Below are 70,392 nucleotides of genomic sequence, written 5' to 3'. Positions count from 1 at the left end.
ACCCCGTGGTACAGACCCGTATCTGGAGCAGTTCTGGAAGAGTTGCTGCCTCTGGGCAGCTCATGCCGGATCCGTTCAGCAAGGACTGCATCCCGTGGGAGGAACCCCACAGCACAGGGGATGAGAGTGATTGAGAAGGAGCGACAGAGAAGAAGCGCTATAGACTGACCATAACCCCCGCTCCCCCATTCCCCTGCGCCGCTGGGGGGGATGAGGTGTAAGTGGCTGGTTGGGGAGAGGTGCTTTTGGTTTCTTTCCTTTGTTTCTCACTTCTCTAGCTTATTAGTAATAAGTACTATCTCCCTATGCCGAGTCTGTTTTGCCCATCACGATAATTACTGTGCAATCTCTTCATCCTTATCTCAACCCTTGAGTTCTCTTCATCATATTTTCTCCCCATTCCTCTTTGAGGAGGGGGAGTGAGAGAGCAGTTGTGGTGGAGCTCGGCCGCCCACCCGAGTAAAACCACCACAAAGATACAACCCTTTTATAACAGCACAGAAGCATCCTCCTGGAGAACACCAGGAGCTTTGTGGTGCACCCAAACCTTCCCAAGCATCCAAACAATCCCTTCGTGCTCCAAAGCACATCACTTGACATGCAAGATTCAAGCCAGGGAACCCAAGCACCTCCTGAATCATCATGACAGGGCTCAAAAGCATCTCCTTGGAGACATCAAGCCCCTACCTAGAGCATTCAAGAGTCTACCCTAAATAAGAATATCCTTCACGCATCTAAGCATCTCCATATCACAGAATCACAGAATTTCTAGGTTGGAAGAGACCTCAAGATCATCGACTCCAACCTCTAACCTAACACTAACAGTCCCCACTAAACCATATCCCTAAGTTCTACATCTAAACGTCTTTTGAAGACTTCCAGGGATGGTGACTCCACCACCTCCTTGGGCAGCCCGTTCCAGTGCCTAACAACCCTTTCAGTAAAGAAATTCTTCCTAACATCTAACCTAAAACTCCCCTGGCGTAACTTTAGCCCATTCCCCCTCGTCCTGTCACCAGGCACATGGGAGAACAGGCCAACCCCCACCTCTCTACAGCCTCCTTTAATGTACTTATACAGAGCAATAAGGTCACCCCTGAGCCTCCTCTTCTCTAGGCTGAACAAGCCCAGCTCCTTCAGCCGCTCCTCATAGGACTTGCTCTCCAGGCCCCTCACCAGCTTCGTCGCCCTTCTTTGGACCCGCTCAAGCACCTCAATGTCCTTCTTGTAGCGAGGGGCCCAAAACTGAACACAGTACTCGAGGTGCGGCCTCACCAGAGCCGAGTCCAGGGGGACGATCACCTCCCTAGCCCTGCTAGTCACACTGTTTCTGATACAAGCCAGGATGCCATTGGCCTTCTTGGCCACCTGAGCACACTGCTGGCTCATATTCAGCCGACTGTCCACCATCACTCCCAGGTCCTTCTCTGCCTGGCAGCTCTCCAACCATTCCTCTCCCAGCCTGTAGTTCTGCTTGGGGTTATTGCGCCCCAGGTGCAGGACCCGGCACTTGGCCTTGTTGAACTTCATGCAGTTGACCTCAGCCCATTGGTGCAGCCTATCCAGATCCTCCTGCAGAGCCTTCCTACCCTCGAGCAGATCGACACACGCACCTAGCTTGGTGTCATCTGCAAACTTACTGAGGGTGCACTCAATGCCGTCATCCAGATCATTGATGAAGATGTTAAAGAGGACCGGCCCCAGCACCGAGCCCTGGGGGACGCCACTAGTGACTGGCCTCCAACTGGACTTGGCTCCATTTACCACAACTCTTTGGGCCCGGCTATCCAGCCAGTTTCTAACCCAACGAAGCGTGCGCCAGTCCAAGCCTACGGAAGCCAGTTTCTTGAGGAGAATGCTGTGGGAGACGGTGTCAAAAGCCTTGCTGAAGTCAAGGTAGACCACATCCACACTTGTGTCTAATACCTTCTTGGAAGACCCAAGCACCTCTCTGTGGAAGAGTAGCATCAACTGTGAGCACCCAAGTGTCTCCATGGGGCACCCAAGAAAATCCTTGCAGGACCCAAGCATCTGCACACAGCAATGAAGTACTTCCTTGGGGACACCACACAAGCATCTCTCTGGGGAACACAAGCACCTTCCTGAAGGACCCAAGGATCTCTCTGGAATCCCCAAGCATTTTTCCAGGACACGCTAGCATCTCCTCGCTTGAGCCAAGCAACCTTCCTTAAGCACACAGGCATCTCTCTGGAGCACCCAAGCATCACCCCAGAGTATCCACGCACTTTTGTGAGACACTCAGGTTCCTGCCATTGATGACAAACATGTCCCAGGGCACACAAGCACTATTTTGGACACCCAAGTAATTCCTAGATCACATAAGCATCTCCCAGAGGCACCCAAGTAGATTCTGAGAATACCCAACCATCTATTTGGAGCAATAAAGTACTCACTGGGTCACCCAGGCATGTCCCTGGAGCACCCACATGTGCCCCCGGGCACCCAGGCATATCCTTTGAGCATTGTAACATCTCCCCAGGGCACACAAGCACCTCAAGGGACAGCCGAGATCCCCCATCGGCACCTTCAGCCCCTCCCCATGGTTCACAAAAACCTCCCTGGGGTACAGAGATATGTCTCTGGAAACACAACACATCTCCATTGAGCACCCAAGGCTTTCTCTGGAGCACTAGGAACCTCCCTGGGGTGTAAGAGGGGCAACCAAGAACCTCCCTAAGGCACATAAGTATAGCCCTGGGGCATACTAACATCTCCCTGGTGCACCTGGTTCTGTCCTGGTCATGCCAGGTTCTCCCACAGTCACCCAAGCTCCTCCCTGGAGTCCCCAAGAATCTCCCCACTGCACTCCAACATCTGAGTGGAAAACCCAGGCATCTCCTCAGGGCTCCAAAACAACACCTGGAGCACCAGTCTTCTCATGGGAGCTTATCGGCCACTTCCTGCAGTAGCCAAGCATCTCACAAAGGTACCAAAGCACACTGCATCACCCAAAATACTCTCTGGAGAAACAAACAAACAAGAGGGCCTCATTTGCTTGCTCCTCCTGATCAGGTGGCCTGTAGCAGACCCCCACTCCAATGCCCCTGTCCCTGCCCTCCTATAACCCTGACCCAGCAGAGCTGCAGGCACTCCAGCTGCTCCTTGACAGGGCGGGCGATGCCCCCTCCTCATGTCCCCAGCCTGTCCTTCCTAAAGAGCCTGTGTCCTTCCATTCCAACATGCCGGCCATGGGAGGCATCCCCTCGTGTCTCCTCAGTGCCAAACAAGTCATTTCATAGCAGCGGACACAGATAGGGCTGAGGGACTCCATGCCTTCTTTTTCCTTAGTCTTTGCCAAAAATCTCCCTCTCCTCTGTGCTCAGGGATATGGGAGAGAATCAGAAAATGGACAGAAATTCTCGGTTAAGGTAAAAACAGTTGAAGAGGACAGAAAAGGAAGGGAGGATAATAACAAAGGAATTGTAACCAGCAAGGACAGCCAGCAGTGTACTGGGCTGTGTGAGCTGGGAATGGCCAGGGGATGCAGGGAAGGCGTGATCCAGAAGACGGCTCCTGATTTTCAGGTCTCCAGGACAGGAGGGATGTCAGCAAGTTGCAGCAGGTTTAGAACAGGCTCCCCAAGATGCTCTGGAGAACTCTGCCTGTGAGGAGAGGCTGAGGGTGCTGGGCTTGTCCAGCCTGGGGAAGGGCAGGGCGAGGGGGACCTCCTCTGGCTGTATCTCTGGGGGGGGGGAGTTGTGGAGGATGCGGAGCCAGGATCTTCAGCTGGGTTCAGGGTGGGAGGACAAAAGACAACAGCTGTGAAGGTGAAAGAGGAGAGCTTCAGGCTGGAGAGAAGGTAAAAAGCCTTCTCACCATGGGCTCAGCCAGGCGTCACCCAGAGGCTGTGCAGTCTCCATCTTTTCTGGTTTTGCAAAATGCAACAGGATCAAGCCCTGAACAGCCTGTTCTGACCGTGCTTATGACAGCTTGGGCAGCAGGCCTCCTGAGGTCCCTGCCAACATGCCTTATGGTCCTTTGACCTCAGGCCCAGTTTCTGGTGGTGACAGAGGAGATGCTGTGGGGCCTGAATCCTCCTGTGTTGTAGGGGACAGCCAGGCAGGTGAACATCTCCTCTTCTTCCTTGGCTGTAACTGTAGCCTGGGAGGCACTGCCTCAGCCATCTCTGCGTTACACCTCCAGCTCCTGTCTTCCAGCTGTAAGCACCTGAAAGTCCATTGCCTGGATGTGCTCTGAGGTGTGGGAAGAGATCTGGGCTTTTCTGGGGTGTTAGTTCTCTCCCTCTGCATGCTGCTCCTCTCAGAGACGGTCTCATTTTTCACTTTCTTTCCTACCCGGAGGGAAATGCATGCTCTGTCCTGGCCATAAACCTGAGCATGTTTTCTACTTTTGCCACACTTCCATATCTCCTGGACCTGTAACCTGGAAAAGTGAATATTTCCTGCATGTTCATGGTCCTGCTTTCTTCCATCTGTGCAGCAAGGTCCACATCTCAGTGTTATGTACTTTTTTGCAAAGACTGTGAATTGTCATGGATATGATAAGATTCTTCGAGGGGGGCACAGGGCTTTGTACAAGATGCAGAATGATCTTACTTAATGGTGTTCGCCTAACAATACTAGAAATGCTTTGAAAATGTCAATAAAAATAAAAAAGAAAACAAAACTAAACAGAAATAAAGTCAAACTTCTAAAGCATTGATAATTTATGGATGCACATTTCCAACTTTGGTGATTCTGCTTTCCTTTTTTTTCGTAGTTAAAAATGGCCAATATTGATGCTTTGACACACTGCCCAGCCTCCACCTGCAGCTCCTGAGGGCCTCTGGTCTCCCACAGGTCCTCTTGACAGCTGCCAGCCCCAGGAAAACACCTCCAGTACAGAGGGGCCCCTGAACCTAGCAAGGTCTGCCTGGAAAGGTGAACAAATTATTCCAACATAGGAAAGAAAATAAAAATAAATAAATAAAAGAGCATGTGTTCATCACTTCAAACACTCTGCCTAGAACAGTCCTTATATGGCCATCCCTTGGGGAAGGTGAACCTCATTAGCTGCAGCTTGCACTGGGCACACAGCTGAGGAGAATGTTTTACTGTTTACTGAACTGCACCACACTTAACTTTGGTTGGTTTTCAATGGGGAGCAGTCCTTCTGTGCCTGCGTGCAGGCAGTTCTGTGGGGAAAAGGGCTGGTAGTTGGTGCAAAGGAGCTGTAACATGCAGCTGCAGCCCTGACTGGAGAAGTCTGATGGGAGGAGAAGTGCTGCAAGTCCCAGGTGGCTATGAGAGAAATGGTGGAGCTGGGGAGGTGAGGAGCAAGGTTGCCCACGGAGTGCCTGGCCTCAAGGGACTGCCTTTCCAAGCTGACCAGGCCTCCTTAGGAGACCCTCTGGATCAATAGCAAAGGAAGAGGGCAGGGAATTGAAATAAATCAATAAAGAATCCAGCTTGAAGGGAAAGCTCCCTTATTATCAACTGCTCATTGAAATCTGCTTCATTCACTAGCTTTCTGAAATCTCCCCAATTAGACGTAAAAACCTTGAAGCCTTGAATGAACTGCTGGGCAGAAAGAGGGCACAGGAGGGCTCTCTGCATTGTGCCGAGCCCCAGGGTGTATTTGGTGCTGAGTCCATGCACCTCTGATGCTGAGAGAAGATAGCGCAGGCTGTTCAAGAAGTTAAGGCTAGAAGAAATGCTGAAGGTTCTGGGAGTGTTAATTGGTCCCACTGGGGGCCATTACCACCACAGCTCCCCCATGGACTTGTTAGCAAAGGAAACGGGAGGCAGTGATGATAGGCAGGCAAAGGCAAAGTAAAGGTGGCCCTGATGGCAAGGAAACCTTGATGTGTTTTATCAAAGCAAGCACCAAGGCCTGACACCCAGCTCTGGTAAGAGAGTTTCTGTCCCTCATGCTGCTCTTCAAGGGGCAGTGGGATCTGGGGTGTGTGATGGCAACTAAAGGACAACAGTACAAAATCAGCGCACAGGGCTGCAAGGAGGCCACATGGTTCCAGTGCCAGGAGCACAATGTGTCGTCTCATAGGCCCCAGTGGTAGAGACAACAGCCAGAGCCACGGGGACAAAGACCTCTGCTGTGTCAGGGCCTTCCAGCCCTGCCAGTGCCCTTGGACATCTCCCCACAGGTTGTCCTACCCTGTTGCATGCCTGAACCATTTTCCCTGTGGCCTGGAGACATCCAACCTGCTTCCCCACCACAGCATCTCCCCACCCATACTAGGGACTCCTTATGCTCACTGCCTCTGACTTGAAACACAAGCCATGGGCTGAAGCAGACACCCTCTGAGTCACCACAGCACTGCCCTCGGAGTGGCATTTCTTTCTCCTCATCACCACTCTGGACCTCCAAAACAGCCAAATTATGGTGGATTTCCTTTCTCATGCTCTTTACCCTTACCCAAAATGTGCCATCATCTCTGAAAGCAGATTTCCATCTGTCAGGAGCTCCTGCAGTCTGGTCTAAGCCTGCTGTGATGTATGGAGCTGTGCTGCCCCTGATGCAGAGCAGAGCATCACAAGATGGGAAAGAGAGGCTCTCTTCTCCTTGGAAAACAGAATGAGAATTATTCACCAAATCCCAGCATTTCAGAAAGTCGTCTGCAGGGAACACTTACCATCAATGGACAAGTCTCAGGTTAGGAACCATGTAAAAGAAACTGGGAACCATGAGCATGGTGGCCCCAAGCCCTGCCTGCCCTCCTCCTACCACGCGCCATCAGGCGGCTGCAGCAGAGAGGACCCACAGACAGCCCCTGGCTGGGATCTGCCACCCGCCTCTCCAGTGCCATCCCTGCTGCCTTGGGGTGCTCTGTGAGGTGCTGGGTGACCTCACAAGGCCTGCTGGACAGCACATCTCCTGCAGGGCAACCAGCAATGCAGCAGGGACCTCACCATGGCCCTTCCATTCCCCTCTCTCCCCTCATCCCCGGCCTTGTCTCTGGTGGCATGAGCAGCCTTGGGAGGGGCTTCCTGGCCTCCCCTTGATACTGAGCTGAAAGGCAAAATGGTCTCTTCCTTGACAGAACAATGGCTTCAAATTTGAAAAGCTTCATTAGGAGATAGGTGAAACCTTTACTAGTTTTTGTTAGAGAGAAGAAAGTTTAGAAACATTCACCCCTGATGTTACTTTAGTCACTGATTAGTCAGCTTTATCTATAAGAGCCTACAGACTTGTATCTCAGACTGAGGGCAAGGTGACCCAGGCCTAGAGCATGTGTCAGAAGATTAGGTGAGAAATTCATGCTATGCATATATCCTTGGATGTGTAACCACCTAAGCTTTGTATGCACACCTGAGATGAAAGAATAAGAGAAGAAAGATGTTGATGGCTTGAGCATGGACAAGAACTGGATTCAACTGACGAACATAGTGAGGAAGACTACCGATGACCACCAGAGACCCCTGAGAGACAGTGGAAACAAATGTGCATGTGTCAGCGACACTTACTGATTTTAAGGAGTTACAGGAAGTGGTATGAATATGTTTTGGGGAAATGTGATTAACATGTTTGTTTTGCTTGTATATAAGCCCTATAGCTCAAACAGTTCTGTAAGCACTGGTGTGAGCCCCTGTGTGTCCATCACCTCCGTAAAAGAATGCCTGTTTTCTAAAACTCCAAACTGAGTCTTAAGAGAGTTACTTTGACTGGCTTTTACAGTATCACCCTCACCAAGCTACAGGAGCAGCCAGGCCTTACTCTGCCAGCAGGGCTCAGCAGGAGAGGGTGGCAGTGGCAGGAGAGCAGCTCTGCATGGACCCAGCGCTGGTGCTCCCGGGCTGGACTGCCACGACTCTTCCTCTCCACCTCTGCACACTGTCCCTGAAGCCACAGAAAACATCTCAGAGGAACGATATAAGACAAAAAGTCACTTTAATTGGTTTAAATACTCAAGCAAAATGAAGAATTATATTTCTTTGTGGGAATTATTTGATAAAATAAAATGGAGAAAAAAGCAGAACACCAATAACAACATAAGAACATAATACCCACTGGCTTCAGCTATCATGAGTTACATTATGAGTGATTTACAGAAGAAGGCAGGCAATGTATTGCTCAAGAAAAACACCCAGTCATCACTTTCCACATGGCAACCTTGATCTCCTTGTTCCTCATGCTGTAGATGAAGGGGTTCACTACTGGAGGCACCATCAAGTACAGAAATGCCAGAACAACATCCAGGGAAGGTGAGGAAATTGATGGGGGCTTCAGGTGGGCAAAGATAACTGTGCTGAGAAAGAGGGAGACCACAGCCAGGTGAGGGAGGCACGTGGAGAAGGCTTTGTGCCGGCCCTGCTCAGAGGGCATCCTCAGCACTGCCCTGAAGATCTGCACATAGGACACCACAATGAAAACAAAACAACCCCCAAATAGAAAAGCAGTAACCGTACAAAGTTGAACTTCCCTTATGTACGAGTCTGAGCAGGAGAGCTTGAGGATCTGGGGGATTTCACAGAAGAACTGGCAGAGAGAATTGCCACAGCAGAGGGGCAGTGAAAATATGTTGGCAATGTGCAGCACAGCTTGGAGAAAGCCACTGCCCCAGGCAGCTGCTGCCATGGTGGCACAGGCTCTGCTGCCCAGGAGGCTCCCATAGTGCAGGGGCTTGCAGATGGCAACGTAGCGGTCGTAAGCCATGACAGTGAGAAGAGAAAGTTCTGCTAAATTCAAAAAGATTATAAGAAAGAGCTGTGCAACACATCCTGAATAGGGAATGGCCTTGGTGTCCCAGAGCAAATTGGTCATGGCTTTGGGCAGAGTGGTAGAGATGCAGCCCAGGTCGCTGAGGGCAAGGTTGAGGAGGAAGAAGTACATGGGGGTGTGGAGGCGGTGGTCACAGGCTACAGCAGTGAGGATGAGGCCGTTGCCCAGGAGGGCAGCCAGGTAGATGCCCAGGAAGAGCCCAAAGTGTAGGAGTTGCAGCTCCCGTGTGTCTGCGAATGCCAGCAGGAGGAACTCGGTGATGGAGCTGTTGTTACACATTTATTGCCTCTGAGCAAGGTAGTCTGTCCAAAAGAAGAAGTGACATTGTAAAATTTAAGGACTTCTCTGACCAAAATACTTTGTACGTCTCATAGAACAGTCACACAGAACACATTCTTTCCCATTCCTTTCACAGGAAGAGCTTTCTGCAGCTGCTTGGCTTACCTCTGCTTGGTGCTCTGAGGGTGCCACAAGAAGCAAGGGGCTGTGCTGTGGGGCTCTGCAGCAGTCAGTCCTGGTGTAGAGTGGTAAAAGGGAACCCTGAGTGATCTGAGAAGTCCACTGGGAAAGGTCATCTCCTTGTCTGCAGGACAGGAGAAGGTCAAATAACTCCTTAAGAAACAACAAAGGTGGTTCTGTATGCTGAGATGTGTGAGGTGCCTCAGAGCAGCAGCAATGCTCAAGGAGCCTTAGTCTCTACTACAGATGCTCCTACTCCATTACCATCCTTCTGCCTCAGCACATGGGCAGGAAAATGAAGCAGATTCTAAAAAGTGCACTGCCTTCAGGTAGCTCTTGTTAGGCAGTTCTGCAGTGCAGTGCCCTGGGGAGGTGTGGGGCTGTGAGCAGCCTGCCCCAGGCAGCAGGCTCTGGGCAGCAGCAGGACCCTGCCCTGCCCTGCCCTGCGGTACCAGGGGGGTTCCTTCCACCCGCAGCTTCTCCCCGCAGCCCCTGGGCAGCTCCCCAGGCAGGCTGAGTGCTGAGCCTGGCAGGTGGCAGAGGCCCTGCCGCGGCACACAGCCTCTGGGGCACAGCAGGGACCCTGCTCTGCACCACAGCCCTGGCCACCCCTGCCTGCACCCCCGGCTGCACAGCCTGCAGCCGGCCCCAAGAGAAGGGAGTCCTCAGGCCCTGCACGCTGACCCTGCAGCACACAAGCCCTGCATGCCCTTCAACTCCAACACAGAGCGTCCTCCTGACAGCTCCCATCAGCTGAGGGCTGTGCCAGCTCCAGCAGAGCCTGGCAGGCTCTGCACCAAGAGACTTACCGTGGAGAGGTGGCTGGCAAGATTTCTCCCTCTGCCAGCTCTCCCCTGACTTCCCCCCCACCTCAGGCTGCACTGAACCTCTCTCCCCCTTCTCTCCTCTCCCCATGCCAGCTGCACGCAGTGTCCCCAGCCCTGCAGTGCCTGGCAGAGGAGCTTTATCTGGGTGGCTGAAGCAGCTTCTCGAGTAGTCCAAGTCTGACGCAAACTCCAAAGCCTCTCACAGTGCTAACGGTCCCACTGAGGGACATTACTGACAAAGCCTCCCCATGGACTTGTTAGAGCAGAAAAGGTCAGGCGGTGATGATGGGGAGACCAAGGCCCAGGAAAGGTGGCCCTGATGCTGAGGAAACCTTGATGTGTCCCATGAAGTCCAACAGTCGGGCCCTGACCCCAGCCTCTGGGAAGGGAGATGCTGTCCCTCCAGCGGGGGTTAGGGCTCTTCCTGGGTCAGTGCACAGCGGGTAAGGGCAGTGCCAAGTACAAGGCTACAGGAGGACATCTCCCAGGCTCCCAGGATGAGGAGGCATTGAGGCCCTACTGCTGTAAGGATGAGGTGTCTCCTCATAGGCATCACTGATGGAGACAAGAGCCAGAGCCCAGCAGACAAAGCTGTTGGCTCTGTCGGGGCTTTCATCTTGCAAAAGATCCTTGACAACAACCACCACACGCTGTCCTATGCTGTCACATGTCTGCACCTGTTTCCCTGCAGGACTTAGATACCCACCTTGCTTCCCCACCTTGCTCTCACCTTGCTCTGAGCACCTCCCTGCCTTGACTGATGTCTCTCCATCTGCCCTCAGTAATCCATGAAACACAAAGCCAGGGGCTGATCCAGACATCCCTAGAGAGGGAGGGAGAAGAGTGAGTGAACCTCTACAACAATTTCGGAGAGGTAAGAGGCTTCCTGCAATGTTGATGCTGCTTTAACACAGAATTAAAACTGTAAGGCTATTAGCCAATTTTAAAAAGTAACCAGTTTTAATGAAAACCCATTTTTGAAGAGTTTTAAAGAGTAATCCCTAAACCTAAATGCCACTCCAACGCCCCGACAAGAATCCCCTATTCTAATGCTTGAACTCAAATTATTCCATGAAGCAAAACTCAGCCCACTTTTTTTACCCTTTACCCTTGCCTTTACTCTTGTGTTCACCCTAATCCCTGCCTTCAATACTAGCATTAACATGCTCCATTAAACCTAGACTTCTAGGCAGATGTAAAACAAAAACCTATTCCACAAAGCTTGTCCATAACCTAACCACAGACCTGACACCCTAAACAGGACAGCCCATCTGCTAAATTTCTAATCCAGAAAAGTGAACCCTTGTCTCTAAGGGACTAGAGAAGTCAGCTCTACCTCAGGATCTCCTGCCGCAGCAGCAGGAATGTGGCTGTGGCAGGGACTGCGAGGTCACTTCTGTCTGTAGGTGGCAGGTCACCCTTGACATAGACCTGGGATCTGCACTTTTGGGCTGACATCTGGCAGTGGCCCTGCTAGGCCAGCAGAAGGCACCTGCTTGGCATGCTGACTGGGGGATCCCCTCTGCCTCCAGACCCAGGAGGACCCAGGCAGAAAGAAGGCCCGCATATGGGTCATCTTGTCCCTTCAGCTTGAGTCCATGACTGGAGAGCAGGAGGCTCATAGCTTGGCTGTGTCTTGCCAAGAAGCTGCAAGAGCAGCAGCCAGCCCATTCCTTTAAAAATGTTCATGAGGTGACTTCTGTCTTGTTGATTGCTGCACCCATGGGCTGAGGCCAACTGCATGAAGTTCAACATAGCCAAGTGCTGGGTTCTGCACTTGGGGCACAACAACTCCATGCAATGCTGTGGGAAGGGCGGCTGGACAGCTGCCCAGGGGAAAAGGACCTGGGGATATTGGTGGGTAGTCGGCCTAGTATGAGCCATCAGTGTGCTAAGTTGGCCAAGAATCATAGAATCATAGAATCATAGAATATCCTGAGTTGGAAGGGACCCTTAAGGATCATCAAGTCCAACTCTTGACACCGCACAGGTCTACCCAAAAGTTCAGACCATGTGACTAAGTGCACAGTCCAATCTCTTCTTAAATTCAGTCAGGCTTGGTGCAGTGACCACTTCCCTGGGGAGCCTGTTCCAGTGTGCAACCACTCTCTCTGTGAAGAACCCCCTCCTGATGTCCAGCCTAAACTTCCCCTGCCTCAGCTTAACTCCGTTCCCGCGGGTCCTGTCGCTGGTGTTAATGGAGAAAAGGTCTCCTGCCTCTCGACACCCCCTTACGAGGAAGTTGTAAGAAGGCCTGCCTTGTACCAAGGATACTGTGGTCAACAGATGTAGGGAAGTGACAGTCCTTCTGTACTTGGCCCTGGTGAGGCCACACCTCAAGGACTGCATTCAGCTCTGGGGCTACCTGTGTAAGAAGGACATGGATCTATTAGATCTGTGCCCCATCCTGTGATGCATTCAAGGCCAGGTTAGATGGGCTTTCATCAACCTGGTCTAGTGGAAGGTGTCCCTGCCCATGGGAGTTGAGTTGGAATTATGTGATCTGTAAGGTCTTTTCCTACCCGAACTATTCTGTGATTCTGTACATTTGAAACACAGCACCATACCAGCTACTAGGAAGAAAAAATAACTCTGTCTCAGACAAAACTAAGACAATATCCAGCACTTATTCCATACAATCTATGTCATGCTCAGCTCTGTCAATTTCTGATTAATCACCACCACCTTTCCTGTCTTTTGATATGAACACAAAAACGTCATGACCTTATTCGATTGGTGTCAATAATAATAGTAATAATAATAATTCCTTTTGCGTTCTATTAAATTGCCTTTATCTCAACCCATGAACTTTTACTTTTTTTTTTTTTTTCCTCTGAGTTCTCTCCTCCGTCCCATTGGATGAATAGATTTGTAGTGCTGAGCTGCCTGCAGGGTCAAACCACAGCAAGTCTTCTTGGTGCCTAGCATGGAGCACAGAGGTTGAGATGCCAGATCTGACCACAGCATTTTAAAAATAAATTGTTATAAGCATTAGATGAGTTTAACAGTTGCTGATCACAATATTGATCTTTTTGATCTGGGGTCTGTTGTGCTACTTTTCAGAACTGTGTTGTATAACACATAAGTAACTTCCATGTCATGCTGTTTATCAGTTCTGGGGGTTGGTTTAAGGTTACTGCCTTGCTGTATTGGATAACACTGACTTCTGATAGGATAAAATTATTGCCCCCTCAATACCTGAGGAACCATCTCTTCATCTCTTGGAAACTATGAAGAATTACAGTCTTTGCCTTTTCTCCTCAGGGATTAAATCTATGCAGGGTGGTGGGGGATGCTTTTCCCCACTTCTTCACTCTCCCTTTCTCCTCCACCTCATGCTTCTCCTCCGGGCTAATTACAACAGCTCTTCAAAGCTTTGAATATCTTTGGGATGGTCAAACCAGCATGTTCCTATTTTTAGGTCTCCTCAATGCCATTCAGGTTTTGTTTAAGTTTAAACAACAACTTAAACGTGCCATCCAGAGATCTGTCCAGAGGCAGGAAAGCTAGGAGTAGCAGGGAGAGTTCGAAGATCTGGGCAGCCACCTACAGCAGTGGACACGTCAATTGCTTTGGAATTTCACCTCTGAGCAAGTGCAATCTTAAACAAAACTATGAAATGCTTAAGCGTGTCATCACCCCGGCAATTCCAAACAGACACAAAACACTGCAATATGATGGTTGTTAAGTTATGCTTATGAAGCTACAGTCCACATCTCTCCCACCCCTGTGACTTTTCTCAAGAAGTTGGTGATGACTTCAGGCTGCTTCAAACACCACACCCCAGCAGATACCCTGCTGCTCTCAGGAGCTGTCAGCCCTGAGGCCTTGGGGACACCTCGAGGGAGCCCAAGGGCACAGAGCAAGCGATGCCATGGTCGGGTGCTGTGCTGCTGAGCTGGGCCGGGCTCCTGGGCACAAGGGGAGCTCCTGGTAAGCGCTGCAGAGAGACGGCTGTGCCCAGGAGCAGCTTCTCTGCACAGCGCAGCAGGGCTGGGGGCTCTGACTGCAGGTGGCACACAGAGAGGACAGAAGGAGAGAGGGCTTGGAGGCACTGAGGAGCGCAATAACAGAGGGCAGCGTGTGGCAGGACACATCTGCAGGCTCTTGGCACCGTGAGGCTCTGGAAGCAGGGCACTGCAGGTGGGGTTGCCAGAGGGGTCTTCTACAGCTGGCACATCACATGGCTGATAGCATCTGTCAGGGTTGGTCTCTCTGTTTCTGCAGTGCTTTAGATAATGGCATTATGAGGGGCAATTCAGGAGGAAGATCGAGGCTTGGCATATGTGAAGGGGAAGACTTTTTCTGCAGTCTGTGCTTGCAGACTGCTGCAGTGGACAGGAGGCAGGTTTCATTTTCAGGATTGTACAGGAGACTGAGACTCCTGGAGCATTGCATTGAGAAATCAGTAACTCGGTGATCAAATTTGTAAAGTACCTTCCCAAACATCATCTCATGGACTGCACCAGCATCATCATAATGTGGTCCTCTCAGGTTTTATCCTAGCTTATCTTTAGGAGCTACAAAAGCTCTGATACCCCCTGTCTTTGGGAAGTGTCTGCAGGCTAAAGCAGAGCAAACAGCATTTGCAATGATAAGGAGCTGCCTCCTCTGCAGGCAGAGCTGCAGCACAGGAGGGTCTGCTGAGTGTCCGTCTGTCCCTCCCTGGCCTTGCCTCCCCTGGCAGCAGCACGCTGGCATTCCTCCTGGCTTCTCCAGCTGGCCGTGCTGCTGCTGGTCTTGTTCCCAGGCTGGCTGGGGATGGGGGTTTCACATGCCCGTGGGGTGAGCCCTTGGTGTGCTTGGGGGAAGGGGAGTACGGGGACAGGGTGAGAGTTCTGGAGATCTGCACTTTGTGCCTGGATTCCTCTGCCCTCAGCAGTGTCGTGGTTTCTTAGGTACTGGAACAGGCACCACAGGAAAGTGGTCACAACACTGAGGCTGCCAGAATTTAAGAAATATTTGGGCAACCCCCTCAGATACATAGACCAATTTGGGGGTTTTCACGTACAGATTCAGGGGTGGGATTTGAATATCCTTGTGGGCCCCTTCCAAGCTGGGATATTCTATGACTCCATGTCTCTATGAACCTATGAGTCCAATAGTTCTGTAGCTCAGGAAATGCCAGCACAGGCCAAATGAGCTTAACCGTGGCTGTTGTCTCTAAATGAAACTCAGCACCAAAGGAACCATCCTCTTTTGTCTGAGGATCGACAGGTTTTCACTTGAAATGCCTTAGAAAACAGAGCAGGGTGAGCAGATCGGTACAAAATGCAAAAATAAATTCCCACAGCTCTGTTCTGCAGTTGGGTAAACTGGGAGCAACAATATTGAAAAGCTCTTTATAATCATAAATTATACTCTCTATTGAATCTGAGAGTACCCCATCTTCCTCTTTACCTCTGGTTGTGGGGCAGGACTGACTCCTTTCTTACTCAGATCAGGGTCACCTGCTCCCAGGGATACCCTAAGGCAGCATGAAGTAGACCACATGAAAGGGCCCTGCTAAAAGCCTGACTGAAAGAATTTTCAGGGCAGTTAAGCGAGAAATGGAAGAAGTTTATCTCAGGTATGTCTTCTTATTTATTAAAGATTTTTTCTTCCTTGAGCAGTAACCCATGGCCAGAACCACCAAATGCCCAACAGCAGCTCTGTGAGTGAGTTCCTCCTGCTGGCATTCGCAGACACGCGCGAGCTGCAGCTCCTGCACTTCGCGCTCTTCCTGGGCATCTACCTGGCTGCCCTCCTGGGCAACGGCCTCATCCTCAGCGCCGTAGCCTGCCACCACCGCCTCCACACCCCCATGTACTTCTTCCTCCTCAACCTCGCCCTCCTCGACCTGGGCTGCATCTCCACCACTCTGCCCAAAGCCATGGCCAATGCCCTCTGGGACACCAGGGCCATCTCCCATCAAGGATGTACTACACAGGTCTTTCTCTTTGTCTTGTTGATGTCATCGGAGTATTACCTTCTCACCATCATGGCGTACGACCGCTACGTTGCCATCTGCAAGCCCTTGCACTACGGGAGCCTCCTGGGCAGCAGAGCTTGTGCCCAGATGGCAGCAGCTGCCTGGGGCAGTGGCTTTCTCAATGCTGTCCTGCACACGGCCAGCACATTTTCCCTGCCCCTTTGCCAAGGCAATGCTGTGGACCAGTTCTTCTGTGAAATCCCCCACATCCTCAAGCTCTCCTGTTCAGATTCTTATCTCAGGGAAACTGGCATCCTTGTGTTTAGTGTTTCTTTATCATTTGCTTGTTTTGTTTTCATTGTGCTGTCCTATGTGCAGATCTTGAGGGCTGTGCTGAGAATGCCCTCTGAGCAGGGACGGCACAAAGCCTTTTCCACGTGCCTCCCTCACCTGGCCGTGGTCTTCCTCTTTCTTAGCACTTCCATGTTTGCCTACTTGAAGCCCGCTTCTATATCTTCCCCATCTCTGGACTTGGTGGTGTCACTTTTGTACTCAGTGGTACCTCCAGCAGTGAACCCCATCATCTACAGCATGAGGAACCAGGAGCTCAAAGTTGCAGTGAGAAAATTGTTTCTATATGTGCTTCTTAAGCATCAGTGTTGTTAACATTATTGTGATTTTTATCATACCATTTTTATACTTAGTATTATTATCATATTGTAATAATAATAATAATCCTCTAAACGCTACCATTCGATTTGAGAAAGTGACATGAGAGTTTTTCATACCATTTTTTGTTTTTATTATTTTCATAACTTCTGATATTGTTTTAATTTATTAAGTAATTTTTTTTTTACTTTGACTACATCTTCCATTCAACCTATTGAACTAGGCTTCCTCTGTAGGTATAGACAATAAAGAAGACAGCATAAATTCAATGGTCTCAGTATCCCTCTCTTCCCATCTACTCTGGAGCAGCCCCAGCACGCAGGAGGGGCTCAGGGCCAAGAGCCCAGCAACCACATGCAGGAGCAGCCCCTCCCTGCCCACTGGGCTCTGCCTCTCTGCTGCCTTCGGGTCAGGGCTGCTGTTTCCCTGGAGCCATGGCCATGGCCAGCAGCAGGACGTGGCCTTTTCACTGCTGCTCTCTTTTGGCTTCCACATTGTGCTTCTTTTTTTTCTGGGTTAGACCTGATATCTCCTGTACCTTGGTGACAGTCCTGTTGTCTCTGCAGTGGCATCCCTGTGGCTGCAGGCAGCAGCAGGCACTGTGCAGCCCTGGGTCACAGCTGCCTCCCTGTTAGCACCACAGTAACAAATGGGGTTTTAGTTGGGGCTTCCTGGAATGAAGAACATAGACTTAAATTCCAAAGACAGTCTGTGAGGGACCAAGGGCTTGACCAAGAGCTTTATGGCAGCACCTGACAGCAACTGGTCTTGGACTCATCAGCATGAGACTGCACCCTCTGCAGTGGGGCTGCAGAGCTTGTGCCAGCCTGGAGAGGAATCTGGAGCTTCCAGGAGATGTCAGGGGAACTGCAGGGAGAACATGCAACGTTGAGTTGGTAGGGATTAGAACCTCATAAAATTAATGGCCATCCAAAGAAGAGTTTGGTAAAGAAAAAGGGGAATCTGAGGAGTCCATGGGGTAAGGACAGCTCTGCCATGCCAGGAGTTGTGGTGATGTGCCAGCAGCAGAGACCTCTAAGAGTGTAGAGTAATTGAGGATAACCTTCTTGAGGCCTCATGGACCAGGTCTGGTGCAGCACTCGCCTGCCCTTTGTGCCCTCAGAGACACCCCATGGTCCTGCCCAGCACTGCCCTGTGCTGCTGAGCCATCAGCACACATGGAAAGGGGCTCAGCCGCAGAGATCCCCATGGATGTAGGTCTCCTGCCCACCCTGAGCAGCACAGGCAGGGGAGGAGACCCCCAGGGATCCCAGGGCACCACAGCCCCTGGCTCTCACAGCAGCACCGCCAGCTTGGGGGCTTGAGGGGAGCACGGGGAGGGAAGCAGCAATGGCTGGCCAGGCCAGCACGGACACACTGCCCTGGGCAAGGCTCTCTTGGAGCAGGGATGGCCCTTGGGAAGAGCAGGGCAGCATTGCTGGGCCTGCACTGATGGGGAAAGGGGAAAGGGAAAGCTCTTTGTGCAGGCCCCTGCTCGGGGCAGGCTGCTCTGTGGCTGGGCCAGGCCTCTTGTGCTGGCCTGGGGAGCGGAGCTGGCCCTGCGGGGCACAGGCACTGTGTGCTGGGGATCTGCCAGGCAAGAGAGCAGGGCTCCTGCAGCTTCACAGACCTCCATCTCCTGGCACAATGGACACCTCCTTGCTCCATGCATCCAGCAGATAAACACCTATCGGCCACCTGCTTTCTTCATGAAGAATTGGAGGCAGAATTGCAAAAGTAAATAAAACTCATAAATTGTGAGCCACAGAAGGCCCTGATGCTGTGCAAGAAATGTTCAAAATCAGCAACCACAACTGTGGGTGACTATCACTGGTCACATATCCAAAACACAGTACCACAAGGGGCTGCTTTGCAGAGAGAAACTCCATCCCAACCACAGCAGGTACAGGGCCCCTGATGGACAAGAAGACTCCCTCTGAACTCTGGAAGGAGCCAGGAAGGTGCTAATAAGCACCAGGACAATTGAGGAAGCCTAAAGGCACTTCTGAAGGGTCACTGAGTGCCACCTGAGAGGCAGTGCTGGGCAGTGGGGAGGGCCAGGAGAAAGACTTGTGAGAAGGCTGTGAGAAACAAGGAAATCCGGGGCTTTAGCAGATCCTTAATGTCCTGCCTGAGTCCCCAGATGGAAAGCAGGGTATGTCTGTGGGTGGAGAAGTAGCCACATCTTGGGACTGGGACAGGGCTGAAGGGCCCTGCGTGAAGCTGGGCTGATGGAGAAGTGTCCACCTTGCATGTGTGCCTCAGCCTGGGAGCAAGGACCTGCCCGCGGTGCAGGATGGCTGGGCTGTGCTCAGCCATGCCCCAGGAGATGACCTTGCTCTCTTCCTCCCCACCACTCCCCACACAGGACAGGCCCTCAGGAAACACCCCTGAGCCTGGAGATGCACCAACCTGCTGTGCTGAGGTGCCACTACTGCAGGGGGAGAGGGGAGGCTTGGAGAGACACATGGGGCCAGAGGGCAAGAGTGGTGTGGCCTGAGGAACTGAGTGCCTGGGAAAAGTTACCCTGGAGCCATAGGAGCCATTCTGGGAAGAAAACTTGTAGGCAGGAACCACATTTTTGTGATGGTGCTGATTTGCTGGGCACATGGTGCAGGGTGCTCTAATGGACTTTTTTATCCTTTACCATCGTATATTAAGTAGTGCTTTTCTCTGAAATAGAGCAGCCAACAGAGGTGTGATGGATAATCTGAGACCATGAAAGCCATCAGAAAGCTGATCCCAGTGAGATGTCTGATATGGGGAGGTCAGGAGAAGGCTGGACGGGAGAGATGTGAGATCTGGGGGAGGGAATAGGGGCTTGGCCAGCAGAAATTAAGGATTTTGTAGAGGTAAGTTGGTTCAGGTTATGCTGATGCTGCTGTAACCATGACCTAAAACAATCACATGCAGCCCTTCCCCACTTTCAATCAGTAACCTTAAGTCACAAATCTAAATGCTGCTCCACACCCTGACGGGAATCCACTACTCCAATGTCTGAACTCAAAGATTCCCTTGAAGTCAAAACTCAGCCAATAGCCTCTTTCTCTTAACGTTTCTCTATTGCTCACCCTGATCCCTGACCTTAACACTAGCATTAAAAGGCTCTCTTTAACCCTGGACTTCTAGGCAGACCTTAACAAAATCGTAAATCGCAAAGCTTGCCCCAGCAGGAGGAATGTGACTGTGGCAGGCACTGTGAGGTCACTTCTGCATCTGCACTTGATAGGACAGCAGCAGGAACGTGTTACAGAAAGGAACTGTGAGGTCACTTGTGTCTGGAGGTGGCAGGTCAGCCTTGACATAGACCTGGGATGTGGACTTTTGGGCAGACATCTGGCAGTGGCCCTGCTAGGCCAGCAGAAGGCACCTGCTTGGCATGCTGACTGGGGGATCCCCTCTGCCTCCAGACCCAGGAGGACCCAGGCAGAAAGAAGGCCCCATATGGGTTGTCCTGTCCCTTCTGCTTGAGTCCATGAGTGGGCAGCAGCAGGCACAAGACTTGGAAGCTGCTGCTGAGGTGACTTGTGTGTGGTTGGCTGAGAGGCCTCAAGGAGCCTGATGGGTTGGGATGCCTACTTTAAAAGTGGTTTCCACCCTGATGGAGCGTTCTTTGGTAGTAGGAAAGAGCAGGAGAGAAAAAAATGCACAAAGAGAACCTTGGAAGGTTGGCACTGGCCATGAGGAGGAAGAAATGTCCAGGGGAAGAGCTGGTCTTCCTGCTACAGACTAGGACAAAGACAAAATTAAGTACCTCAGCCTTTACCTTATCTCTAGATCATCACCAGATTTCCCCCACATCCAATAAATGATGATGACTCTCCTTAATCCTCCTTTATTTAAAGTATTTATGTAAGCAGTTTTTATTGTTTTTGATATTAATATACAGATGGAGCTCCAGCTGGGCTTTGGTCCTTCTAATTTTGAGCTGCACTGCCCCATAACATTTAGGACACAGCTCCAGACAAACTGACAGCTTGCATGAGAAGGAAGCACAGAAGAGGTGGAACCTGGCAGCCTACCATCCCCTACCCTTCAATGACTCTGCTGCAGTTCCATTCAACTGTTTACTCCTGTGTTATCCAAACATTCTGGCAAGTCCTGATGCTGCTATCTTGCCAGAGAGAGCACAATCACACAAAAGATGAATCGTCTTCCTGCAGACATGAACAGCTTAGAGAATGGAGCATCAGTGTGGGCGAACCTCAAGAAACTGCAGGATTTTGCCTAGAAAAACCTCTTGACATTTACAAGGAGAAGAGTTTACTCCTGCACCAGAGGAAGAGGAACCTCACACATGGGGGAGACTGGGACCCTGCTGAGTGAGCAGTGGCCAGAAGGAGGAGGGCCTAGGCACCATGAGGGATGCCATACGAGCAGTGGTGCCAGCTCACCAGGAACCAGGCCAGCTTCCTGCAGAGCTACCTTATATTTGTTTTCATGGCTATGGCTGTTGTCACTGCCACTGAGCCTTATAAGGAGACTGCTAATCACTAAAGCAACGGAGCCTAATTAACTCCTCACCCACCCATGAAACAGGCAGGGGTTCGTACCATTCTTCTACACTTGGCCATGCACATCCCCATCTCCTACTGCCCCACAAAGAGCCCTGAGCAACCTTTGAAGAGAGAGATCTCCCTTCCTTGAGTTGGGAGTCAAGTCCTGGCCCTTGTGCTTGGTGACACACATCCAGTTTTCCTACACATCAGTGTCACCTTCACATTGCCTTTGTCTCCTTGTCCTCACTGCCTCCAGGGTTCTGCTCTAACGAGCTCCAAGGGAGGCTGTGTCAGTGCTGGCCCTCAGGGGGACACTGCAGGAATCTTGCCTCTGACTTGCACTTCTGGAGAGATGTCTTCAATTGTCTCGGAGTGCCTGAGGTTCATGGGCTCATCAGCCAAGCCCCCAGAGGGGTGATCGCAGTGCCTTGGGCTGGTGCTGTGCTGCTGAGCTGGGCCATGCTCGTGGGACAGAGTGAGCCCGTGGCAAGAGGGCCGTGGTGCAGAGAGACAGCTGTGCCCAGGAGCAGCTCCTCTGCACAGTGCAGCAGGGCTGGGGGCAGTGCGTGCAGAGACAGAGTGCTTAAAGGCAGGGAGAAGTGGCAGGATGCACAGAGCTCACTGGGGAAGAACACTTCCCAGCCCTGAACCCAGCAGTCTCTGGCTGGAGGGCAATGCAGCTGCAGTTCCTGGAGGAAGGAAAAGCTGGGGGTGCAGGCAGAGCTGCCCAGGGCTGTGGTGCAGAGCAGGGTCCCTGCTGTGCCCCAGGGTCTGTGTGCCAGGGCAGGGCCTCTGCTGCTTACCAGGCTCAACACTCAGCCTGCCCAGGGAGCCCAGGTGCTTGGACAGGGGAAGGGCAGGGCAGGGGCTGCCTGCAAAGGGAAGGCACTTTCTGCACTCTCTGCCTGACTCTTCCTGCTCTGATTGTGGCGCAGGCTCTGTGTTAATGGGGTAGTTGGATTTGCACTGGTGACTGAACTTCCTATTGCATTGAACTGAGACACAAACAGGTTAGTGATGAACGTGAGAATATCCCTTCTATTCTCTCTGCTTACACACTGCACCAGGTCTTTTCTGTGCTGTTCTTTAGGACCTGCAGGCAGGGGGATGTGTTTTTTTAGCACAAACTCTGAATACATCCATCCCCCAGCTGAGTGTTGCAAGAAGCCAGCAGCTGGGCCCCACGGGATGGACAGAGGAGCCCTCCTCAATATGAACTCTGGCTGAGGTTTCTGCCAAAAGCAACAAGATTTACCACTACAGTGGAGCAGAGGTGTCCAGCTTGGGGGCTGATGGGCAGAGGTGGCTGCTGTGTACAGGACACTCAGCAGGCACAAATGAGGGCTCCAGACAGGGAGATAGACAAAGATCCTCTTGGAAACAGGGAATGTAAGGCTTTCACTGGGAATTTTTGTCAGAAACATTACTCATAACAGTCTATACATGTATATTTTTTACTCATTTCACAGGTTCTATGTCAGAAAATGCCCAACATCAGTTCAGTCACTGAGTTCCTCCTGCTGGCATTCACAGACACACGCGAGCTGCAGCTCCTGCACTTCGCGCTCTTCCTGGGCATCTACCTGGCTGCCCTCCTGGGCAACGGCCTCATCCTCAGCGCCGTAGCCTGCCACCACCACCTCCACACCCCCATGTACTTCTTCCTGCTCAACCTCGCCCTCCTCGACCTGGGCTGCATCTCCACCACTCTGCCCAAAGCCATGGCCAATGCCCTCTGGGACACCAGGGCCATCTCCTATCAAGGATGTGTTGCTCAGGTCTTCTTTTTTGTCTTCTTGGTTGTAGCAGAGTATTCCCTTCTCACTATCATGGCCTACGACCGCTACGTTGCCATCTGCAAGCCCCTGCACTACGGGAGCCTCCTGGGCAGCAGAGCTTGTGCCCAGATGGCAGCAGCTGCCTGGGGCAGTGGCATTCTCACTGCTGTCCTGCACACGGCCAACACATTTTCCCTTCCCCACTGCCGAGGCAATGCTGTGGACCAGTTCTTCTGTGAAATCCCCCAGATCCTCAAGCTCTCCTGCTCAGATGCCTACCTCAAGGAAGTTGGGCCACTTGTGTTTACTGTTTCTTTAGGCTGTGGTTGTTTTGTTTTCATTGTGGTGTCCTATGTGCAGATCTTCAGGGCAGTGCTGAGTATGCCCTCTTGTCAGGGCCGGCACAAAGCCTTTTCCACGTGCCTCCCTCACCTGGCTGTGGTCTCTCTCTTTGTCAGTACTGCCGTGTTTGCCTACCTGAAACCCCCCTCCATTTCCTCGCCGTCCCTGGACCTGGTGGTCACACTTCTCTACTCGGTGTTGCCTCCAGCAGTGAACCCCCTCATCTACAGCATGAGGAACCAGGAGCTCAAGAATGCAGTGAGGAAACTCTTTCCATACATTCTTTTTAAGCATCCATGATGTGTTCAGAAGATTTATTCTTAATAATATGCAAATATTTTGACTCACATTATGTTGTATCATTTTTATCATTACAAGTGTTATCATGACATTGTCATTAATAATAATCCTATCAGAAATCAAAGGATATTTGGGAAAATGAGAGAACATTTTTAAAATTACTTTTCTCTCTTAATATTTTAACAATATTTTATTTGTTTTTAATAACGTAGTTCTCAGCATTCTGAATGTTACATTTTGTGTTAGTTTTTTCCATATCATCTAATGTACACACAGATCCAGGTTTCCTAGGTAGATAAAGACAATAAAGAATTCAGCGGTAATTCGTTGGTCTCAGTATCCCTCTCCTCCCATCTCCTCTGGAGCTGGGGGAGCAGCCCCAGCACACAGGAGGGGCTCGGGGCCAAGAGCCCAGCTGCCACATGCAGGAGCAGCCCCGGTGGCCCTCGGGGCTGCCCCTCACTGCCCGCTGGGCTCTGCCTCTCTGCTGCCTTCGGGTCGGGGCTGCTGCTTCCCTGGAGCCATGGCCATGGCCAGCATCAGGACGTGGCCTTTTCCCTGCTGCTCCCTTTGGCTTCCTCATTGTTCTCTTGTGCTTTCACATTCAACTAAGTCCTGAGGTCTCTTGTATCTTGCTGACAATCTTATTGTCTGTACAGTGGCATCTCTTTCATTGCACAGCTCTTCCAAAGCTAGTGGTAGGAGTATACCCAAGGAACTGCTGCGTGAACGGGAACCCTATTTTACTGGGCTTTGACTGGCCTGGAACTGCTGGCCACTCCTCTGCTGATGCAGCCCAGGATACAGCTGGCCTTCTGGGCCACAAGGGCACACTGCTGGCTCATGTCGACCTTTTCATTCAGCAGAACCCCCAAGTCCTTCTCTGCAGGGCAACTGTCAATCAGTTCTTCTCCCAGCCTATCCTCCTGTATGGGATTTCCCCGGCCCAGGTGCAGCACTTTGCACTTGGACTTATTGAACCTGCTTAGGTTCACATGGGGCCAAATTTCAAGCTTTCCCAGAACCATTTGGATGGCATCCCTTCCTCTGTTGCATCAACTACACCACTCACCTTGGTGTCATCTGCACACTTGCTGAGGGTGTACTTGACCCGACTGTCTATGTCATTGATAAAGACATTAAACAATACCTGTCCCAGGACAGACCCCTGAGGTACACCACTCATCACCAGCCTCCACTTGGACATAGATCCAGTGACCACCTCTCTCTCAGTGTGACCTTCAGGCCAACTCCTTATCCACTGAATGGTGCAGCCATCAAATGCGTATCTCTCCAATTTGGAGATCAGGATGCCATGTGGGATAGTGTCAAAGGTCTTACAGAAATCCAAGTAGGTGGTCTGTCTTCCATTTTTGTCTGATATAGTCACTCCATTGTAGAAAGCTACCAGATTTACTCCTTGGAGAAGCCATGCTGGCTGTCTGAGATCACCTCTTTGTCTTGCATGGGCCTTGACATCGATTCCAGGAGGATTTTTTCCATGATCTTATCAGGCACAGGGTTGAGGATCACCATTCGGTAGTTCCCTGGGTCCTCCTTTCTATCCTTTTTTAAAAAATGGGAGTGATGTTTTCCTTTTTCAGGTCACCAGGGACTTCACCCAACCGCCAGGCCTTTTCAGATATGATGGAGAGAGGCTTGACAACTACATCAGCCAGTTCCCTCAGGACCCTGGGATGCAACTCATCAAGCCCCATAGACTTGTACTTGTTTAGTTTCTTCGGGTGGTCTCAAACCTGCTTTTCACTAAGAACAGGTGGGACTTTGCCTCCCAGCCTCCATCCATGGGTTCAGGGAAATGAAAGACTTGGGAAGCCTGACTGACAGGGAAGACTGAGGCAAAGATGTTGTTGAGGCCCTCAGGCTTCTCCATGCCTGTCATTACCAGTTTACCCTTCTTATCCATCAGAGGGGGTACACTCTCCTTGGCCTTTCTTTTCGGAGCTATGTATCTCTAGAATCTCTTCCTGTTATTCTTTGCATCCCTTGCTAAGCTCAGGTCTATCCGCGCATTGCTTTCCTTATCCCATCTCTACACACCCAAAAATGAAGCATTTGTGAGGGCCTGGAAAAAGAACTCAAGATCCATGGAAGCTATTCTGGAAACAAAACTAGTAGGTAGGATGCGCAATTTTGTAGAGAGGCAGAGCTGATGGGCATACTGGGCAGGATGCTCCTTTAGGCCCTTTTCTCTCCTGACTACAATGCCACTTCTCTCTGAAGAACAGAATAGCCCATAGAGGTGAGACATATACTGCCTATGTCATAGATGTCATCAGAAAGCTGATCCCAATAAGATATGGGGAGGTCAGGAGCAACCTGGACACGAGAGATGTGAGATTTTTGGGTGGCAAGAGGATCATTGCCAGCAGAAATTAATGATTTTGTAGAGGTAAGAGGAATCATGTAATGTAGATTATGCAGCAACACTGACTTGTACAGTCATGTATGGCCCTTACACTATTTTAACCAGTAGTTTTAATCCTTAAATCTAAATGCTGTTCCAACACTCTGACAGGAATCCATTTCCCTAAAGCTTGAACACAAAGTATCCCTTGAAGCAAAGCTCAGCCTATAGCCCCTTTCCCTTACCTTTACTCTCTTGCTCACCCTAATCCCTTCCCTTAACATTAGTATTAAAATGCTCTATTTAAACCTCGGCATATAGGCAGATGTAAAAATGAACTAAACCACAGAGCCTGCCCATACCCTAAACATAGAAGAACACCAAACCTTCCCATTAAAAATTTGTTTACTCTGTTGCCTTCAGGGGGCAGTGGCGACCTGGTTCAGGAACAGCACGGCAACCAACCCCAGGCCGCTCAGTCCATTGGCCGCTCAGTCCACTGGAGCAGTTTTCTCCTGAGGGATGGACCCCGTGGTACGGACCCATATCTGGAGCAGTTCTGGAAGAGCTGCTGCCTGTGGGAAGCCCACGCCGGATCAGTTCATCAAGGACTGTATCCCGTGGGTGGGACCCCACAGCACAGGGGACAAGAGTGACCGAGAAGGAGCGGCAGAGAAGAAGTGCTGTAGACTGACCATAACCCCCATTCCCCCGTTCTCCTGCGTCGCTCGGGGGGAGGAGGTGGAAGAGGGTGGATGGGGGGGGAAGGTGCTTTTGGTTTCTTTCCTTTGTTTCTCACTTCTCTAGCTTGTTAGTAATGAGCAATAAATCTTACTATCTGTCTTCTTATGCTGAGTCTGGTTTGCCCGTTACAATAATTATTGCATGATTTTCTTGTCCTTATCTCAATCCTTGAGCCCTTTTCACATATTTTCTCCCCCTTCCTTTTGAGGAGAGGGGGAGTGAGAGAGCGGTTGTGGTGGAGCTCGGCTGCCCACCTGAGTAAAACCACCACAAGGACCTACACAGGAGATCCTGAGGCAGTCTGGCCAGGTTCAGGGGGACCCCTACTTGGGAACGGGCTGGGTATCGGTCAGTGTGTGGTGAGCAATTGCACTGTGCATCGCTTGATTTATTAAACTACATTATCATCATCATCATCAGCAGCAGCAGCAGCAACATCTCTTCCTTTCCTTTGCTATCAAGCCATCCTTATCTCAACACATGAGCATTTTGGGGGTGAGGATGAGCTATGTGGTGCCAGGATAAAGCACAACATGCTTGAAAACCACAGTCCAACAGCATAAATCACACTTTAAAAAATCAGTCTCTGACATCTACAGAGAGAAGCCTTCCTCTGACTCTGATCCTGGCTCTGCAGGGGCAGTGCCCGTGTGCAGGAGTGCAGAGGAAAAGAGTCCCATCCCAGCAGCACGGCCAGGGAGCACCAGCGCTTGGGGCATGCAGAGCTGCTCTCTTGCCACTGCCGCCCTGTCCTGCTGAGCCCTGCTGGTGGGCTCAGGCCCAGCTGCTCCTGGAGCTTAATGCCAGTGCTGCTGTGGGGCTGTGCTGGGACTGCAGGCAGGGACAGGCAGTGGGCACGGCAGTGGCACAGCTGGCCTCCACTGCAGCACTTCCCTCCTAAGGGGGGATCTCCTCCAAGGTAGACTGACCAGAGCTCAAGTGCTCAATCTGGTGTGAGCAGCAGCCCCAGCAGAGGAGCCTGGCGAGTGATTTCTTGCAGCCCTGGGGCAATGGCAGTGACCCCATGAGCTGGGTTTGCCTCCCAGCCTGCCCAGCACAGCCCTGCAGAGTGCCCCCATGTCCCGGGCACCACAGCCCCCTCACTCTGCAGAGCAGCACCGCCAGCTGGGGTTGGGGTTCAGGCTGGGGCTGGGAGGGTGCTTCCCCTGGGTGTCTTCTAGGCTGGCTTCAGGCTTCTGGATGTGAGCGTGATCTTCACTGTGCACAAGGACCTGAGAGGCTGCCAACAGGCATGGGGCTGGAACATTGCCTGCAAGGTCCCTCCTGACCTAGCACCACACAGGACTGGCACGGAACTGGCTCCTGTGTGTCAGAGAGCCTGGGAGCCCAGCAGGTGTGCCATGGGCTTGCAGGATCACAACCAGATCATTTCTACCTGGGCAGGTCCTGGCCCAAAAAGGGGGTGTTATGTAGGTGTGGTATTACAAGTTCAGTGGTGCATCAGAAGCACTAAGTCCATCAGGAAGGGACTGGCTGTTAAATGGCCTGTGAGTTGAGCTCTTTCTGAAGTAGCTGACAGGTCACCCTTGACTCCTGGCTGGGATCTGTGCCTTTAGGCTCACATCTGCCGGTGTCCATGACAGGGCAGCAGAAGGCACTTGCTGTGCATGTACTCTGAGATCATGAAAGCCATCAGAAAGCTGCCCCTACGAAGATGATTGATATGGGGAGAAGCCTGGACAGGAGAGATGTGAGATTTGGGGGAAGAAAGAGGAGCTTGGCCAGCAGAAATTAATGATTTCTGTGAGGTTAGAATGTTCAGGCAATGTTGATTCTGCTCTAACTGAGACTAAAAATTGTCATGTAAAGCCCTTCCCCTATGTTAACCAGTGACATTAAGATGTAAAACTAAATGCTACTCCACACCCTGACAGAAATCCACTCTTCTTATGCCTGACCGCAAAGTATCCCTTCAAGCCAAAACTCAGCCCATAGCCCCTTTCCCTTACCTTTACTCTTTTGCTCTGATCTGATTAGCTTGTGGGCCACAAGGAGGAGATGGGTGGGAATGCTCTGAGGAGCTCAGCTCTGCCTCAGCATCTCCTACCTCAGCAGGAGCAATGTGACTGTGGCAGTGACTGTGAGGTCACTTCTGTCTCTGCACTTGATAGGGCAGCAGCAGGAACGTGTCACAGAAAGGGACTGGGAGGTCACTTGTGTCTGGAGGTGGCAGGTCAGCCTTGCCTTCTCCCTGGGAGCTGCACTTTTGGGCTGACATCTGGCAGTGGCCCTGCTAGGCCAGCAGAAGGCACCTGCTTGGCATGCTGACTGGGGGATCCCCTCTGCCTCCAGACCCAGGAGGACCCAGACAGAAAGAAGGCCCCAACATGCTGCTGTCTTCTCAGAGATAGCACAATCACACGAACATTGAACTGTCTGCTTGCAGACATGAAGAGCTGACAGAATGGAGCATCAGTGTGGGTGAACCTCAAGAAGCTGCAGGATTTTGCCTACAGAAACCTCTTGACATTTAAAAGGAGAAGAACCCAGTACTGCACCAGAGGAAGAGCAACCCCACACATCAGGGCAGACTGGGACCCTGCTGAGTGAGCAGTGCCCAGGAGGAGGAGGGCCAGGGCACCACGAGGGATGCCATACGAGCAGTGGTGCCTGCTCACCAGGAACCAGGCCAGCTTCCTAGAGAGCTGCCTTGTGAGATATTTGTGTCCATGGCTATGGCTATTGTCTCTGCCACTAAAGCCTTTGAGGAGAAAGCTAATCACTAAAGCAACAGACCCTAATTAACTCCTCGCCTGCCCATGAAGCAGGCAGGGGTCATACCATTGTCCTGAACTTGGCAATGCACATCCCCATCTTCCAGTGTCCCAGGAAGAGCCCTAAGCAAGGTGTGAAGGGAAAGATCTCCCTTCCTTGAGTAGGGAGTCAAGGCCTGACCCTTGTGCTTGGTGAAACACATCCACTTTTCCTACACATCAGTGTCACCTTCACAGTGCCTCTGTCTCCTTGTCCTCACTGCTTTCGGTGTTCTGCTCTAACGAGCTCCAAGGGAGGCTGTGTGAGTGCTGGCCCTCAGGGGGACACTGCAGGAAACTTGCCTCTGACTTGGACTTCTGGAGAGATGTCTTCAATTGTCTCTGAGTGCCTGAGGTTCGTGGGCTCATGAGTGTTGTAAATGAAGTCTCAAACAAATTTGAATTTTGTAATATTTATAAAACAAATATTTCTAAAATGTATAAAAGGCAAGTAAACAACGCTGGGTGTGAGGGGAGTCTACGTTACACCAACATGCACACACGAACATCAAACATTCTAAACATATAGAACATGGCTTTTACATACATAACCCAAGTATGCCTATACATACGTACAATCAGGAAAGGTAACAAACAATCCTTTAATTTCTATAACTTACAAAAATCGATTATGCTTATACATATGCACATTCAGAAAAGGTAACAAGCAATCCTTTAAGTTCCATGACTTTACAGTGTCCATTTTCCATTCCTTTTGAACAATATGTCTCGCTTCATTTTGTCAAGCAACTTGGTCTTTGGGCCTTATGTATCCCGTTCTTCCCAGATCAAAGAAAAGCATATCCATCTCCTTTTCAAGGCCAATAGGCGTGGGTCAAAAGACACGTTCAGGTCAACAGGGGGCGGAACAGCAAAAGCCTTCGATGGCTGTACCACACGTTTCTGACTGTGGTCCCACAGGGCTCTTCAAGGCCTCAGAGATTGCTCGCCAGGTGCCGAGCAATCCCACTGCAACCTTGTCATTTTTAGTTGCAGAGTCCCACACCTTGACCTCAGCTTGGTCCCATATTTCAGGCTCATAAACTGTCCGATTGTTAAGAAGGAGAATGAGCTGTAAGGTTACCAGGACAGTCTTTGTTCCTAAGGACGTATGATTCCCCATAATGCGCAACTGCTTACCAGCGAGAGGCAGTTGTGTGCATGGCTCCGCTTCTCTCAGCTCGAGCTTCTCTCCAGCTCTGGTGCACCCATTTCCAGCAACTTTCTGTACTAGCTTCTCTGAGAGGTTTACTGAGTCTGGCCGAACCTATCTTCATGAGGAAATCAATGTGCCTGTTCCCGTCCTGGTCTCCATTCTGCCAGCCTGTTCCTCTTCACTTCTTTTTCCTGCTTCTTTATTGATGTAACTTCATTGTGTTGCCTTTTTTTCTTTTTTTCTTTTTCTTCCTCTTTCTTGAGGGCAGGCTCCCCTCTTATAGCCTTCACCCCACAGCAGTTCTTTTCAAAACAACTTTTCATTGGTCAAACAACTTTGAATGTAACAACAAGAGCAAACACCCAGAAACATCCATGCCTTAATGGCTGGAGAACAAGAGAACCATCTGGAGAACAAGAAACCAGGGACTGCATGGAGTCTTCTGAATCACCCTTCTTTATTCCCTCTAAACTCTTTTATATTCCTGATGGCCTCATCGTTAAGGGTCTAATGTTATCTCAACCATGGGGCTTTCCAACCCCCATGGCCACATTCCCAAATCTCCCCCTTCTTTATTAATATCAACCATTTTCTCAACCAGAATTACCACTCCATATGTAACACCTTCAAGATCTCTTTTGACATGAATTGCTAAAATATTCCTTTGCAAGATACAACAACTATATACATTAACCACTCCATTTTTCTTAGACTTGTGGTTTTACAAGGGTATGCAAAACAGAAGGTCACATTCCTCATACCATGCTGCCCAAACATTGCTCCATTTGACACGAATCAGATGAACACATTTCACACTTCTTTGTTCCCACTGAACTCTTTTACATTCCTGATGGCCTCATCCTTAAGAGTCTGATGGTATCATCAACCATGGAGCTTGCCGACCCCCATGGCCACACTCTCATATCTACCCCTTCTTTATATCAACCATCTTCTTGACATGAATTATTACTCCATATATCACACACGCAACTGGGACTGGCCCAGAGCCTATGTGCATCCTCAGTATAGACTGCTTCAGGAAAGAGTACTTCAAAGTTCCAAGAGGGCACCACCGGTGGGGCATTTGCATAGCAGCCTTGAAGACAAAGGACATGAAACAGCTGTCTACCTTGCTTGGCCTTCCACAGACTCCTTCTGTTGGGGGTTTGCTGAGGGTTGAAAAACAGCAGATGCCAATGGCTACCATGGTGGCGCACCTGAGGCAGTGTCTTGCAAACCAAAAATCCCTGATTACCATCCATGAGCTGGGTCATCGACTGGAGAGCCAAGGTGTAGATGTAGATTAGTGATGGACTTGTCAGCACTAAGGTAAAGTTGCCTGACCTGGGTGACACGTCCCAGAGTAGTGTCAGGCACAATGCAATTCTTTTTGCCTTCTGCATCTGTAGCACAAGAAGTAGGACTCTGCCCTACTCTATTGACTGGGCAGCTCTTTTCACATCAATCAATTGAGTTTTCCGTGGCTGGAAGGGAACAATTTTCCAAAACAGGCCAAGCTCATGGGTACAGCTACAGCCAATGAACATATATTTCCTTTAATTTTCTTCCTCAGTTTTCCATGGAAGACCCAAGAGAGACTATGGATGTCCACTTGTCTACTAAGATTCATTTAGAATTTCTCAGATCCCAAAGGTCATTTCAAATTTTATTTTATTTTATTTTATTTTATTTTATTTTATTTTATTTTATTTTATTTTATTTTTTATTTTTATTTATTTTTTAATTTTTTTAAGGAACCCCTGACATGTCTTAGAAAGAGTTTCATGTGCTGCGCTGGGCTGCAGTTACAGGGACAAAGACCACTGCTGGCAGTGGAGCTGTCAGACCAGCACACTCTGCTCTTCCTCCCAATGAAGGTCTCCAAAGAAGTCACCCTGGATGAGTAGCAATAGGAGAATGAGGTTCAAAACTGAAATGCAGCAAAATTCAGCCTTTGAAACAAGAAAATATTTTTAGTGGTTGCTCTTTGAAATCTTCTTCCTTAATTACATCTTGCAAGCTCTGCAAGTAGCTGCACAAGGCGTAAAGGCTTGAAGAAAACTATCAAAGAGATGTTAGGAGTTTCTGCATTTTAATGAGTTCCATGGTGTATTTTCATGCTCAGTCTATGAAGCTCAGGTACTGAGAGGTGAATGATGCAACTGCTAGAGAAAGTAAAGTCAGAAGGAAAAGTTGAAGTGACTTGGAGTATTAATGGGCCCCACTGAGGGCTGTTACTAACAAAGGCTCCCCAGGGCCTTGTTAGGGCAGATAATTGGAGGCCATGGTTACAGGCAGGCAAAGCACTGTGCTGAGAAAAGTCTTGGTTGGTTTTGGTGATGCAGAAGGGCTAAGGGCTGGCCCCAGCCACTGGAACAGGAGATCCTGCACCCCTATGTCTGGCTCAAGGTTCTTGCTGGTGTCTGTGGGCTGTGGTGGGCAGTGTGATACCATGAGAAGAACACTGGTATGACACCTATGAGGTGCTGCACAGGGTTGCAAGCAATCAATGAGGCCCCATTGCAAAGAGTACAACATCTCTCCTCATAAACTCTAGCCAAGGCGACAAAACTTTCAGGGCTGTTGGGACCTTCCATTCTTGCCAGCACCTTCTGACTTCTCCTCTGTAGCTTTTCCTATGCTGTCCCACAATTTGTCCTATTTCCTTGAAGTTTTCATACACCCATCTCTGTTCACCACTTTGCTCTCATCCCTTGCTTTCTCCCATGTCTCATCAACCCTCACCAGCTGTTCCTTGAAAGACAAAGCCACGGTCTAATCAGAGGGTGACCTGTGCCACTACAGCATGACCATTTGAGAGACATTTCCTCCTCCTCATGGCCAGCGCCAACCTTCCAGGGCACACTTTGTGGCAACTTTTTCTTTCCTGCTCATTCCTACTACCAAAGAAAGTTCCACCAAGGTGGAAACCACTCCTGAAGTAGGCATCCCAACCCAGCAGGCTCCTTGCGGCCTCTCAGCCAGCCAGACACAAGTCACCTCAGAAGCCTGGTGCTAGCCTTGCAGCTTCTTGTGGAGACAAAACCGAGCCTTGTGCCTGCTGCTGCCCACTCATGGACTCAAGCAGAAGGAACAGGACAACCCATATGGGGCCTTCTTTCTGCCTGGGTCCTCCTGGCTCTGGAGGCAGAGGGGATCCCCCAGTCAGCATGCCAAGCAGGTGCCTTCTGCTGGCCTAGCAGGGCCACTGCCACATGTCAGCCCAAAAGTGCAGATCCCAGGGAGAAGTCAAGGCTGACCTGCCACCTACAGGCACAAGTGACCTCCCAGTCCCTTTCTGTGACACGTTCCTGCTGCTGCCCTATCAAGTGCAGAGACAGAAGTGACCTCACAGTCCCTGCCACAGTCACATTCCTTCTGCTGGGGCAGGAGATCCTGAAGCAGAGCTGAGCTCCTCAGAGCATTCCCACCCATCTCCTCCTTGTGGCCCATAAGCTGATCAGATCCATGGCCCCTCAAATTTATTTGGAGTTAGGGCTTTTGTTTAGGTCTCTTAAGCAGTTTTCTAGTATTAAATAGACCATTTTAATGCTAGTATTAAGGGCTGAGATCAGAGTGATTAAGAGAGTAAGAGCTAGGGGAAGCGGCTATGGGCTGAGTTTTGTCTTCTAGGGATACGTTGAGGTCAGTCATTAGAGTAGTGGATTCCTGTCAGGGTGCTGAGTATCATTTATGTTTAGAAAATAAGGTTACAGGTTGAAGCTGGGGAATAGCCTTGTATGACTATTTAAAGTCACAGTTACAGCAACATCAGCATAACCTGAACCCTCTCACCTCTACAAAATCCTTAATTTCAGCTGGCCAAGCCCCTATTCCCTCCTCTCAGTCTCACATTTCTCCTGGCCAGGCTTCTCCTGATTTCCACATATCAGTTATCTTTTTAGGGGCATGCTTATGATGTCTTTCATGATCTTAGACTATCTGTCAGTGCTCTGTTGGCTACTCTATTCCTGAGAAAAGCGTCACTTAAGACACGATGGAAAAGGACACAAATGTCCATCAGAGCACCCTGCACAATGTGCCCAGCAGCTCTGCAGTGCCACAAAAGTGCGGTTCCTGCCTACAAGTTTTCTTTCCAGAATGGCTCCTATGGCTCCAGGGAACTTTTCCCAGGCACTCACTTCCCCAGGCCAAACCACTCTTGTCCACAGGCTCCATGTGTCTCTCCAACCCTCCCCTCTGCCCCTGCAGTAGTGGCACCTCAGTGCAGCAGGTTGGTGCGTCTCCAGGCTCAGGGGTGTTTGCTGAGGGCCTGCCCCGTGTGGGGAGTGGTGGAGAGGAAGAGAGCAAGGTCATCTCCTGGGGCATGGCTGAGCACAGCCCAGCCATCCCGCACTGTTGGCAGGCCCCTGCTCCCAGGCTGAGGCACACATGCAAGGTGGACACTTCTCCATCAGCCCAGCTTCACACAGGGACCTTCAGCCTTGTCCCCCACCTGGGACTCACGACTTCCTTCTCGTCAACCCACAGACATAGATTGCTTTCCATTTGGGGACTCAGGCAGGACTTCAAGGATCTGCTAAAGCCCTGAGTGTCCTTGTTTCTCACAGCCTTCTCACAAGTTTTTCTCCTTGCCATCCCCACTGCCCAGCACTGCCTCTCAGGTGGCACTCAGTTTCCCTTCACAAGGGCCTTTGGTCTTCCTCAATTGTCTTGGTGCTTATTAGCACCTTCCTGGCTCCTTCCAGAGCGTCTCATCCATTGTGGGGACAAAGACTGTCTGGGACGGTGTTTCTCTCTGCAGATCAGACCGTGTGTTGCTGTGTTTCTGGTATGTGACCAGAACAGTGTTGGTCACCCATGGTTCTGATCATTGTTTCTGAGCAGTGCTTTCACAGCATCAAGGCCTTCTCTGCTTCTCACTCTGCCCCAGGAGTCAGTTGGCTGCAGGTGGGCAAGAGGCTGGGAGGGGAACCTGCAGTGACAGCTGACCCAGCCTTAGCAGTCTGAGCACCATGCACACGAGTACTTAGTCCTGCCCTTGTTTCTGCAGAAACCACCCTGGGACTTTCATCCTGTGACCTCCACTCCATGAAGAACCCCAGGAAACAGAAGAGCAGAGAGCAACCCCTTGGCTCCATTCCTGATAGCACATTTGGAAGAGGTGTCAAGGCTTCTGGGTTAGCCCTGAGCAAGACCCTCCTGTTACTGTGGTGCTAGCAGGGAGGCAGCTGTGACCCAGGCCTGCACAGTGCCTGCTGCTGCCTGCAGCCACAGGGATGCCACTGCAGAGACAACAGGACTGTCATCAAGGTACACGAGATATCAGGGCTTACCCAGAAAAAAAAGAAGCACAATGTGGAAGCCGAAAGAGAACAGCAGTGAAAAGGCCACGTCCTGATGCTGGCCATGGCTCCAGGGAAGCAGCAGCCCTGACCCGAAGGCAGCAGAGAGGCAGAGCCCAGCGGGCAGGGAGGGGCAGCCCCGAGGGCCACCAGGGTTGCTCCTGCATGTGGCAGCTGGGCTCTTGGCCCTGAGCCCCTCCTGCATGCTGGGGCTGCTCCCCCAGCTCCAGAGGAGATGGAAAGAGACGGCAGCTCAGACCAATTAATTTCTTCTGGATTCTTTATTGTCTTTATCTACAGAGGAAGCCTGGTTCTATAGGTAAATCTTTAACAAGTAGGAGGCTAAGATTAATATTATTCGTATCTGAAACAAGAGTTAGTGAAAATAACAACACAGGCAAATATAAAGAAAAAAAAATGTATCTTAAAGTTTTCTGAAAAAACAGGTGTTTCTGATTATAAGCTTATTGTTATAGTCAAAGAACCAGAAGCAGATGAATTCAAGCTGTGTCCTCACTGCATCCCTTAGTTCCATGTTCCTCATGTTTTAGATAAGTGCATTCACTGCTGGAGGCACTGGTGATGGGAAGAGATTGCAGTTGAAACTAATGAAATTGTCCCAGTTTCTTTATTTAAACAAGAATTTTGAATGTAAATATATTTGAAATTATCGACTTCATAATAATAATAATAAAATAATAATTAGGAGGCTTAGAATAACATTAAATCAAAGTCACAAGTTATAGGAAATAATAATAAAGAAAATTACTTTCAAGAATTTGCACTAAGAGTGTTTGTTTGCAGAAATCCTATTAGTATTTTATGCACATTATTAATGCTGAAGAAAGAGTTATAAAATAGTTTCCACACTGCATGTTTGAGCTCCTGGTTCCTCATGCTGTAAATGAGGGGATTCACTGCTGGAGGCAACACTGAGTATAGAACAGCCACCATCAGGTCCAGGGATGGGGAAGAGATGGAGGGGGGCTTCAGGTAAGCAAATATGCCAGTGCTGACAAGGAGGGAGACCACAGCCAGGTGAGGGAGGCACGTGGAAAAGGCTTTGTGACGGCCCTGCTCAGACGGCATCCTCAGCACTTCCCTGAAGATCTCCACATAGGACAACACAATGAAAACAAAACAACCAAAGACTAAAGAAATACTAATCACAAGTGCCCCAACTTCCCTGAGGTAGTCATCTGAGCAGGAGAGCTTGAGGATGCGGGGGATTTCACAGAAGAACTGGTCCACAGCATTGCCTCGACAGAAGGACAGAGAAAATGTACTGGCTGTGTGCAGGACAGCGTTGAGAAAGCCACTGCCCCAGGCAGCTGCTGCCATCTGGGCACAAGCTCTGCTGCCCACGAGGCTCCCGTAGTGTAGGGGCTTGCAGATGGCAACGTAGCGGTCGTAGGCCATGATGGTCAGAAGGGAATACTCTGCTGTAACCAAGAAGAAGAAAAAGAAGACCTGTGCAGCACATCCTTGATAGGAGATGGCCCTGGTGTCCCAGAGGGCATTGGCCATGGCTTTGGGCAGAGTGGTGGAGATGCAGCCCAGGTCGAGGAGGGCGAGGTTGAGGAGGAAGAAGTACATGGGGGTGTGGAGGTGGTGGTGGCAGGCTACGGCGCTGAGGATGAGGCCGTTGCCCAGGAGGGCAGCCAGGTAGATGCCCAGGAGGAGTGCGAAGTGCAGGAGCTGCAGCTCACGCGTGTCTGCGAATGCCAGCAGGAGGAACTCACTCACAGAGCTGCTGTTCAGCATTTTCTGACATTAAACACAGCTGCCTGTTGAAGAGGAGAATGCAGAACAAAACTAGAACAGACTTCAATGAGGAAAACCTATTCCATGTCTTAGAACATCCCCCAGATGATCATCTCTCATTGCAGGAGAACCTGTATGAATCTCATTGCTTCTCTTCTGAGCTCTCTGTGCAATGCTCTGGGATTCTCAGTCTCCTGTACAATCCTGACAACACATTACCGTCAAGCTTGCCTCCCCTGCAATGCAGGAATTGGAAAGCACAGAACCAAAATAAACCTTCTCTGTCACAAAAACCAAGCCTCAATCTTCTTCTGGAAATGACTCATAAATGCCATTTTCTAAATCATCTTCTACTTGTCACTGGAGAAACAGATTGAACCATCCTGACAGATGCTATCAGCCATCGGATGTGCCAGCTGTACAAGACCCCTCTGGCAACCCCACCTGCAGTGCCCTGCTGCCAGAGCCTCACGGTGTCAGGAGCCTGCAGATGTGTCCTGCCACACGCTGCCCTCTGTTGTTGCGCTCCTCAGTGCCTCCAAGCCCTCTCTCCTTCTCTCCTCTCTGTGTGCCAGCTGCGGTCAGAGCCCCCAGCCCTGCTGCGCTGTGCAGAGGAGCTGCTCCTGGGCACAGCTGGCTCTCTGCAGCGCTTGCCAGGAGCTCCCCTTGTGCCCAGGAGCCCGGCCCAGCTCAGCAGCACAGCACCCGACCATGGCATCGCTTGCTCTGTGCCCTTGGTCTCCCTCGAGGTGTCCCCAAGGCCTCAGGGCTGACAGCTCCTGAGAGCAGCAGGGTCTCTGCTGGGGTGTGGTGTTTGAAGCAGCCTGAAGTCATCACCAACTTCTTCTCTCTGTAGATGCCAGAGACTGATTGTTTAAAGTGTGATTTGTGCTGTTGGACTGTGGTTGTTAAACATGTTGTGCTTTAACTTGTCAGGAACCTCAGCACCACACAGATGTTAGCTCACACCCAACACCCAAAATATAATTGGTTGAAACAAAGGTAGTTAAAAGGACAGAAAATGAAGAGACAGTAATAACAGTAACAATACTAATAATAAATAATTATAAACCTTATTTTTATTATTGTTATATGCATAAAGCAAGTGATGCACAGCGCAATTGCTCATCATGCACTGACCATACCCAATCTTTCCTGAAGCAGGGGTCCCACAGAACCTGGACAGCCTGCATGTGGCTCTTTACCTTACCTTGACCTTACTTTGTTTTAGGGCAATACAAGTTTTCAGAAGGATTTGCAACATTTGCTTCCCTTCTCAAATACTTCCGCTGTGCTACTTCCATGTAGTGATGTTATCAAGGTATTGAAGGCTTTCAGGAGCTTCCCCCTACTCTAGAGCAGTCTGGATCAGCCAATGGAAAAATGGTAGGGCTGTGCTTCCAGCCCTGGGGCAGTCAATTCCAGGTGGACAGGACGACCCTCCATGTGAAAGCAAAGTGTGGCCTTCGTATTGCTGTCAAAAGAATGGAGAAAAATGCGTTAGCAATATTAATTGTGGCATAGCACTTGGCTGCCTTTGACTCCAGTTCGTACTGAATGAAGTTCTAGCATGCCTGGCACAGCAGCACTCAGTGGTGGTGGGACTTCATTCAAGCCACAGAAGTGCACCGTTATCTTCCACTCACCATTAGAATTTTGCACTGTCCATATGGGACTATTATAGGGTGAGCACACCTAGGTGTGGCTAAAGCACACCTAGAGTTGAAGCTGGCTGTGTCTGTGAGAGAAAATAAAAAGGGTTTTTTTAGATATGTGAATGGAAAAAGGAGAACCAAAGAATGCATAGGGCCGCTCCTTCATAGGGAAGGTCTCCTCACAGACAATGGCATAGGCAAAGCAGAGATGCTTAACGCCTTCTTTGCCTCTGTCTTCAATGCCGATGATGGGCTTTGGGACCCAGGGTGCCCTGAGCTGGAGGACCAGGACGGTGGGGATGACAAACTCCCAACCGCCCCTGAACGCGTGCGGGATCTGCTACTCCACCTGGATCCCTACAAGTCCATGGGTCCGGATGGGATTCATCCCCGGGTGCTGAAGGAGCTGGCGGACGTCATCGCGGAACCTCTCTCAATTATTTTTCAACGATCCTGGGAGTCTGGAGAGGTCCCGGTAGACTGGAAGCTGGCAAATGTTGTGCCGATTTTCAAGAAGGGTCAGAAAGAAGAGCCTAGCAATTACAGGCCTGTCAGTCTCACATCAGTGCCTGGTAAAATCATGGAGAAGATGGTTCTTGAACGTATTGAGGCGCACCTGGGGGACAAAGCAGTCATTGGTCCCAGCCAGCATGGGTTTGTGAAGGGTAGGTCCTGCCTAACTAACCTGATTTCCTTTTATGAGAAGATCACCCGTATGGTGGACCAACGGAAACCAGCTGATGTGATTTTTTTGGACTTCAGCAAGGCTTTTGACACGGTTTCCCATAGGATCCTACTGGACAAAATGTCCACCATACAGCTAAATAAAAACATCATACGATGGGTGAGCAATTGGCTAACGGGCAGGGCCCAAAGGGTTATGGTGAATGGCGCTGCGTCAGGCTGGCGGGCGGTCACTAGTGGGGTCCCTCAAGGCTCCATTTTAGGGTCGGTACTTTTCAATATTTTTATAAACGATCTGGATTTAGGAATAGAAGGCATTTTGAGCAAGTTTGCTGATGGCACCAAACTTGGAGGTGTTGTGGACTCTGTTGAGGGTGGAAAGGCCTTGCAGAGGGATCTGGATAGGTTGGAGAGCTGGGCGATCACCAACCGCATGAAGTTCAATAAGAGCAAGTGCCGGGTCCTGCACCTGGGACGGGGAAACCCAGCAGCCTAGAAGAGAGGGATCTGGGGGTGGTGGTAGACAGCAAGTTGAATATGAGCCAGCAGTGTGCCCTGGCAGCCAGGAGGGCCAACCGTGTCCTGGGGTGCATCAAGCACGGCATCGCTAGTAGGTCGAGGGAGGTGATTGTCCCGCTCTACTCTGCGCTGGTGCGGCCTCACCTCGAGTACTGTGTGCAGTTCTGGGCAGCACAGGATAAAAAGGACATGAAACTGTTGGAGAGTGTCCAGAGGAGGGCTACAAAGATGGTGAAAGGCCTGGAGGGGAAGACGTACGAGGAACGGCTGAGGGCACTGGGCCTGTTCAGCCTGGAGAAGAGGAGGCTGAGGGGAGACCTCATCGCAGTCTACAACTTCCTCGTAAGGGGGTGTTGAGAGGCAGGAGACCTTTTCTCCATTAACACCAGCGACAGGACCCACGGGAATGGGGTTAAGCTGAGGCAGGGGAAATTTAGGCTTGACATCAGGAGGGGGTTCTTCACAGAGAGGGTGGTTGCACACTGGAACAGGCTCCCCAGGGAAGTGGTCACTGCACCGAGCCTGTCTGAATTTAAGAAGAGATTGGACTGTGCACTTACTCACATGGTCTGAACTTTTGGGTAGACCTGTGCGGTGTCAAGAGTTGGACTTGATGATCCTTAAGGGTCCCTTCCAACTCAGGATATTCTATGATTCTATGATTCTATGTATAGACTGTTATGAGTAAAGTCTCTGACTAAAATTCCCAGTAAAAGCCTTACATTCCTCGTTTCCTAGACGACCTTTGTCTATCTCCTTGTCTGGAGCCTTGCTTTGTGCTTGCTGTGTGTCCTGTACACAGCAGTCACTTCTGCCCATCAGCCCCCAGTGGGACACCTCTGCTCCACTGCAATGGTTAATGTCGCTGTGGATGTGACCTTAACCAGAGGTCACATCCAGGAGGGCTGCTCTGTCTATGCCCTTGTTCCCAGCTGCTTGCAGCTTGTAGCACTCAGCTGGGGGATGGATGAACACAGAGGTTGTGCTGAAAAACCACATTCCCTGCCTGCACATCCTAAAGAACAGCTCAGAAAAGCCCTGGTGCAGTCTATAAGCAGAGAGAGTAGAAGGGATATTCTCAGGTTCATCACTAACTTGTTTGTATCTCAGTTCAATGGAATCGGAAGCTCAGTCAGCTTGTGCAGGAATGCTCTGAGGAGCTCAGCTCTGCATCATGATCTCCTACCCCAGCAGGAGCAATGTGACTGTGGCAGGGACTGCGAGGTCACTTCTGTCTCTGCACTTGATAGGGCAGCAGCAGGAACGTGTCACAGAAAGGGACTGGGAGGTCACTTGTGTCTGGAGGTGGCAGGTCATGCTTGACTTCTCCCTGGGATCTGCACTTTTGGGCTGACATCTGGCAGTGGCCCTGCTAGGCCAGCAGAAGGCACATGCTTGGCATGCTGACTGGGGGATCCCCTCTGCCTACACATCCAGGAGGACCCAGACAGAAAGAAGGCCCCAACATGGATTGTCCTGTCCCTTCTGCTTGAGTCCATGACTGCACAGCAGCAGCCACAAGGCTTGGAAGGCTTGGCTGTGTCTAGTCAAGAAGCTGCAAGGCCAGCAGCAGGCCCCTGGCTTGGAAGCTGCTGCTGAGGTGACTTGTGTGTGGTTGGCTGAGAGGCCGCAAGGAGCCCAATGGGTTGGGATGCCTACTTCAGGAGTGGTTTCTACCGTGATGGAGCTTTCTGTGGTAGTAGGAAAGAGCAGGAGAGAAAAACTTGCCACAAAGTGCACCATGGAAGGTTGGCACTGGCTACAAGGAAGAAGAAATATCCAGGGGAACAACTGGTCGTGTCACCTTCACATTGCCTTTGTCTCCTTGTCCTTACTGCCTCCAGTGTTCTGCTCTAACGAGCTCCAAGGGAGGCTGTGTCAGTGCTGGCCCTCAGGGGGACACTGCAGGAAACTTGCCTCTGACTTGCACTTCTGGAGAGATGTCTTCAGTTGTCTCTGAGTGCCCTAGGTTTGTGGGCTCATCAGCCAAGCCCCCAGAGGGGTGATTGCAGTGCCTTGGGCTGGTGCTGTGCTGCTGAGCTGGACCAGGCTCGTGGGACAGAGAGAGCTCGTGGCAAGAGGGCCTTGGTGAAAGAGAGACAGCTGTGCCCAGGAGCAGCTCCTCTGCACAGCGCAGCAGGGCTGGGGGCTCTGACGGCAGCTGGCACACAGAGAAGAGAGAAGGAGAGAGGGCTTGGAGGCACTGAGGAGCGCAACAACAGAGGGCAGCGTGTGGCAGGACACATCTGCAGGATCCTGACACCGTGAGGCTCTGGCAGCAGGGCCATGCAGGTGGGGTTGCCAGAGGGGTCTTGTACAGCTGGCACATCCGATGGTTGATAGCATCTGTCAGGGTGGGTCTTATTCTATCTGTAATGTGGCACAGAAAATGTTTTAGAGAATGGTATTTCTGAGGGGGCATTTTAACAGGAAAAGCGAGGCTTGGTTTATCTGAAATGGAAGACGTTCTTGGATTCTGTGATTTTGGATTCTTGGTGTGGAGGGGAGGCAGATTTCATGACAATGAATTGTCTGGATTTTACAGGAGACTTAGACTCCAAGAGTATTGCAGGTAGAGATAAATGTGGCAGCAATTAACCTGATAAAGTCTCTTCAGGCACCTCAGCCTAAAGACTGAAAAAACAATGTTTGTCTCCTCAGGACTTATTAGATCTTCAGGAGCTGCAACCCCTGTGGTGCCCTGTACTCATGAAGCGCACAGCTTCTTGGATGGGGACTGTGAGCAAGGACATGGAAGATACGTGGGGATAGAGATTTTGCTTCCAACAGGAATATAGGAAGGCAGTAGAGATGTGGGCAGGGCAGGTGGTGAGAGGGAGCTGCTGCCAGAAATGCTGTGTGAGGGAGGGCTCAGGCACCTCCCTGCCATCCCCTGCAGGGCAGGCGCCTTCCCTGGGACACCCCCTGCTCTCCTCTCCCACCAGCACAGCCTCTGCCCTCAAGCCCCCGGTGTCCCCAGCAGGAGCTGCCTCGTCTGCAGGCAGAGCTGCAGCACAGGAGGGTCTGCTGAGTGTCCGTCTGTCCCTCCCTGGCCTTGCCTCCCCTGGCAGCAGCACGCTGGCATTCCTCCTGGCTTCTCCAGCTGGCCGTGCTGCTGCTGGTCTTGTTCCCAGGCTGGCTGGGGATGGGGGTTTCACATGCCCATGGGGTGAGCCCTCGGTGTGCTTGGGGGAAGGGGAGTACAGGGACAGGGTGAGGGGTGTGGAGATGGGCACTTTGAGCCTGGATGTCTCTGCTCTCAGCAGCCTCTTTGTTCTTTTCAGTTAAACATGTGTATATCTTCCCTGCAGCTCTCACAGGGCATCTGAGACCGCACTTGATGGACAGACTGGCTGTCCTCCCTGAAGAACACTGTGCGCTAAAGTGACAGTCCCTTTTTCTGTGATGATGATGATCTGCAAGGATTCACTTTGAGTCCAGCAGAAGTAACCAGGGTTTGTGACTTGGAAACACTCCTCAGGAGTGGTGGGACAGATGAAACAAAAAATCAAAAACAACAATTTGAAATAATAATAATAATAAAGTCTCCACAGCTCTGCTCTGCAGTTTGTTGAACTGGGAGTAATGCTGGGGCAAAATTCTTTGAGATTAGGAGGGAAGTGAAACTGACATTCCCCCATGTTCCTCTTCACCTCTTGCTGTAGGACAGGACTGACTTCTGCACTGCCCACAGTAGACCCCCCTGTTCCAACAGAAACCCTCAGGCAGAATGAATTAGGATGCATGAAAGGGATCTGCCAAATGTCTGCCAGAAAGTGCACAATATAAGTGATGATTTTAAATGAGAAATTGAATTCATTTTCCTCTGATATGTTTCTTGTACTTTGTTACTCTCATCCTCTTCCTTGTTCAGGATCACATCCCCAGAAAAGCAGATGTCCAACAGAAGCACCATCACTGAGTTCCTCCTGCTGGCATTCGCAGACACGCACGAGCTGCAGCTCCTGCACTTCGCGCTCTTCCTGGGCATCTACCTGGCTGCCCTCCTGGGCAACGGCCTCATCCTCAGCGCCGTAGCCTGTGACCACCGCCTCCACACCCCCATGTACTTCTTCCTCCTCAACCTTGCTCTCCTTGATGTGGGATCCATCTCCAACACCGTCCCCAAAGCCATGGCCAATGCCCTCTGGGACACCAGGGCCATCTCCTATCAAGGCTGTGCTGCTCAGGTCTTCTTTTTATTCTTCTTGTTTGGTTCAGAGTATTCCCTTCTCACTGTCATGGCCTACGACCGCTACGTTGCCATCTGCAAGCCCCTGCACTACGAGAGCCTCCTGGGCTGCAGAGCTTGTGCCCAGATGGCAGCAGCTGCCTGGGGCAGTGGCTTTCTGTATAGTATCCTGCACACGGCCACCACATTTTCCCTGCCTCTCTGCCAAGGCAATGCTGTGGACCAGTTCTTCTGTGAGATCCCCCACATCCTCAAGCTCTCTTGCTCAGATTCTTATCTCAGGGAAGGTCAGCTTCTCATCTTTAGTGCCTTCTTAACCATTGGATGTTTTGTTTTCATTGTGCTGTCCTATATTCAGATCTTCAGGGCAGTGCTGAGGATGCCCTCTTCTCATGGCCGACACAAAGCCTTTTCCACGTGCCTCCCTCACCTGGCCGTGGTCTCCCTGATGGTCAGCACTGGCATGTGTTCCTACCTGAAGTCCCCCTCCATCTCCTTCCCATCCTTGGACATTGTAATAGCAGTTCTGTACTCGGTGGTGCCTCCAGCACTGAACCCCCTCATCTACAGCATGAGAAACCAGGAGCTCAAGGATGCAGTGAGGAAACTTCTTCAATACATGCTTCTTAAGCATCCATGATGTATGTTCAGAGGATGTATAATTACTAATATTATGTTCCATATTGTGATTCATACTATATCACATTATTTTTATCGGAAGTAGTGTTATGATAACATAATCAATAACAGTAGTCCTAACTGAAATAAAAGGGTATTTGGGAAATTAATAGCACAATTTTTAAAATTATTGTTCTCTGTTAGTATCTTAACAATATTTTATTTTGTTTTAAATAACATGGTTCTTAGCATTCTGAAAGTTACATTTTTGTTACCTTTAAATACATTATCTAATGTGCATACGGCACCAGGTTTCCTTTTTAGGTAAGACACTAAAGAACTGAGCAGAAATACATTGGTCTCTGTTTCCTTCTCTACCCATCTCTTCTGGAGCTCGGGGAGCAGCCCCAGCATACAGGAGGGGCTCAGGACCAAGAGCCCAGCTGCCACGGGTAGGAGCAGTGTATTTGGATTCGACCTTGTGGATCTAGGTGACAGTCCTGTCGTCTCTATAGCAGGGCCGGCACAAAGCCTTTTCCATGTGCCTCCCTCACCTGGCCATGGTGTGCATCTCCCTCAGGACTGTCATGGTTGCCTGTCTGAAGCTCCCTCCATCTCCTCCCCATCCCTGGACCTAGTGGTGGCACTTCTGTACTCAGTGGTGCCTCCAGCAGAGCACGTCCTCATCTGTAGCATGAGGAGCCAGGAGCTCAAGCATGCCTTGTGGATATAGATGACTAGATGTGTCTTGGATGCAATACATTTTTGATCTGCTTCTGTACATGTCTTGTAATGCAAATAAATGGTGGAATACTAGTATACCTGTTTGGTTTTCTTTTGTTTTTTGTTTTGTGATTGTGTTTGTGCATATTCTTATTACATTAATTCAGCTAATGAACACCCGTTACAATGATATGGATGTACCTGTTGAATATACATGTAGCTCATAGACTCTGTGCATGTGAAGCCATGCTCTCTGTGAATTTTACCTTAAGGAAATTAAGATTTTACTGCCTTATTTGTCTGACATCCTTCCTCTGAGACCTGGCCTGGCTCTGCAGGGGCAGTGCCCATGTGCAGGGGTGCAAAGGAAAAGAGTCCCATCCCAGCAGTATGGCCAGGGAGCACCAGCGCTTGGGGCATGCAGAGCTGCTCTCTTGCCACTGCCGCCCTGTCCTGCTGAGCCCTGCTGGTGGGGTCAGGCCCGGCTGCTCCTGGAGCTTAGTGCCAGTGCTGCTGTGGGGCTGTGCTGGGACTGCAGGCAGGGACAGGCAGTGGGCACAGCAGTGGCACAGCTGGCCTCCACTGCAGCACTTCCCTCCTAAGGGGGGATCTCCTCCAAGGTGGACTGACCAGAGCTCAAGTGCTCAATCTGGTGTGAGCAGGCAGAGGAGAGCTCTGCAGCCCCAGGGCACGCAGCAGCCCCACCAAAGGAGCCTGGCGAGTGATTCCTTGCAGCCCTGAGGCAATGGCAGTGACCCCATGAGCTGGGTGTGCCTCCCAGCCTACCCAGCACAGCCCTGCAGAGTGCCCCCGTGCCCCGGGCACCACAGACCCCTTGCTCTGCAAAGCAGCACTGCCAGCTGTGGCTGGGGCTGGGGCCGGGGCTGGGGCTGGGAGGGTGCTTCCCCAAAGTGTTTCCTAGGCCAGCTCCAGGCTCATGTCTTCTGGATACAAACATGATCTTCACTGTGCGCAAGGATCTGACAGACTGCCAGCAGGCATGGGCTGGAACATTGCCTGCAAGCTCCCTCCTGCCCTACAACCTCCCAGGACTGTCACGGAACTGGCTCCTGTGTGTCAGAGAGGCTGGGAGCTCAGCAGGTGTGCCATGGGCTTGCAGGATCACAACCAGATCATTTCTACCTGGGCAGGTCCTGGCCCAAAAAGGGGGTGTTTTGTAGGTGTGGTATTATAAACTCAGTGGTGCATCAGAAACACTAAGTCCAGCAGGAAGCAAATGGTTGTTAAATGGCCTGTGAGTTGAGCTCTTTTTGAAGTAGCTGACAGGTCACCCTTGACTCCTGGCTGGGATCTGTGCCTTTAGGCTCACATCTGCCAGTGTCCATGGTAGGGCAGAAGAAGGCACTTGCTGTGCACGTGGTTTCTGAGATCGGCTCTTTCTAAGTACCTGGTAGGCCCCATAGAGGAAGAGGTCTTGGATAGGGGTTGTCACGTCAGAGGTTTCAGCTTTTGACTGAAGTCATCCTTTAGGACTGCTTTCAGTTTTCGACACAGAGGGGGCCACTGCCTCCAAGACGCTTGGGGCAAACTGAACCGTGCTTGAGGGTTTGGAAGAAGTTATCCTGGGTGCACAGAAGCTATTCCATATCCAAAAGTTGGAGGCAGGAAACAAAATTTTGGGGTGGTACAAGAACTGCTGGGCATATTGTGCAGGGTTCACCTACAGCCTTTGGGATATTTTCCATCCTGACTTAGGTGCCATGTCAGTCTCAAGAAAGGAGTAACCAACAGATATGAGGCAGATACTCTGAGATCATGAAAGCCATCAGAAAGCTGCCCCTAGGAAGATGACTGATATGGGGAAGTCAGGAGAAGCCTGGCCAGGAGAGATGTGAGATTTGGGGGGGAAAGGAATTTGGCCAGCAGAAATTAAGGATTTCTGTGAGTTTAGAACGTTCAGGCAATGTTGATTCTGCTGTAACGCTGGCTTCAAACACTCATGTAAAACCCTTCCCCTATTTTTACCAGTGACATTAATCCCCAAACCTCAATGCTACTCCACACCCTGACAGGAATCCACTATTCTTATGCCTGACCTCAAAGTACCCCTTCAAGCCAAAACTCAGCCCATAGCCCCTTTCCCTTACCTTTACTCTCTTGCTCACCCTGATTTAATCACCCTGTGGGCCACAAGAAGGAGATGGGTGGGAATGCTCTGAGGAGCTCAGCTCTGCCTCAGGATCTCCTGCCCCAGCAGCAGGAATGTGACTGTGGCAGGGACTGTGAGGTCACTTCTGTCTCTGCACTTGATCGGGCAGCAGCAGGAACGTGTCACACAAAGGGACTGTAAGGTCACTTCTGCCTGAAGTAGGTGGCAGGTCAGCCTTGACTTCTCCCTGGGAGCTGCACTTTTGGGCTGACATCTGGCAGTGGCCCTGCTAGGCCAGCAGAAGGCACCTGCTTGGCATGCTGACTGGGGGATCCCCTCTGCCTCCAGAGCCAGGAGGACCCAGGCAGAAAGAAGGCCCCCAGATGGGTTGTCCTGTCCCTTCTGCTTGAGTCCATGACTGGGCAGCAGCAGGAGGCACAAGGCTTGGCTGTGTCTAGCCAAGAAGCTGCAAGGCCAGCAGCAGGCCCCTGGCTTGGAAGATGCTGCTGAGTGTCTATGATCAGACCCTAGCTTCGTTTTTCAAGAAACAGCTGGTGAAGGTTGATGAGACATTTGTGAAATGATGGAAATGCTGGGATGAGAGCAAGGTGGTGAACAGAGATGGCTGTCTGCAGACTTCCAGGAAATAGGAAAAAGTGTGGGACAGCATAGGAAAGCCTGCAGAGGAAAAGACAGAGGTTGCTGATAAAAAGGGAAGGCTCCAACTGTCCTGATACTTTGGCTAGAGGTTTTGAGAAAATGAGATATAGTCATTGCAGTGCAACCTCTTTGTTTCCTTGCAACCCTGTGCAGAGGCAGGGTGGTGTCATATCAGTTTTCCTCTCGTGGCATCACACTGCCCACCACATTCCTCAGATCCCCAGGAAAAGTCAGGGGGTGCAGGATCTTTCCTCCCAGTGGCTGGGGTCAGGTCTTGGACCTTCTGCATCACCAAAACCAAGCAAGACTTTTCTCAGCACAGTGCTTTGCCTCTCTGTAATTATGGCCTCCAATTATCTGCCCTAACATGTGCCTGGGGAGGCTTTGTTAGTAACAGCCCTTAGTGGGGCCCATTAAGACTCCAAGTCACTTCAACTTTTCCTTTTGAGTTTGCTTTTTCGTTCAATTGCATCATTCTCCTCTCAGTACCCAAGTTTCTTTGACTCAGCACCAAAATACTCCATGGACCTCATTAAAACACAGAAACTCCTAAGCAGCCATATCTCTCCCATCATTTTCTTCAAGTATTGAAGACTTGTTCAGCTAATTGGAGAACTTTCATGTTGTAGTTAAGGGGGAAGATTTCAAAGAGCATCTAATAAAAATCTTTTCCCATTTTAAAGGCTGAATTTTGATGTGTTTCTGTTCAGAATATCATTCTCCTATAGGTATTGGTCTAGGGTTTCTCCTTTGAAGTCCTGATTGGATGGGAAGAACAGGGTTTTTCCTATTTCAAAACAAACAACAGGAAATCATGATGCAATTTTCAAAAAAAAAAAAAAAAAAAAAAACAAAGCTCAAGTTCCTCATTTTGTTGCCTCCAGTGATTTTTACCTTCCCAAAAGGATGACCGTACATGATGTATTTTTCAGTGAGTAATAGGAAATTTTAAGTAATTGTGTTAATATTAATCCATATCATACAAATTCAATGATAAATTATGAGGTTCTTGCTAAGGAAACCATTCAAGACTGCTGAGAGATGGGCGAGCTTGAACTCACTGAATCTCACAGCAGCAACTGGGTTGGTGAGAGAGGTCTGAATAGTCAAAGAGTAAGGGGAGGGCAAACCAGGAGAACCATGGGAAGTGCATGGGTTCAGACAGGCAGGTGGAAATGGGACGTTCAGCAGGGTCTGTGTAATCAAGATGGGTGTTGTCCCTGGAAGATGAGGGAGCACACCATGATAGACAAAGTGATGAGAATGCAAGTAAAGGAGATTATCTGTATTTCTTCTTCTGAGATGAGTATAGATCATGGAAATTATAATTTCTTCTTGATTGAAATTACACTTCACTTGAGACATTTTACAGAAGGAATTGAATCATTTGAGCTGATGAATAGTTGCTTTATTAGATAAGAACTAAAGTAATAACTGAGTACTCAGGCAGAGCATTGCTGTCTAACCAGGGAAAACCTCCAGTGGTCCCGTTGTGTTTAAGGCACTTGCCTGGACTGACAGATGTCAGAAAAGACCTACAGGAGGCAGGAACCCTTTGGGAAAATCAGGTGGAGCCAGGTGGAGTTCCCAGGGCAACTCCACTGCCAACAGTGGTCTTTGTCTCTGCAACTGCAGCCCAGTCCAGCACAGGAAACCCCTTCAAAGACAAACCTCTTTTTCAGTGGGTTCCTGAGATTGACCTAGATTTGAAATGGCCATTGGAAACATGAGACCCTCTCCCTTATTCCTACTAGACACGTGAACATCCGTTTACCTTCCTGGGTCATCTTTAGCAAACTCAGGCTGAAAAACTCAAGTATAGCATGCTCGAAATGGCTGAGGCAGAACCCATCAGCTTGCCCCACTTTGGAAATGCTCTTGGTCCAGCTAAGGTTTTGAAAGCAAAACATGTGAAATGATCCTGCAGGTGAATGTGCAGAGTAAGGGAAAGTCACACATAATGTGCTGGAGTAGTAGAAGGCAAAAAACATTGCATTGTGCCTCAGAATAATCAAGGAGACCAGGTTCTGTTCATCAGTGTGACAAAGCAGAGTGAAGGACATTGAGTTATGTCCTAACACGAAGAAAGATGTACATCACTGGTGAAGGAACTGTCATTTGTGCCATCACCAATGTGAATTACACAAGCACCACCACATCTAATGGTAACCTGTCTGCTCCAGCTTAGTACCCAGGGCAGGGGAGAGGGAGCTGACAGCCAAGGGACACATTTGGGTGTGGAAGGTGGGGCCCAGAAGAGGCAAGGAGTCAAGGCCGTGCGGTGGGGGAGACAAGGCACCGTACTCCACACAGGTGAGACACCACATGGGGGAGACAGTGCTCCAATCTCTGTGAGCAAAGGGGGACAACACTCTCAGCTGCACCTTCTGCATGACTGCAGTGCTTCCAGCTGGGGTCCATGTCCTATGGTCAGCCCTGGGCTCTATGCCATCCCTGTTCTCGACAAGGCTTGAGAAGTGGAAGGTCTGGCTCCAGAAGGCAGCTGTACCTGAACCAGGGGAATTTCTCTCATGTGCAGTAATTCTTTCTCCTCCTCCCAGCTACAGTTCTGTGGCCCCAGTGTCATAGACACCTTCTGTGGTTTTGCCCCATTGCTGGAGCTCTCCTGCAGTGCCACAATGATACTCATGGTCTTTCCTTTCATAATCTACATTTTGGATCTTTCTTCCTTCTTTCCTTCCTTCCTTCCTTCCTTTGGATCATCTTCCTCTTCTGTTTCCTGCAGTTTTCATGTGCGTGCATCCTCTGTTGACAAGCCCAAAGCCTTATCCACCTGCTCTTCTGTCCTCACGAGTGTCACTGTTTTCTATGACACCATTGTCACGGTCTCTGTAAAGCCCATAAAGGCTGTGCTCAGAGGTTTTAACCAAGCCCTTTCTCATACCTTCATCATCCCCCTGTCAGTCCTAGGGTTGCTTATAGGTAGTATGGGAAGGGTGAGAGATGTGCTGGTGGAATTGCAGACATCATCATAAGACATATCTCAAAGACCTTGGAAAGGACAGATTGATCAAAGAGGTTCCTCGGGACGTGGAAAAGGCAGATGTCGAAAGCATCTTGTACTTCAAGGCTGAGCAGAAGGATGATTAAGCCTAATCATGAATTAGAATGCCAGCGTTAGCCCTAGCCCTCACCCAAGAACTAAACAAAACTCTAACCCATAAGGCTTGCCCTTTTCCTACACTTTGAGCAGGCATCTTGAGCAGAACACCAATCCCTCCCTCAAAGCCCTTCCATTGCACTAGCCCTAGAAGTTGACCTCTAATCCCTAAATGTTAAATTGACCACCTAACCCTCCACCACACACACAACACATCTCATCCTCAAACCCACTCCTATCCCTAACTTCAGCTGTTTGTCCCCTTGGAGCAGGGCAGGGACTGTGATGTCCTTGAGCAAAGAGTCACACTCCATTTTTTTTATAAGCCCCCTGTAAGTACTGAAAGGCTGTGACGAGGTCACCCTGGAGCCTTCTTTTCTCCAGGCTGAACAGCCCCAGTGTTCTCAGCCTTTCTTCATAGGAGAGGTGCTCCAGCCACTTGATCATCTTCTTTGCCTCCCAGGCTCCATCTATGGGTTCAGGGAAGTGAAATACTTGGGAAGCCTGACTGGCAGGGAAGATTGAGGCAAAGATGTTGTTGAGGCCCTCAGCCTTCTCCATGTCTGTCATTACCAGCTCACCCTTTTCATCCATCAGAGGGGGTAGACTCTCGTTGGCTTTTCTTTTCTGAGAAAAAGAACTTGAGATCCATGGAAGCTATTCTGGAAACAAAACTAGTAGGTAGGATGCGCAATTTCGTAGAGAGGCAGAGCTGATGGGCATACTGGGCAGGATGCTCCTTTAGGCCCTTTTCCCTCCTGACTACAATGCCACTTCTCTCTGAAGAACAGAGTAGCCCACAGAGATGAAACATATACTGCCTATGTCATGGGAAAGCTGATCCCAATAAGATATGGGGAGGTCAGGAGCAACCTGGACACGAGAGATGTGAGATTTTGGGGTGGGAAGAGGAGCATGGCCAACAGAAATTAATGATTTTGTAGAGGTAAGAGGCATCATGTAATGTAGATTGTGCAGCAACACTGACTTGTACAGTCATGTATGGCCCTTACACTACTTTAACCAGTAGTCTTAATCCTTAAATCTAAATGCTGTTCCAACACTCTGACAGGAATCCATTTCTCTAAAGCTTGAACACAAGGTATCCCTTGAAGTAAAACTCAACAAATAGCCCCTTTCAATTACTTTTTCTCTCTTACTCACCTTAATCCCTTCCCTTAATATTAGTATTAAAATCCTCTATTTAACACTAGGCTTCCAGGCAGACCTAAAAATGACGTAAACTACAGAGCCTGACCATACCCTAAACACAGAAGATCACCAAACCTTCCCATTAAACATTTGTTTACTCTCAAACCCAGAAAGTTGTGCCTTATTCCCTTGGGAACTAGAAAGCAGTCAGCTATGCCTGAGGATCTCATGGCCCAGCAGAAGGAATGTGACTGTGGCAGGGACTGTGAGGCGACTTCTGCCTCTGTAGTTGATAGGGCAGCAGCAAGAACGTGTCACGGAAAGGGACTGGGAGGTCAATTTTGTCTGGAGGTGGCAGGTCAGCCTTGACTTCTCCCTGGGAGCTGCACTTTTGGGCTGACATCTGGCAGTGGCCCTGCTAGGCCAGCAGAAGGCACCTGCTTGGCATGCTGACTGGGTGATCCCCTCTGCCTCCAGAGCCAGGAGGACCCAGGCAGAAAGAAGGCCCCCAGATGGGTTGTCCTGTCCCTTCTGCTTGAGTCCATGACTGGGCAGCAGCAGGCACAAGGCTTGGCTGTGTGTAGCCAAGAAGCTGCAAGGCCAGCAGCAGGCCCCTGGCTTGGAAGCTGCTGCTGAGGTGACTTGTGTCTGGTTGGCTGAGAGGCCACAAGGATCCTGCTGGGTTGGGATACCTACTTCAGGAGGGGTTTCCACCCTGATGGACCTTTCTGTGGTTGTAGGAAAGAGTAGGAGAAAAAAAAAAAAAAAAAAAAAAAAGACACAAACCACCCTAAAAGGTGGGCACTGGCCATGAGGAGGAAGAAATGTCCAGGGGAACAACTGGTCTTCCTGCTACAGACTGAGGCAAAGAAGGCATTAATTATCTCAGCCTTTACCTTATCTCTTGGCACCAGGTTTCTGCCCACATCCAATAATTTATGATGATTCTTAATCCTCTTTTATTTAAAGTATTTATATAAGCAGTGTTTATTGTCTTTGACATGAATGGATTGATTAAGCTCCAGCTGGGCTTTGGCCCTTCTAACTTTGTCCTGCACAGCCCCATAACTTTTAGGACACAGCTGCAGAGAAACTGACAGCATGCATGAGAATGAAGAACAGAAAAAGTAGAATCTGGCAGCCTTCCACGCATTACCTTTCTGTGACTGTGTTGCAGTTCCATTGAACTGGTTACTCCTGTATTATCCAAATGTTGGTTTAGTGGAGGACTTGTTAGTGTTAGGTCAGAGGTTGGACTCGATGATCTTGAGGTCTCTTCTAACCAAGACAATTCTGTGTGGTTCTGTGTGTGATTCTGTGTCCCCTGTACCTCCCAATGCTGCTGTAATGTCAGAGACAGCACAATCACACAAAGGCTGAACTGTCTGCCTGCAGACAGGAACAGCTGACAGAACGGTGCATCAGTATGGTGGGAGCTTGAGAAACTATAGGATTTTGTCTAAAGAAACCTCTAGACATTTACAAGGAGAAGAGCCCAGTCCTGAATGAGAGAGTAACGCCACACATCAGAGCAGACTGGGATACTGCTGAGTACACAGGAGGAGGAGGGCCTGGGCACCACAAGGGATGCCATATGAGCAGTGTTGCCTGCTCAGCAGGAACCAGGGCAGCTTCCTACAGAGCTGCCTCATGAGGAGCATGGCCACCAAGAAGATCTGAGTTACCATACTCAGCTCTGATACCGTATGACACCACATGGACAAGTCTCTACAACTAACCAGTAACTCTCTACAACTAACTTGGTTTGGAGAGGAGCAAGGGTTATGGCAAGGTTCAAAGTCCTAGCAGGACCCAGGTCTTTCTCTCCATGGCTATGGCTGTTGTCTCTTCCACTGAAGCCCATGAGGAGACAGCTGACAGTGAAAGCACCAGGGCCTCATTGCCTCCTCACTCCCACCCATGAACCAGGCAGGGCTCGTACCATTCTCCTGCACTTGGCCATGCACATCCCCATCTCCTACTGCCCCACGAAGAGCCCTGAGCAACCTGTCAAGGGAAGGGATCCCCCTTCCCAGGCACTTGAGTTCAAGGACTGACCCTTGTGCTTGGTGACACACATCCAGTTTGTCCACATATCAGTGTCACCTTCACATTGCCTTCGTCTCCTTGTCCTCACTGCCTCCAGGGTTCTGCTCTAACGAGCTCCAAGGGAGGCTGTGTGAGTGCTGGCCCTCAGGAGAACACTGCAGGAAACTTGCCTCTGACTTGCACTTCTGGAGAGATGTCTTCAATTGTCTCTGAGTGCCTGAGGTTCGTGGGCTCATCAGCCAAGCCCCCAGAGGGGTGATTCCAAGGGCTTGGGCTGGTGCTGTGCTGCTGAGCTGGGCCGGGCTCATGGGACAGAAAAATCACATTTCAGAAAGTCCCATGAAGCAGAGAGACAGCTGTGTCCAGGAGCAGCTCCTCTGCACAGTGCAGCAGGGCTGGGGGCTCTGACCGCAGCTGGCACACAGAGAGGAGAGAAGGAGAGAGGGCTTGGAGGCACTTGGCAGTGGGAGGATGCTGAGAGCTGCCTGCAGGAGAAATCTGCACAGCCCTTGACAAGGTAAGTGTCTGGCTGCAGGGCCATGCAGCTGCAGGTCCTGGAAGGATCTCCTGCTGGGTCTTGTTTCTGGGAGGGCAGTGGGCAATGCAGTAGGCTTTGAGAGTCTTTGAGGTTCTACTGCAAAAAGAGGGGCTTGTGCTGGGGGTGCTCTTAGGCTTGGAATAGTTTTGAGTTTAAATAGTCTGTTCTAACTTTGCTTTGCCTTCTCCTCTTCAACAGACAAGCATTTTCTAGGTCAGGGAATGGTGAACATCAGCTCAGTGAGTGAGTTCCTCCTGCTGGCATTCGCAGACACGCGTGAGCTGCAGCTCCTGCACTTCACACTCCTCCTGGGCATCTACCTGGCTGCCCTCCTGGGCAACGGCCTCATCCTCAGCGCCGTAGCCTGCCACCACCGCCTCCACACCCCCATGTACTTCTTCCTCCTCAACCTCGCCCTCCTCGACCTGGGCTGCATCTCCACCACTCTGCCCAAAGCCATGGCCAATACCCTCTGGGACACCAGGGCCATCTCCTATCAAGGATGTACTGTCCAGGTCTTTCTGTTTCTCTTCTTCATATCAGCAGAGTTTTCCCTTCTCACCGTCATGTCGTATGACCGCTACGTTGCCATCTGCAAGCCCCTGCACTACGGGAGCCTCCTGGGCAGCAGAGCTTGTGCCCAGATGGCAGCAGCTGCCTGGGGCAGTGGCTTTCTCAATGCTGTCCTGCACACAGCCACTACATTTTCCCTGCCCCTCTGCCACGGCAATGCTGTGGACCAATTCTTCTGTGAAATCCCCCAGATCCTCAAGCTCTCCTGCTCAGATACCTTCCTCCGGGAAATCGGGGCACTTGTGTTCAGTGTTTTTTTGGCCTTTGGTTGTTTTGATTTCATTTTGCTGTCCTATGTGCAGATTTTCAGGGCAGTGCTGAGGATACCCTCTGAGCAGGGACGGCACAAAGCCTTTTCCACGTGCCTCCCTCACCTCGCCATGGTCTTCCTCTTTCTCAGCACTTCCATGTTTGCCTACCTGAAGCCCGCTTCCATCTCTTCCCCATCTCTGGACTTGGTGGTGTCACTTTTGTACTCAGTGGTACCTCCAGCAGTGAACCCCCTCATTTACAGCATGAGGAATAAGGAGCTCAAGGTTGCAGTGAGGAAATTGTTTCTATATGTGTTTCTTAAACATCAGTGTTCTTAACATTATTGTGATTTGTATAATATTATTTTTATACTTAGTATTTTTATCATATTGTAATAATAATAATAATCCTCTAAACACTACCGTTCTATTTGAGAAACTGACATGAGAGATTTTCATATCATTTTTAGTTTTTATTTTTTTCATAACTTTTTATATTGGTTTAATTTATTAAGTAATTATTTACTTTGAATTCATCTTCTATTCAACCTATTGAAATAGTTTTCCTCCGTAGGTATAGACAATAAAGAAGACAGCATAAATTCAGTGGTCTCAGTATCCCTCTCTTCCCATCTCTTCTGGAGCTGGAGGAGCAGCCCCAGCACGGAGGAGGGGCTCAGGACCAAGAGCCCAGCAGACACATGCAGGAGCAGCCCCTGCTGGGTTGGGATGCCTACTTCAGGAGTGGTTTCCACCCTGATGGAGCTTGCTTTAGTAGTGGAAAAGAGCAGGAGAGTAAAACTACCTCAAATTGCACCTTGGAATTTTGGCACTGGCCTTGATGAGGAAGAAATGTACCTCAAAGGGTAGTGCTGTGGTGCCCAACATCACCCGAAGAGTATCGGTGATCACACCATATTTTTGTGTTTCAGTGAAGACCTCATGAGGGTTGACAAACATGGGTGAAAGCAAACAATGAGAGCAAGGTGGTGAACAGAGATGGGTGTCTGCTGACTTCAAAGAAATAGGTCAGACTGTGGCACATGACATGAAAGCCTTCAAAGGAAAAGGCAGAGGGTGCTGTTTAAAAGGGAAGGCCCGAAGAGCCCTGAAGTTTTTGTCCCCTTGGCTAGAGCTTGTGGGGTGACATGTTATACTCATTGCAATGGGGCCTGTTTGCTTCCTTGCAGCAATGTGCAGAGGCAGAGAGGTGTCATATCTGTGTTGTTCCCAAGCTATCACACTGCCCACCACATCCCACAGACCCCTGCAAGACCCCTGACATGGGAGAGGGGATGCAGGATCTCCCCTCCCAGTTCCAGGGATCAGGACTTGGACCTTCTTATTCATCAAAGAAAACCAAGTCTTTTCTCAGCACAGAGCTTTGCCTGCCTGTAGACCTGGCCTTCAATTATCTGCCCTAACAAGGTCCTGGGGAGGTTTTGTTAGTAACAGCCCTCAGTGGGGCTCATTAATACTCCAAGTCACTTCAACTTGTCCTTCTGACTTTACTTGCTCAAGCGGTTACATCACTCTCCTCTCAGTACCTGAGCTTCATAGACTCAGCACCAAAATACACCATGGAACTCATTAAAATGCAGAAACTCCTAACATCTCTTCCATAGTTTTCTTCAAGTCTTCACTCCTTGTACAGCTAATTGTAGAGCTTGCATGTTCTAGTTAAGGAAGAAGATTTCAAAGCTCACCTAAAAAAAATATTTTCTTGTTTCAAAGGCTGAATTTTGCTGCATTTCAGTTTTCAGCATCATTCTCCTCTTGCTATTGATCCAGGGTGACTTCTTTGGAGATCCTCATATGGAGGAAAAGCAGAGTCTGGAGGTCTGACACCTCCACTGCCAGCAGTGGTCTTTGTCCCCGTAACTGCAGCCCAGCCCAGCACATGAAACCCTAAGACAAGTCAGGGGTTCCTTTGGAATACAATACAATACAATGCAATAATAAAATTGAAATGACCATTGGAACGAGAGAAATTCAGATTAAATATTAGTAGGTACCTGGACATCCATGGTCTCTCTTAGGTCATCTGTAGAAAACTCAGGATGAAAGGTAAAGACATTTACTTTTTTTACCCTACTCTCTTGAGTACTCAATATACCCTACTCAATAGAGTAGGGTATAGTCATACTTCCTGTGCTGTCAATGCAGAAGGCAAAAAGAATTGCATTGTGCCTTACACTACTTGAGGACATGTAACCCAGGTCAGGCAACTTTACCTCGGTACTGGCAAGTCCATCACTAAACCGTGCTACCAGGCTCTACATCGACATCATGTCAGATGTTCGTGTGTGCAGGCAGACAGTCCAACCTTTGTGTGATTGTGCTCTCTCTGGCAAGACAGCAGCATCAGGAGCTGCAGGAAATTTTGGATAATACAGGAGTAACCAGTTGAATGGAATTGCAGCACAGAGTCACAGAAGGGTAGGGGATGGAAGGATGCCAGGTTCCACCTTTTCTGTGCTTCCTTCTCATCCATGCTGTCAGTTTCTCTGGAGCTGTGTCCTAAATGTTATGGGGCTGTACAGGGACGAATATAGAAGGGCCAAAACCCAGCTGGAGCTCAATCCATCTGCTACTGTGAAAGACAATAAAAAATGTTAGTACAAATACTTCAGATAAAGGAGGGTTAAGGTGTTGCTGAGGTGACTTGTGTCTGGTTGGCTGAGAGGCCGCAAGGCGCCTGCTGGGTTGGGATGCCTACTTCAGGAGTGGTTTCCACCCTGATAGAGCTTCCTTTGGTAGTACGAATTAGCAGGAGAGAAAAACTGCCACAGAGTGCACCTTGGAAGTTACGCACTGGCCACGAAGAGGAAGAAATATACCTCGAGCTGTTGTGCTGTGGTGCCTGAGGTCACCCAAAGATTGTCTGTGGTCAGACCCTAGCTTTGTGTTTCAAGGAACAGCTGGTGAGTGTTGACAAGTCGTCACTGAAATGATGTAATATCTGGGATGAAATCAAGATGGTGAACAGATATGGGTGTATGCAGACTTCAAGGAAATAGGGGAAAGTGTGGGACAGCATAGCCAAGTCTGGAGAGGACAAAGAGGTGGGTGCTGGCAAGAAGGACTTTTTTGTCCCCTTGGCTATAGCTTATGAGGGGATAAAATGCAGTCATTGAAACGCGGCCTCATGGCTTTCTTGTGACCCTGTGCAGAGGCTGGGAGGTGTCATACCATTGCTCTTCCCCTGGCATCACACTGCCCACCACATCCCATAGTCCCTCTGGAAGAGTCCGGAGCCAGACTTGGGGGTGCAGGATCTTCTCTCCCAGTGGCTGGGGACAGGCCTTGGACCTTTTACTTCACCAAAACAAACCAAGAGTTTCTCGGTGCAGTGCCTTTGACTGCCTGTAGCCATGTTCTCCAATTATTTGGGTGCAATTAAGGCATCCCTGGGGAGGCTTTATTAGTAACAGCCCTCAGTGGGGTCCATCAATACTCCAAGTCACTTCAACTTTTCCTTCTGACTTTGCCGTCTTACATAGTTGCATCACTCTCCTCTCAGTACCTGAGCTCCATAGACTCAGCACCAGAATACACCACGGAACTCATTAAAATGCAGAATCTCCTAAAAAGCCATATCTCTCCCGTCATTTTCTTCAAGTCTTCAAGCATTGTACAGCTAATTGCAGAGCATTCATTGTATAGTTAAGAAGAAAGATTTGCACACTGGAACAGGCTCCCCAGGGAAGTGGTCACTGCACCGAGCCTGACTGAATTTAAGAAGAGATTGGACTGTGCACTTAGTCACATGGTCTGAACTTGGGTAGACCTGTGCGGTGTCAAGAGTTGGACTTGATGATCCTTAAGGGTCCCTTCCAACTCAGGATATTCTATGATTCTATGATTCTATGATCTATTAGATATATGTCTCATTTTGAAGGGTGAATTTTGTTGCATTTCAGTTCAGGTCATCATTCTCCAGTTGATAGTGATCTAGGGCTGCTCCTAAGGAGCTATACATAGGGAGAAAAAGCAGACTCTTGAGGTCTGACACTGCACAGACAACCTTGTTCCTCACCACCCCAGCCATGCCATTTCTCTCATTGTCCACCTACTCCTTGCATCACTTTTCCTTACACCAGACTTCTGCACTGAAGTCTGCAGCTGGATGTTACAGCTCCTTTGCACCAGCTTCCACCTGCTTTCCTTAGAGACCTGGCTGCACTCAGGTGCAGAAGGGTTTTCCTAATTCAAATCAAATCATGTTCCAATTTTCCAAAACATGGAGTAAGCTCCTTCTCTTTTACGCCTCCTGTGAGACTGGCCTTTCCAAAAGGATGACTGCACAAGACCTATTTTATACTGACAGATAAGAAACGATAAATAATAGTGTTAGTATTAACCCATATCATATGATTTCAATGAGAAATTATGAGGTTCTAGCTAAGGAAGCAATTAGACAGACAATTAGGTAGATGGGCAAGCTGTGCTGCTTATACCTGAAGCTCAAAGCAGAAACTGGGTTGGTGAGGGTGGTCCGAGTGATCCAGCAGTAAGGGGAGGACAAACCAGGAGAACCATGGGAAGTGCATAGGTCCAGACTGGCAGCTGGAAAAGGGACATTCAGCAGGGTCTGGTTAATCAAGACAGGTGGATGTACCTGGAAGATGAGGGAGCACACCATGGTAGAAAAAGCGATGACAAAGCAAGTAGAGGTGAACTTCAGAATTTCTTCTCCTGCAATGAATATACATCCTGAACATTCACATTTCTTCACGATAGAAATTACACTTTGTGTGTAATGTTTTATAGAAAGGATTGAAACATTTGAGGTGATGAGTAGTTGCCCATTTACTTAAGTACTAAAGAAATTACTGGGTATTGAGTCAGAGTTTTGCTGTCAGACAATAAACAAGCAGGACATGCAAGAGACCAGAGCCCTTTGGGGGATTCGTATGGAGCCAGGTGGAGATACCAGAGCACCTCCACTGCCAGCAGTGGTCTCTGTCCCAGTAACTCCAGCCCAGCCCCGCACAGTGTCTGAAGGGAAAGGATCTCCCTTCCCAGAGGACAAGGGTCAAGGCCTGACCCTTGTGCTTGGTGAAACACATGCAGTTTTCCTACACATCAGTGTCACCTTCACATTGCCTTTGTCTCCTTGTCATCACTGCCTCCAGGGTTCTGCTCTAATGAGCTCCAAGGGAGGCTGTGTGAGTGCTGGCCCTCAGGGGGACACTGCAGGAAACTTGCTTCTGACTTGGACCTCTGGAGAGATGTCTTCAATTGTCTCTGAGTGCCTGAGGTTCGTGGGCTCATCAGCCAAGCCCCCAGAGGGGTGATTCCAAGGGCTTGGGCTGGTGCTGTGCTGCTGAGCTGGGCTGGGCTCGTGGGACAGAGAGAGCTCGTGGCAAGAGGGCCCTGGTGCAGAGAGACAGCTGTGCCCAGGAGCAGCTCCTCTGCACAGCGCAGCAGGGCTGGGGGCTCTGACTGCAGGCACCCAGGCAGGAAGGGATTCCAGGCAGCCTGAAGGGTGTGGGCAGAGAAGAGCTCAGTGTAGGAGATACCTTCACATCTCTGTCCACAGTAAGTCTCTGGCTGCACGACAGTGCAGGGCAGGCTCCTGGGAGGGGCTTCTGTATGCGGAATGTCTCTGCCTGGCCAGGAGCTGCCAGGATGTCATAGAATCATAGAATCATAGAATATCCTGAGTTGGAAGGGACCCTTAAGGATCATCAAGTCCAACTCTTGACAACGCACAGGTCTACCCAAAAGTTCAGACAATGTGACTAAGTGCACAGTCCAATCTCTTCTTAAATTCAGTCAGGCTCGGTGCAGTGACCACTTCCCTGGGGAGCCTGTTCTAGTGTGCAATTACCCTCTCTGTGAAGAACCCCCTCCTGATGTCAAGCCTAAATTTCCCCTGCCTCAGCTTAACCCCGTTCCCGCGGGTCTTGTCACTGGTGTTAATGGAGAAAAGGTCTCCTGCCTCTCGACACCCCCTTACGAGGAAGTTGTAGACTGCGATGAGGTCTCCCCTCAGCCTCCTCTTCTCCAGGATGAACAGGCCCAGTGCCCTCAGCCGTTCCTCGTACGTCTTCCCCTCCAGGCCTTTCACCATCTTCGTAGCCCTCCTCTGGACACTCTCCAACAGTTTCATGTCCTTTTTATCCTGTGCTGCCCAGAACTGCACACAGTACTCGAGGTGAGGTCACACCAGGGCAGAGAAGAGCAGTACAATCTCCTCCCTCAACCGACTAGCAATGCCGTGCTTGATGCACCCCAGGATACGATTGGTCCTCCTGGCTGCCAGGGCACACTGCTGGCTCATATTCAACTTACTGTCTACCACGACCCCCAGATCCCTCTCTTCTAGGCTGCTGGGGATGTTCTCCAGCGTCTCATCGCCCAGTCTGTATGTATAGCTAGGGTTGCCCCATCCCAGGTGCAGGACCCAGCACTTGTCTTTGTTAAACTTCATGTGGTTGGTGATTGCCCAGCTCTCCAATCAGTCCAGGTCTCTCTGCAAGGCCTTTCTACCCTCAGCAGAATCTGCAATTTCTCCAAGTCTGGTGTCGTCGGCAAATTTGCTCAGAACACCTTCTAGTCCTACCTGCAAATCATTTATAAAGACATTGAAGAGGACTAGCACTAAAATGGAGTCTTGGGGGACCCCACTGGTGACCATCCACCAGCCTGATGTGGCCCTATTTACCACAACACTTTGAGCCCTACCCTTCAGCCAATTGCTCATCCGTTGCATGATGTTTTTGTTAAGTTTTATGCTGGACATTCTGTCCAGTAGGGTCCTTTGAGAAACTGTGTCAAAAGCCTTACTAAAATCCAAAAAGATCACATCAGCTGGTTTCCCTTGATCGACTACATGGGTGATCTTATCATAAAAGGAAATCAAATTTGTGAAACAGGACCTACACTTCATGAACCCATGTTGGCTGGGACCAATGACTGCTTTGTCTCCCAGGTGCGCTTCAATAACTCCTAGGATATTCTCCATAATTTTACAAAGAACTGATGTGAGACTGACAGGCCTGTAGTTGACAGGGTCTACTTTCTTGCCCTTCTTGAAAATTGAGACGACATTTGCCAGCTTCCAATCTACTGGGACCTCTCCATATTCCAAAGACCATTGAAAAATAATTGAGAGGTCATGCAATGACATCAGCCAGCTCTTTAAGCACCGTGGGATGGATCCTATCTGGACCCATGGACTTGTATGGATCCGGGTGGAGCAGGAAATTCTACACACGTTCAGGGTCGGTTGGGAGTTTGTCATTCACATTGGCATGGTTCTCCAGCTCAGGGCACCCAGGGTCCCGAAGCCCATCATCAGCATTGAAGGCAGAGGTGAAGAAAGCATTAAACGTCTCTGCTTTGCCTATGTCCTCGTCTGTGAGGAGACCTTGCCCGTCAAGTAAAGGACCTACGTTTTCTTTGTTTCTCCTTTTTTTTGTTCACATATCTAAAAAAACATCTTTAATTGTCTCCCACAGATGTGGCCAGCTTCAACTCTAGTTGGGCTTTGGCCACACAATATTTCTCCCTACGAACGCGAACAGTGTCCCTGGATTCCTTCCACATTGCCTGACCCTGCTTCCAGCAGCCATACAATTTCTTGTTATGCCTAAGCTCCAGAAGAAGATCCCTGGTCAGCCAGGCTGATCTTCTGCACTGCCTGCTTGACTTCCAATATTTTCGAATTCCCTGATCATGTGCTTTTAGGAGGCAGTGCTTAAAGACTGTCCAGCACTGATGGATGCCAACACCTTCAAAAGCAGCTTCTCAGGGGCCTTGCTGACTAGTTCCCTGAGCAGCCTGAAGTCTGCTTTCCCCATATCCAGGGCTGAAGTACTGGTGGCAGTTTTCCTTCTGTCACCAAAAAAGTTTAAACTCAACTGCTTCATGGTCTCTATGACTAAGACAGCCACCAATTGCCACGTCTCCCACAAGACCCTCTCTGTTTTCCAGCAACAGATCATGGAGGGCACCTTTCCTGGTTGGCTCTCTTAGCACCTGCACCAAGAATTTATCATGTAGGTGCTTTAAGAACCTTCTGGACCTGCTCGTGTTGGCTGTGTGATATACCCAATTAACTTCTGGCAAGTCGAATTCCCCTATAAGGACAAGGGTAGTTGATCTCAAGGTATGTCTTAGTTCCTCAAAGAATAATTCATCGGTGTCATCATCCTGGTTGGGTGGTCTGTAATAGACTCCCACGATGACATCCCCTCCATTTGTTCATCCCTTAATCCTTATTCAGAGGCTCTCAACTTTGCCATCCCCAACTTGAAGCTCCCTACAGTCCAGCCCCTCCTTCACATACATCACCACCACACCCACCTCCTCGCCTGCCCTGCCTGTCCCTCCTGAAGAGCCTGGAACCATCTATTGCAGCACACCAGCCATAGGACTCATCCCACTAGGTTTTGCTTATGCCAATGATGTCGTAGATGTGGGACTGGGCCAAGACTTCTAACTCATCCATTTTATTCCTCATACTGCATGCATCTGTGTAGAAGCACTTCAAATGCACCTCATTGCATGCAGCACCTTGTGGAGCTGACCGAAAGGCCTCACTGGCACACAGTCCCTCTGATTCTAGTGCACCATCACCAGCTCATCACCAGCATGCCTGGTTTTATCCCTTTCCCCCTTCGACTCTAGTTTAAAGCCCTATCTATCAGCCCTGGCAACTCCTGAGCCAAAATCCTTACCCCTCTCTGAGAGAGGCACATCCCATCTGGTGCCAGTGGAACCGGTGTCACATAGACCTTCCTGTGATCGAAAAAAACAAAGTTCTGTCAGTTGCACCAGTCCCGAAGCCATGTATTAATGTGATGAGTCTGTTTGTCAGCATTGATCCCCCCTTATCGGAAGGACAGAGGCAAACACACCCTGTGCCCCTGATCCTTTAACTAGTCTCCCCAAAGCCCTAAAGTCCCTTTTGATTGCTTTCAGACTTCTCTTTGGTACCTTTTCATTTCCAGCCTGAAAGACCAGTAACAGGTAGTAGCCAGTGGGCCATACCATGCTCTTAACTTTCTTAGCAATGTCTCTTCTCCGTGAGAAGTCTGTGGGTTGGGCCCAGTTGTCATATTGGGCCCTCTGTCCCTTTCAGAAGGGAGTCCCCCATGACGATAACCCTATAAGCCATAAGAAAAAGGGATGGAAAAATCTACTGCCATTCTAGAGGCACAGATATATGAAGTGCAAGGAAAAATATTGGCAAAAAGGTGTTCTGAGATTATTGTTTCTCCAGTTTCCAGCAGATAGTCCTCCAGACACACTAATGAATACTATGAGCAGGACTAGAGGGATCCTGCCTCAAGCCATGGGGAGAAAACAAACAATTGTGTGTTATTCGACTTTAAGGATTTAATGGCCTGGCACATCAGGCCCACAGCAGAATCAGGCTCTAGTGGACAGCGGTGCACAGTGTACTGTGATATCATCAAGGGCCAGAATCCATTTGTATTTCTGGAGTGACAGGGGGATCCCAGCAGTTAACAGTACTGGAGGCTGAAGTGAGTCTAAGAGGGAAAGAGTGGCAAAAGCATCCCACTGAGACTAGCCTGGAGCCTTTGTGCATCCTTGGCATAGACTGCTTCAAAGAGGGTACTTGCAAGATCCAAATTTCACTGGTGGGTTTTTGGCATAGCTGCCTGGGAGATGGAGGACATTAACCAGTTGTGTCTACCTTGCCCACTCTCTCACAGGACCCTTCTGCTCTGGAGGTGCTGATGGCCAATGAGCAGCAGGTGCCAATCACTACCAGCCGTGCACCTGAGGCAGTATTACACTAGCAGAGACTCCCTGATTCCCCTGCATGAGCTGGTTCATTGACTGGAGAGCCAGGGACTGATCAATAAGACTCTCTCACCCTTTAATAGTCCCATACGGACAGTGCAAAATTCTAATGGTGAGTCAAAGATAACAATGGACTTCCGTGGCTTGAATCAAGTCCCACCACCACTGAGTGCTGCTGTGCCGGGTATGCTAGAACTTCATTCAGTATGAACTGGAGTCAAAGGCAGTCAAGTGCTATGCCACAATTAATATTCCTAATGCATTTTTGTCCATCCCTTTCACAGCAGTACACAAACCACACTTTGCTTTCACATGGAGGGGTGTCCTGCCCACCTGGAATCAACTGCGCCAGGGCTGGAAACACAGCCCTACCATTTGCCATGGGCTGACCCAGAGTGCTCAAGAACACAGGGAAGCTCCTGAACAACTCCAGCATGCTGGTGTCATCATCACATGGGGCACCACAGCAGAAGAAGTATTTGAGAAAGGGAAGCAAAAGTTCCAAATCCTTCTGAAAGCTAGTATTGCATTTCAACCCATTGTCTATTTGGAGGTGGTTGTGAGATAACAGACATGTGGTGCTGAGCTGCCTGCCAGGTTAAAGCACATCATGTTTGACAACCACAGTTTAAAAGCACTAATCACCCTTGTAAAAGTCATCTCCCCTGTGTTCAGAGAAGGGCAGTTGGTGATGCGTTCAGTGTGTTTCAACCACCACACCCCAGCAGAGACCCTGCTGCCTTCGGGAGCTGTCAGCCCTGAGGCCTTGGGGACACCTCGAGGGAGCCCAAGGGCACAGAGAAAGCAATGCCATGGTTGGGTGTTGTGCTGCTGAGCTGGGCCGGGCTCCTGGGCCCAAGGGGAGCTCCTGGCAAGCGCTGCAGAAAGACAGCTGTGCCCAGGAGCAGCTCCTCTGCACAGCACAGCAGGGCTGGGGGCTCTGACCGCAGCTGGCACACAGAGAGGACAGAAGGAGAGAGGGCTTGGAGGCACTGAGGAGCGCAACAACAGACGGCAGCGTATGGCAGGACACATCTGCAGGCTCTTGGCACCGTGAGGCTCTGGCAGCAGGGCCATGCATGTGGGGTTGCCAGAGGGGTCTTCTACAACTGACACATCCGATGGCTGATAGCATCTGTCAGGGTGGGTCTCACTCTACTTGTAATTTGGACTAGGAGATACTTTAGAGAATGGCATTTATGAATGGGCATTTCAGGAGGAAGACTGAGGCTTGGTTAGTCTGAGGAGGAAGGCTTTTTTGAATTCTCTGCTTTAAGATTCTTGCAGTGGAGTGCAATCTGAGTGAGTGTGAGCACACAGCTTGTGAGATGGGGTCTGTTAGCATGGACAGGAAAGAGATGTGGGGAAAGAGAACCAGTTCCCAGCAAGGACATGGTCAGTCAGCGAGAGGCAGCTGCTTCCAGAAATGCTGTGCGAGGGAGGGCTCAGGCACCTCCCTGGGAAAATCGATGTTCTTCTCTGCCACCAGCACAGGGCAGCTGAGACCAGAACAGATGGACAGACTGGCTGTGCTCTCTGAAGTACGCTCTGCACTAGAGGAATAGTATCTGTGACACTGAGAATGTTTCAAGGTTTCACTTGTAGTGCAGGAGGAATGACAGGATAGAAAAAAATTGCTACAGCCCTTCTCTGACATTAGGGCAATTGAGAGCAACAATTTGTTCATATCAGGAGTTAAACTAATCTGAGAATACCCCATGTTCCTCTTTACTTCTTTTTATAGGTAAGGACTGTTAACTACACTGCCCACAGCAGAGTCCCCTGCTTTGAGGGACACCCTCAGGCAGCAACAGTCAGAGCTCCTGAAATGGACCTGCCTAATCTCTGCTTAATAGGACGAGACTGAATCAGATCTTATCAGATAATTGTGTTGTACCTTCTTACTGCCTTGTCCCTGCTTGGGCAGGACCCCACACCCAGAAATAGCAAATGCCCAACATCAGTTCTGTGAGCGAGTTCCTCCTGCTGGCATTCGCAGACACGCGCGAGCTGCAGCTCCTGCACTTCGTGCTCTTCCTGGGCATCTACCTGGCTGCCCTCCTGGGCAACGGCCTCATCCTCAGCGCCGTAGCCTGCCACCACCGCCTCCACACCCCCATGTACTTCTTCCTCCTCAACCTCGCCCTCCTCGACCTGGGCTGCATCTCCACCACTCTGCCCAAAGCCATGGCCAATGCCCTCTGGGACACCAGGGCCATCTCCTATCAAGGATGTGTTGCACAGGTCTTTTTGTTTGTCTTCTTGATTGCATCAGAATTTTATCTTCTCACCATCATGGCCTATGACCGCTATGTTGCCATCTGCAAGCCCCTGCACTACGGGAGCCTCCTGAGCAGCAGAGCTTGTGCCCAGATGGCAGCAGCTGCCTGGGGCAGTGGCTTTCTCAATGCTGTCCTGCACACGGCCAGCACATTTTCCCTGCCCCTCTGTCGAGGCAATGCTGTGGACCAGTTCTTCTGTGAAATCCCCCAGATCCTCAAGCTATCTTGCTCAGAGACATGCCTCAGTGAGGTTGTCCTTCTTGAAGTTAGTCTATGTTTAACCTTTGCATGTTTTATTTTCATTTTCTTATGTGCAGATCTTCAGGGCAGTGCTGAGGATGCCTTCTGAGCAGGGCCGGCACAAAGCCTTTTCCACGTGCCTCCCTCACCTGGCTGTGGTCTCCCTGATGGTCAGCACTGGCATGTGTTCCTACCTGAAGCCCCCCTCCATCTCCTCCCCATCCCATGACCTGGTGGTGGCGTTTCTGTACTCAGTGGTACCGCCAGCACTGAACCCCCTCATCTACAGCATGAGAAACAAGGACCTAAAGTATGGAGTTAGGAAACTTTTCCTATACATGCCTCTGAAGCATTAATAATGTGTTTATAATATATAACCGTAATTATGTGAAATTATTGTGATCCATGTAATTTCATTTTTATCATTATTTCACTAATTTTATTCTTAACATCCTGCCTGTTAATTAATTTATATACTTTGACCAAATCATCTAATCTACCCATTGTACTAGTCTTCCATTGTAAATAAAGATAATAAAGAAGCTATCAGAAATGAACTGATCTCAGTATCCCTCTCTTCCCATTGTCTCTGGAGCTTGGAGTGCAGCGCCAGCATGCAGGAGGGGCTCAGGACCAAAAGCCCAGCTGCCACATGCAGGAGCAGCCCCGGTGGTCCTCGGGGCTGCCCCTCACTGCCTGCTGGGCTCTGCCTCTCTGCTGCCTTTGGGTCGGGGCTGCTGCTTCCCTGGAGCCATGGTCATGGCCAGCAGCAGGACGTGGACTTGTAGGGAGTGTAATCTTAGCATAACATAAATGGTATGGAATAAGGGGTGGATATATGTCCTGGTTTCAATTAGGACAGAGTTAATTTTCCTCCTACGAGCTGCTAGGGTGCTATGTTTTGGCTTAGGATGAGAAGAGTGTTGATGACATGCTGATGTTTTACTTGTTGCAGAGCAGTGCTTATACCAAGCCAAGGAAATTTCAGCTTCTTACTCTGTCCTGCCAGAATGCAGGCTGGGGGTGCAGTGGGAGCTGGGAAGGGACAGAGCCAGGAGTGTTGACCCAAACTGGCCAAAGGGGTATTCCATACCTTCTGACATCATGCTGAACAATATATAGGGGTGGCTAGATGGGGTGGGTGGGCCAGGCTGCTCGGGGTTAAGCTGGGCATCGGTCAGCGGGTGGTGAGCAATTGCATTGTGCATCATTTGTTCCACACACGTTATTAGTAGTACTGTTATCATCATTATTGTTATTATTTATTATTATTATTATTATTATTGTTGTTGTTGTTGTTGTTGTTGTTGCTGTTGTTGTTGTTGTTGTTGTTATTATTATTATTATTATTATTGTTATTATTATTATTATTATTTTTCCATCTTACTAAACTGTCTTTATCTCAACTCACAGGCTTCACTTTCCTGTTTCTCTCCCCCATCCCAGAGAGGGAGGGGGCAGCAAGCAGCTGTGTGGTGTTTAGCTGCCAGCTGGGCTAAACCATATCAGTCATCTTGGCGCTCATAGGGTTGAGATAATGACAGATCTGACCAGAGTGTGTTGAACTAAAATTGGTAAAAGTATTAGACCTGATTAATAGTTGCTAGTCACAATACTGATTGCTTTAATCTCAAGTCTGCTGTAC

General features: G+C 49.9%; 4 protein-coding genes across 4 annotated transcripts; 3 read left to right on the top strand and 1 right to left on the bottom strand.

The window, feature by feature from the left end:
* Positions 1–15,621: 15,621 nt before the first annotated feature.
* On the top strand, positions 15,622–16,563 carry LOC119714727 (olfactory receptor 14A16-like). Its single transcript, XM_038171716.2, has one exon. It carries the CDS (start codon positions 15,622–15,624, stop codon positions 16,561–16,563), a length of 942 nt encoding a protein of 313 aa, XP_038027644.2.
* A 14,889-nt stretch (positions 16,564–31,452) lies between these two features.
* On the bottom strand, positions 31,453–37,597 carry LOC119715336 (olfactory receptor 14A16-like). Its single transcript, XM_072029637.1, has 2 exons — positions 36,693–37,597; positions 31,453–31,582 (listed from the first exon to the last, which is right to left on the bottom strand). Exons 1-2 carry the CDS (start codon positions 37,595–37,597, stop codon positions 31,453–31,455), a joined length of 1,035 nt encoding a protein of 344 aa, XP_071885738.1.
* A 6,754-nt stretch (positions 37,598–44,351) lies between these two features.
* Positions 44,352–45,427, top strand: LOC140000030 (olfactory receptor 14C36-like). The gene has a single exon (XM_072029731.1). The coding sequence runs from the start codon at positions 44,352–44,354 to the stop codon at positions 45,285–45,287; it is 936 nt and encodes a 311-aa protein (XP_071885832.1). The 3' UTR covers positions 45,288–45,427.
* A 10,412-nt stretch (positions 45,428–55,839) lies between these two features.
* Positions 55,840–56,781, top strand: LOC119716255 (olfactory receptor 14A16-like). The gene has a single exon (XM_038175775.2). The coding sequence runs from the start codon at positions 55,840–55,842 to the stop codon at positions 56,779–56,781; it is 942 nt and encodes a 313-aa protein (XP_038031703.2).
* Positions 56,782–70,392: the final 13,611 nt, after the last annotated feature.

This window comes from Anas platyrhynchos, chromosome 31 (assembly GCF_047663525.1).
Source record: "Anas platyrhynchos isolate ZD024472 breed Pekin duck chromosome 31, IASCAAS_PekinDuck_T2T, whole genome shotgun sequence".
NCBI lineage: Eukaryota > Metazoa > Chordata > Aves > Anseriformes > Anatidae > Anas > Anas platyrhynchos.
This window is presented reverse-complemented; position numbering and strand designations above follow the sequence as displayed.

Bases quoted from the DNA above. Each gene is read 5' to 3' on its own strand.
- LOC119714727 (XM_038171716.2), top strand. From the start codon at position 15,622: ATGCCCAACAGCAGCTCTGTGAGTGAGTTCCTCCTGCTGGCATTCGCA.
- LOC119716255 (XM_038175775.2), top strand. From the start codon at position 55,840: ATGGTGAACATCAGCTCAGTGAGTGAGTTCCTCCTGCTGGCATTCGCA.
- LOC140000030 (XM_072029731.1), top strand. From the start codon at position 44,352: ATGTCCAACAGAAGCACCATCACTGAGTTCCTCCTGCTGGCATTCGCA.
- LOC119715336 (XM_072029637.1), bottom strand. From the start codon at position 37,597: ATGCTGAACAGCAGCTCTGTGAGTGAGTTCCTCCTGCTGGCATTCGCA. The intron at 31,583-36,692 runs ATTTTATAACTC...CCCTCTTGGAAC, and splicing joins AAACATGCAGTGTGGAAACT to TTTGAAGTACTCTTTCCTGA.